The sequence below is a fragment of the Dipodomys spectabilis genome, unplaced genomic scaffold, assembly GCF_019054845.1.
Source record: "Dipodomys spectabilis isolate Male_0828 unplaced genomic scaffold, ASM1905484v1 ptg000498l, whole genome shotgun sequence".
NCBI classification, from domain to species: domain Eukaryota; kingdom Metazoa; phylum Chordata; class Mammalia; order Rodentia; family Heteromyidae; genus Dipodomys; species Dipodomys spectabilis.
Window position 1 is genome coordinate 813,615 of NW_024871175.1, and position 53,886 is coordinate 867,500.

Below are 53,886 nucleotides of genomic sequence, written 5' to 3' on the forward strand. Positions count from 1 at the left end.
TGATAGAGTTCTAGCTTTCATCCAAAGGAGCTCAGGGACATTGCCCCGCCCCAGAGTTCAAAACTCAGGAGAAAAAAAGAAAAAAAAACCTCACTAAACACTATTCATAAACTGCTTTGTCAAACAGCAATCCCCATAAAAATTCTTACAGTTAATTTAAAAATGTGATTAGGATAAACTACAAGTCATTCTAGGACGAAGACATAGAATTAAAATGTTTTTTACAAGGGACAAAGTAAATTTTATATCATGCAGTATGGGTTGAAATGTTCTTGTCCTCTTATATCATTTATGACAATACTGCAAATTATAGGTCAGTTTCCTTGAGGAACAGATTGTGTTCTGCTGTCTTTTCATAAGAAATCATAGAGGTGATTTTTTGCCTCTTATTGAAGTATATCTAATATTTTAAAGTAGATTTGTCCTAATATAATATTAATTTAATCAAACATTTCATTAGGGCGATGTTGGTCAGATTTTTTTCCAGTAAATCTTATCGCTTATAATAAATGAGAACATGCTGTTTCAGTCTGCTATTAATATGAGAAAACACAGTATAAAAGCAACTTAAAAGGAGGAAAGATTAATATTGACTTCTGATTTTATACATTTCATTTTATGTTTCTTATCCTCATTGCTTTGGATTGCTGGTGGCACAGTACCCCATGTCAGGAACACGTGATGCATTACGTGTATTCGTGGAAGCCAGAAAGTATAGAAGAGGTGGAATAGGAGTGGAGAAAGGAAGAAAGAGGAGCAGGGGAAGAGGGAGAAGGAAAAGGAGAAGGTGAAAGAAAATTTAAAGAAGGAAGAAGAAGAAAGGACTTTGATCTTAACATCCTCTTTGTTCACAAGTTCTCAGTGACCAAATCTTTATGACTAGGTCCACTTGAAAGGGTTCACCTCTTTATGGCAACATAGTGAAAGCTAATTATTAATCCCAATCCTTTATGATTTCAGATTTAATTTATAGAATGGTGGATAGATATTTCTATACAATTGTGATAACTTCTTTCCTAAATATTTACTTGAATTAATCAGAGAAGCTATTTGGCATAGAGGTGGTTTGGTTAAACCATTGCAGGAGAGATGAATGAAATACTTTGAGTGCAAATGCCTTTTATTTAACAGATAAGGAAGCTTCAAGAGAGTTCATTTTTCACCTTCAAAAATGAATATTTCATCAAACTCATAAAGAGTTGAATTTTTCATAATTTTATGGCATTTCCATTCAAGTATTTGTCATCCACAGTGAGATTCTTTCTTTCTAGTTGAAGGAACAATAAATAATACCATGATCATTTATTTCTTAGTTATTCAATAGAGAGTAGCTATAATATGAATTCCCTACCATTCAAAAATAAGTTCTAGTCAAGTCTGTAGGAATAATTGGATAACTGATGGAATATCATGCTTTAGTTATCTCATATTGTGATCGATTCATTTCCAAAATCACTATTGACATAAAATACATGAAATTTTTTGTTTGTCTGAAATGACTTGTTATTCAAACCTCAGAAATACATGACCAATAACTGAGATTTTTATATACCCAAAAAAATTATGAAACTACATTTTTCTGTCAATTATAGTTTAGGTTTAAAGGAAAATTATGTGACTGCAGTAGATAATATTTAATTTAATGTAAAATTGCCTCATTCAGCCTGACAGAGCCTATTGATTTTAGTTTACATGAAAAATTTGATTAATGATCCTATTTTGCTTTTGAATAATAGAATATTTCAATTTGTCCAAAGATTCTGTCATTTAAACCTTTGAGTGTATATTTTTTCCTAAAAATGAAAAATATTTTTCACACTGCAAGTTCAAGTTTAATAACTATATAAATATCTAAATTTTAATTTGTTAAATTGAGCCTCTAGAATTCAGATAATATGAAATTTAATTTATTCTTAGACATATTAAATCTGTGCTAAATATTGATGTCTCAAGCTTGTAATCCTCGCTACTCAGGAAGCTGCGGTTCAAAGCCCACACACATCACAATACAAACATATCACACACAAATCACAACTCACAAACACACACACACACACACACACACACACACACACACACATACAAAGCCAAAAATGGAATTGTGACTCAAATGATAGAGGGAAAAAAAACTAAGGGTTAGGTCTTGAGTTGAAATCACAAGAACAACACACACCCACACACACAATATTATGTCTTAATTCTTGTTTAAGATTGAAGAAATAAGCAATATCATGAAAAGTAATATTTGTTACATAACTTGCAACGTTTGTGACGTTGCTTTTAGTATAATTTTTCAAAATATAACATAGGATATTAATACTAATATTAATCCAGTTATATTTATAATTACTCATAACACCTTAGAGTACAACAGTTGGTATATTTTCTATAGCCATAAGAAATATTCTAAGTAAAAGGAAGGAAGGAAGATTGGAAGGAAGGAAGGAAGAAAGACAGAAGAAAGAAAGAAAGAAAGAAAGAAAGAAAGAAAGAAAGAAGGAAGGAAGGAAGGAAGGATAGAAAGAAAGAAAGAAAGAAAGAAAGAAAGAAAGAAAGAAAGAAAGAAAGAAAGAAAGAAAGAAAGAAAGAAAGGAAGGAAGGAAGGAAGGAAGGAGAGAAGGAAGGAAGGAAGGAAGAAATGAAGGAAGGAAGGAAGGAAGGAAGGAAGAAAAGAAAGTATGAAGGAAGGAAAGAAAGAAGGAAGGAAGAAAGGAAAGAAAGAAAGAGAGAGAGAGGTAGGGATGGAGGGAAGGAGGGAGAAAGGAAAGAAGTAAAGAAGGAAGGAAAAAAGGAAGGAAGGAAGGAAGAAATGAAGGAACGAAGGAAGGAGGGTGAAAGGAAGAGACAAAATAATTTAATTTATAAAATCTGCTATTATTCCAACGTGAACTTCATGTACTTAACCCTTTAGTAAATTTAAGTTTGCAATTTTCACTTCTTTGCATGTTCTGCATGCATGAAACCAACAAATTAAGAATCATGAATAACCAGGTGAATATGATTGCATCTGTAGTAATATGCATGCAAATCTTTTTTCTCATTTTATATACATTGCAAACAATTTACACTTAGTTATAAATATTCTAAACATTTATGTAGCCAAAGGATGTCAATATATTATATAATGTGAATACTAGTATTTTAGTGCTATTAACGTTACAGTCTTCATGATATATTAATTACAAAAAATTTATTACATATTTTATCAGAGAAATTAATATCCTCTGATTTTTGTGTCTGTGGAAGTCCTAATAGCAGAAAATAATTAAAATCAAAGGGTATCTGTATTTGTTGGCTCAAACGAATATTTCTGAAGGCAATTAACTCATCGGAGATTGTTCAAATCTCAGAAGGGCTTTAGAAAGGCTTTACAATGTTTACATGGTGATGTGATTCAAGAGCCATGAAACTATCATACTTCACTTTGCCATCACTATAATTCTTCCCATTTTAAGAAGAATCATCCACATAAGTCACATGATATAAGTTTGTCCTTAAGTTATTATCTTCTATGATATAATATCCAAATGATATACTACACTGAGTTAAAGCAAAAGTTGCAAAGTGTATTGGACGATGTAACTCCTTTCAGATACACATGTTGAAATTCTATTACCCTGTCTGGTGACATTAGAATCAATCTTTCAGAGATGACCCTGCAATAATGATCCTGATTAAGAAAGCCCAATATAATTACTCTGCTATATGAATGTCCAACAAATAGTTTATAATGAACCAGAAAGTGGACCACCATGAGAAAGGAATTGTTTGGAACAACCATTTTTATAGTCAATGTTCAAGCTTCTAGAGTATGGGTAATATACTTCTTTTGATTTTATGCCACTTACTTTGAAGAATTCTCCTATAAAAGCCGAATGGCTTCAAAAAGCAAAGTAGTTTGGAGTTAAATATCACAAATTTTGATAAAAATATTCATAATATTTTATTATTTGAATTTTATTCTCTAAGTCTCCAGGTTAAAAATATTTTTAAATGGGAATTAAATTGAGGTTCAACTCTATTCAACTATCATAATTAATTTTCAAAAAGTTTTTATTATCTTTAAGTAGTTGTACAAAGGAGTTGCCATTCACTGAAACAAGAAACATCTACTTACTTGGTATGAAAACTACCAAAATCTGATCTTGAAATCACATTGCACAAACTGGACATATACATCAAATTAGCAACTTACTTTATTTGAATCCTATATCTCACATAAATTCAGTTTCCTTAGATTCAACTACATATAAAAACATGCATGCATTTTCATGCTCACATACATCCCCATATTCACATGACATACTAAATGTGACACTATAATAAATAATTATATAGATACTGAAAAACAACACCTTTGCAAATTTTATTTTTTAGATATAATGCATTATTGAAATACTTATGAAAGAGCAGCTGAGAGGATGTTTCAAATACTAGAGTGCCTGCTTAAAGAGCATGTTTCTCAGCCAAGCATCAATATTTCCATCCTTCCTTCCCCACATAAAAAACATAACTACAGAATTAACCTACATGTCCCTTAATCACTCATTAAATGAAGAACTTGTAATATATATATGTATATATACACAATGATATATTACTTAGCCAGACATAATAATGAAATCATATCATCTTCAAGAAAATAGATAGAAGAAACCTTCATATTAAAGCAATATGCCATACTGTTAAAAACAATTTCTTGATTTCTCATATGCAGAGTCTAGACCCAGAAAATAAAATGAATGACCAAGGTATAAAAGATGGAACTGATTAAATTTGGAAAAAAATAAGAGAGGAGATGAAGAGAAATATTGTGGAGTATATATGTTCAAATAATTTATAACTTTGTATGATGGCATAATAAAAGTATAAAAATAGGATAATGAAATTAATAAAATGAATAAAATTTAGCAAGCTACATTATTTGGATATGTGTATAACATAATATAATACCTTGTGAAATTAATATTTGACAATAAAAAGACAAAATTTCTTTCCAGTTGTTATAGATTCATATGTTAATTTTCAATTGTTGTTCAGTTATTTCCCTGATAAAGTAAAAAGAGAAATCAGTCATTTAGAAGCAATCTTGTCCAATTAACATTAAATTATTCTAGTTAATTGCTGTCAATGTGAAATTGTTCAATCCAATTAATTATTATATTAAAATATTTTCAATGCACTCTTCAAAATATTATCCCTATAGGTATATACTTTTTGCTATATATTGAATATGTTTTCTTTACTCAATCGCTATGTATCATTTTCTGAATGTAGTTTGGTATATGCAGCTAGGATATATTATACCTGACCTGGAAATCAATTATTCAAACAGTTTTATCCAAAATGCCCTTAATGAAATAAAGAGGTAAATCCAAATTATGAATATTTGAAGACAGTACTTGGTTAGTCCTTTTCTCATATTCACCATTCCCTTCTTGAGAATAATACACTTTGTAAGGCATCCAAAATCATAAGGAATAAAACAGTTACTCTGTTTCATAATCATTCAATGTTAGTACTCCAGAAATTGTAATAAGTGGAAAAATTGCTTGAAAGTATGATGGGTCAGTAGTAAGCCTTTAGAAACTCTACATTTTCCCCAAAATCTTCAGATGTACTCTGAATATTAATGACAAATATATTTAGAAACATACAGATATAATATGATCTTATATATGTAAATATATGTATATAATGTAAATATATATTTAGTTATATTTAAATGTGTATTATAAATATTCATTTATATTTAATTCATCCCATTATATCTATGTGTGTATATGTATATGTATATGTGTACACATATACATATATATATATGTATATACACTTTTTTTCTTTTTTTTGGTCAGTCGTGAGGCTTGAACTCTGGGCATTTGTGCTGTCCCTGTGCTCTTCAGCTCAAGGCATGTGCTCTACTGCTTGAGACATAGTGCCACTCCCAGTTTTTTGGTGGTTTGTTGGATATAAGAACCTCATAGAATTTCCTGCCTGGGCTGGCATTTAACTGTGATCCTCAGATCTCATCCTCCTGAGTAGCTAGGATTACAGGCATGAACCACAGGCACCAGGCTATATTCATATCTGAGATTTGTTAGTGGAACTAAGGGCACAGAAACTATTATTCTTCTCATGAAAGGACTTCACATTGACAGGTATAATTACAAGAAGTAAAACGATAAATATTCACAGTGGCACAAAAATCCCTTAGGTGCCTAGCAAGACTGCATGTTTTTCTCGACACTGCATGTGGTGTGATTGATTTGCAAACAAAGCGACCATAGAAGATATTGGATCTTAAACAAAACTGACAATTGCATAAACCCAGTCCTCTATGATAGATTTAGCAAGGCCTATCTTGGAGATTCTTGTTAGGGTCTTGATGAAAAATTTATAATTTAGTTGTTATTATGGAACACTTTTACACCTGTCTCTCGGCCATTAACTATCTATCATATATTTTGGCTCAGGAAACTTTTTTGTTTGTGAAAACTTGGTTGATCACAACATAGACATGGGTTTTTTAAACCGTTTGAAATTGATGTTTGCATAGAGTTCTATAAAATGAGCTTCTCTTTGTCATTTCATAGGAATAAACTTACTCTGATTCAAACCTGGACAGCAGGTTTGTTCTCCCTCTTAGAAAACCATCTGTATAGACTTCTTTGTATGTAAACAGACCCTCATTTACTTGCAAAAGTCTGTCAGTGAGTCAAACCTAATTCATCCAATAAGGTGAATTCCTCTCCCATGCTTCCTTTACATTAAAAATGGTAAGAACTGTTCAACAATGTGCATACTTTTTAATGTGAAGTGTGACTCCTATTTTCCATAATGTGAATCCAGCAGAGGAATCAGTTTAAGATGTGAAAGAGCTTTTCAAACAGTCTTTGACCTTGAAAATTGTCCTGGGTATGAATTTTTGGAGAAATATCCCTTTTCAAAGATAAAGGACTCATTTATATATATGTATATGTATGTATATATATATATATGTATATATATATATATACACACACACACATATATATATATATATATATATATATATATATATTGTGCCGGCACTGGGGTTTGAATCCTGGCCTTGAACTCTACCTGTGTAAGATCTGCAACTGGGTGGAGAGCAGACTCTACCCTCCTCACAGTAAAGTCTCAGCCCAGTACCTCATTACCTAGGCAACTGGCACATCTGGAGAGGTCACATCTGCATCTCCTGAGGTCACATCCGAATTTGATGTGGCCACACTTTTCTCCACCCATATCCTAGATAAGGCCTAGCCCAGGCCCAGATGCGCTCTTTCCCAGGACTTTCCCAAGTCTTTCCCATGCCTTTCTCAGCCGCATGGAGGGCCAACATGGCTTAATGCCAGCAGGAATGATGAATAAACCTGCCCCTTACATGAATACCACATGTGTGGTGTGGTTTTTACTCAGAAACCTCTTTTTTAAAACCTAATATAAATGGTGCCGTTTGAACCTGAGAGAGGCTTAAAGTCAAGATAGGAGGTTGGATTCCTCTCCTTTTTTATTTTCCTTTCTTTGGTTTGTTTTTCTCTTTTTTGCTCTGAGGAATACCACAGTTCTGACGGCCTTTTGGAAACCAGTCTGTCTGCTGTGGACACAGCGAATCAATTCCCCTGCTGGCTTTTGTATCCACCTCCATGCTTGTACATTTTGGTGAGTAAACTACTCTCTAAGGGTTCTCTGTCCCTCAGTATCTCTCCAGATGTGGTTCCATGCTGAAGAACCTGCTAGTCCTTTAACTGAAAGGCCAGTCACCTCTGGAGCCGAGGGCACTTGATTCTGGTTGCTTGGCCACTCCTCCATAGAGGGCTCAGTGGTAAGTTGCAGTGCCACTTCCACCCGATAAACCCACCTTCACTCACTGATTATTTTTGTCTCCTACACCTTTAATGGCAGCTGTGTGTCACTCCAGTGCCATGAAACCCCTCTGAAATGCCTCCTGCAACCCCTTTTAGCCAGAGCACCTAATTTTTTTATGTTCTTCTCAGATTTAGACAATTTTATCTCTGCAATGGTAAATGGTCAGAAGTCTGTTCACTTTCATGATCTCTTTCCTCTCTGCTAATCATGTCCAACTTCCTCTATCTCTCCCTTTCTTTTCTACAGCTTCTTGAATTGTGCCCTGAAGAGTGTGATGCGAGCTGGGTCCAGGGGACCTCCCCTAGATTCCCTATAAAAGACTAGCCAATCTAGACTTCTCACATTTTCTTTGTATTTTTTTCAGAAATTCACCATTGTGAGTACGCCCTCTTGGCCACATGGTGGGTTTAGGGTTTGGTCCCAACTGACCCATACCCTTCCACCAAGTTTACTACTCCTCCATCCATCTATTCTCTTGTACCTTGCTAAAAAGTTGCTCTTTTCTCAGACCCTTGTAGTTTAGGCCCAACTATCTGATGTGCTTTGTTAGCAAAATATCTAAACATTAATGTACAAAATTTTAGATTTTGAGTTTTGCCTTTTTGGTTTTGTGTTGTGTATTCTAGTACTGATTACGTGATTCTAAAATATTGGGCATATCTGTGCTAAGATTCTCACATCTAACGAGATTTGTCTTTGCAGAATATTACTTGGTCAATTCTTGGTAAGGACCAGAGAAGCTCTTCTTATTCTATTTGATCTCCTTGTTTAATTGGAAGTAATGAATGGTTTTCATGACAAAGATTGCAATTCAAAGCCAGCCAGGGCTGAAAAATCCCTAAGACTCCATCTCCCAACTAACCTAATAGCCAGGATGGAAGCATGGTTCAAGACTCTTAACTCTAACCAGCCAAATACTGGAAGTGGTACTGTAACTCAAAGTGGTAGAGCACTAGCCTTGAGCAGAAGTGCTCAGGGACAATGCCCAGTCCTTGTGTTCAAATCTCCATGAATACTAACTGAGGCAAGTCATCCCAGCAACGAGCACTTCGACTCAGCCAGTCTGGGGCACAAGCGACCATGGAGAGGAATAAGAGGAAATGATGTCATATCAGGCACTTTGTGCCTGCCCTTTCAAAATTAACCAGTGCCGGGAGGTCAATATAAGTAAGAAGCCTGCCCATCTAATGTTCATACTTGTGTACCTTTTAACTGGACGGGAATTTACATTCTTGCCTTTGTTACCCGAATTCTCCTCTATGTAGTCACCAGATAGGGACATTTCTACCAACATTTTTCAGCTCCAAGTCTTTCCTCTTGCTATTTATTTGCTCTCTAGTGTTTTTTTTCTAGCCTCTCAATGCCTCATGAGACTTTCTCCACACTTCCTCCAAGAGACTTGCCTCCTCCAGACTTCATCTAAGGACTCACACTCACCAAGGGACAGCTGCAGCTCACTGCCTTCTCTGTGAGGGGACCAAATTTTAGGCTTTTACCCCTAATTTGGATGCCCCTTGTCAGTAAGAAGTAGCCAGAGAGAATCCACGCCTTATTTCATGATTATTAAAAGGCTGGAATGTAAGGTCTACTCCTGGATAGCAAGCAGATTCCACCCTCTTCCAAGCAATGTCTCTGCCCATTATCTGCATTACCTAGAACTGGCACACCTGAAAAAGGTCACATCTGCATGTGCTGATGTCACATCTGAATTTGATGTGGCCACACATTTCTCCACCCATACCCTAGATAAAGCCTAGCCCAGGCCCAGATGCTCTCTTTTCCAGGTCTTTCCCTGTTCTTTCCCAGCCACGTGGAAGGCCAACATAGCCTGGTGCCAGAGGAAATGATGAATAAATCTACCTCTTTCCTGAATACCTCGTGCATGGTGTGGTTCTTACTCGAACTCTCTTTAAAAACCTAACAATCTGGACTTTAATTCTCAATGTTTACTATATACCTCCTGAGCCACACCTTCAATTCTTCCTTTTACCATAAGTGGAGAAAAGAATCTCTTAGCTTTATCTACTTGGAATAGCTTTGAATTGCAATTGTCAAATTTGAACCCACCTAGTATTTAGCTGTAAGCCACTGGTGCTCTGCTAGAATTCACTTCATAAGAATAAATATTCACAAAAAGAGGAGAAAACATATTTGTTCAATTACATATTTGTTGCCAGGTAAACCAAATCACTTGGTACTGGAAAGGAAAATGAGAGAAGATAGAAGTGAATATGGAGGAGAGAGATACAAAGAAAGAAGAAGGGAAGGGAGGGTAAATAACGGGAGGGAGGGGAGGGGAGGATTGAAGAGGAGGGGGGAGCTGAGTAGAGTTGTCTACTCCTCACTAACGTATTGTTGAACAATCAGTGATTTTGCATTGATGTACCCAAAGCTTTCTATTTTTGGTAGTAATAAGCTGAGATATAAAAATACAAATTTACATGTAAAAACCTGTTAGTGTGCTTACTCCTGCACGAAGGAAGCCACAGTTAGGTTACTGTTACAGAGAAGGCAAGAGTAAGCAGTTTAAGAGATTCTGAGAAAGAATAATTGATATGCCAAGAATGCTCCCTTGCCCAAGCATTACTCTTGTTCCCTGCTCCAGTCTTCCTCTATACAATAATAGCAGAAACAGAAGAAGAAGGAGATATATAAGTAATGATCATCTTTCTGTTTACCGTCATCTGTTTACCCTCAACCTGTCAAACAATAAAGCCAAAGGAGAGTTAACCTGAACTAGCAGGGGAAATGGAGGGGAGGGGGAAGTTCATTCTAACTTAATGTGAAAGTTTTAAAATAATTGGGACAGCATTTCAAATATTGAAATAAAAGTTTTTCAATTATTAATAAAAAGTAACTCAAATTTTGAAAATTTAGAAGACTACAGGGCTCACTACATAGTGGATTCTGCATAATTAAAACTGACTCCTGTTTCTATCATCAGAAATTGAAAATTGTCCTTAAACTTCCAATAATAGGTAAATTACCTGTGATATTCACTTAAACTCTGTGAATTTAATGCAGAAAACATGACTTTAAGACTTTTGAAGTGATGTGATGGAAATTTATGACGCATAGTATAATGCTTGGTTGTGGGCAGATTCTAATGTAAATAATATACTGTGTTCACGTAGGTTATTTGAGTATCCAAAGTTTTAATATGCATGTGGTCCTAAACCAATACCTTACTGATATTGAGTTACAAATACAACTTCCTATAAGTACAGAATTTTTCCTTGTATCTTTTATATATATTGTAAAGATACTGTACAGAGGTCTTATGGTAACATAAGTAAGGTAATGAGTATATTTCTTTTTTTTTTCTTTATTGTTGATCATGGGGCTTCAACTCTAGGCCTGAGTGCTGTCCATCAGCCCTTCAGCTCAAGTCTATCACTTTACCACTTGAGCTACAGCGCCACTTCTAGTTTTCTGGTGCTTTATTGGAGATAAGAGTTTCACGGACTTTATTTGTATTTGTGTGTTTATTTGTATTTGTGAATTTGTGTGTATAATAACATATATGTGTAAAATATAAGGGCATATACACACATATATGCATATATAAATAAATATACATATATAAATATATATGCATATATATCTCAATGTTCAGTGATTTTATCTATAGTTCCCAGCGCATTGTCATTCTCACAAAGTGTACATGATAAACTGCTCTGAGGATCTGTGCTCTATGATGGGTATCCTTTTTTTTTTTTTTGGACAATGTCATTCCTTTACTTTCTTTATATGTCTCAATATATATATATATATATATGTATTATTACAAAATTTTTGTATATATTAATATATATCTGCATAGTGTTGCAAAGTTATTTTTTGTTTTTTTAATTTAATTTTACTTGATTTGAGAACATACTGTACAGAGGGGTTACAATTACTTGGGCAGGATAATGCGTACATTTCTTACCAAGCATTGCAGCCTTCTCCTTTGTTTACCATTCACCTCCCTTCCTAGCCTCCCCCCTTCCCCCCCACCCAATACTTCCTCCCCTTCCCTCCCCCACACCGACATTGTAAAGCTCGTTTTTGACATGACATTTTGTACTTCTCATTGTTGCAACAGGTCCACCTGAATCCTTAAACGACTTGTTTGTCCCCATCTCCTCCACAAGTTATACTGACATCAAATATAGTGAAAGCGGGGGGTTACACTGTGGGGGAGGGACATACAAAGCAACAAAGAAATAATCTTATAAATGCGTTAGAAACACATGCATGAAAGAAAAAAAACATTAAAATACATATTTAAGGGTTCGTTTTCCTAACATCACATTATCTGACCTTTTCCGCTTGACTCATACATATACTAGATATTGCAAATAAGGGAAACCATGGGACCTATGTTTCTTTGGGCCTGGCTTACTTCACTTAATATAATTTTTTTCCAAGCCTTTCCATTTCCTAACAAATGGGGAAATGTCATTCTTTCTGATGGAGGCATAGAATTCCATTGTGTATATATACCACATTTTCTTGATCCATTCATCTACTGAGGGGCATCAGGATGGTTCCGTATCTTAGCTATGGTAAATAATGCTGCAATAAACATAGTTGTGCTGGTAGCTTTAGTGTGGTCTTGTTTGTAAACATTTGGGTAAGTGCCCAAAAGTGGGATTGCTGAGTCATAGGGGAGTTCTATGTGAAGTCTTTTGAGGAACCTCCATACTGCTTTCCAAAGTGGTTGAACAAGTTTACATTCCCCCTAACAATGAAGTAAGGTTCCTTTCTGTCCACATCCCCTCCAGCATCTGTTGTTGTTAGAGTTCTTGATTTTTGCCGTTCTAACTGGAGTGAGGTGATATCTCAATGTTGTTTTGATTTTCATTTCTTTTATGGCTAGGGATGTTGAACATTTCTTCATGTGTCTACTGGCCATCCTTCTTTCTTCTTCAGAGAAGTTTCTCTTTAAGTCTTTCACCCACTTATTTATTGGGCAGTTGTTTCTTTGAGGATTTGTTGTTGGGGGGTTTAATTTTTTGAGTTCCATGTATATTTTAGATATGAGACCCTTGTCTGTTGTGTGGCTAGTAAAGATATTCTCCCAATCCGTGAGCTTTCTATTGATCTTGCTAGCTATGTCATTTGCCCTGCAGAAGCTCTGCAACTTTATGCAATCCCATTTGTCCAACCTTTCTTTGTTTTGTTGTGTTTCCGGGTCTCTATTCAGAAAATTTCGGCCTGGGCCAAGGAGACCTAGGGTTTCTCCTATTCCATCCTGTAATGTTTTCAGAGTGTCTGCTTTGAGTTCAAGGTCTTCGATCCATTTGGAGTTGATTCTGGTGCAGTGCAGGGTGATATATAAGGATCTAGCTTTAGTTTTCTACATGTAGTTAACCAATTTTGCCAGCACCATTTACTGAAGAGGCTGTCTTTCTTCCATTGTATAATTTTAGCTCCCTTATCGAAGATTAGATGGCTATAGGTCTGTAGGTTCATTTCTGGGTTTTCAATTGTATTCCATTGGTCCTGAGGTCTGTTCTTATGCCAATACCAAGCTGTTTTGATTACTATGGCTTTATAGTAGAGTTTGAAATTTGGTATTGATATTCCTCCAGCAGTGTTCTTTCCGTTGAGGAGCGTTTTTGCTATTCAGGGTCTTTTATTGCTCCATATGAATTTTTGGATTGCCTCTTCTATTTCCTTGAAGAATGAGGTTGGAATTTTGATAGGTATCTCATTGAATTTGTAGATAGCCTTGGGAAGTATTGCCATTTTCACGATGTTAATCTTTCCAATCCAGGAGCATGGGAGGCTTTGCCATTTTTAAAGTTCTGTGTTGATTTCCTTTTTCAAGATTTTAAAGTTTTCATCATAGAGATCCTTCACTTCTTTAGTTAAGTTAATTCCTAGGTATTTTATTTTTTGTGAGGCTATTACAAATGGTTGCTTTCCTAATTTCAGCCACACTTTTCTCATTGTTGGCATACAGAAAAGCCATTGATTTCTGCGGGTTAATTTTATAACCTCTTACTTTGCCAAAGTTTTGAATCAGCTTGAGTAATTTGGGAATGGAGTCTATGGGATTCTTTAAGTACAAGATCATGTTGTCTGCAAAGAGGGAGAGTTTTATTTCTTCTTTCCCTCTTTCGATCCCCTTTGTGTCTACATATTGTCTTATTGCTGTAGCTAGGCATTCTAATACTAGTTTGAAGAGAAGTGGAGAGAGTGGGCATCCTTGTCTTGTTCCTAAGTTAAGAGAAAATGGCTTTAGTTTTTCACCATTGAGTATAATGCTGGTTGTAGGTTTGTCATATACAGCCTTTATTGTATTGAGGAATGTTCCATGGATTCCTAGTTTTTCCAAAACCTTCATCATAAAGGGGTGTTGGATCTTGTCGAATGCTTTTTCTGCGTCTATTGAGATAACCATGTGGTTCTTATTCTTGCTCCTGTTGATGTGATGAATAATATTAATTGATTTGGGTATATTGAACTAGCTCTGCATCCCTGAAATGAATCCTGTTTGATCGTGGTGTATGATTTTTTGGATGAATTGTTGAAGTCGATTGGCCAAAATTTTGTTGAGAAGTTTTGCATCAATGTTCATCAAAGAAATGGGTCTATAGTTCTCTTTCTTTGATGAGTCTCTGCCTGGTTTTGGGATGATGGTTATGATGGCTTCATAGAATGTGTTTGGTAGTGAGCTTCCTCTTTCAATTTCATTGAAGAGTTGGAGGAGAATTGGTGTGAGCTCTGCTTTGAAGGCCTTGTAAAATTCCGCTGTAAAACCATCTGGTCCTGGACTTTTCTTATCTGGGAGGTCTCTTACTGCTGTTTCTATTTCAATGCTTGATATGGGCCTGTTACGATGGTTTAACTCATCTTGGTTTAGTTTTGGCATGTCAATATTTGCTAGGAAAAGGTCCATTTCTGTCAAGTTCTCATACTTATTAGCATAAAGTTTTGAGAAGTATTCCCTTATAATGTTCTGAATCTTGGTTGTTTCCGTGGTGATGTTTCCATTCTCATCTCTGATTTTATTAATTTGGGTGTGTTCTCTTCTTTTTCTGATAAGATTTGCTAAGGGTCTGTCAATTTTGTTAAGTTTTTCGAAGAACCAACTCTTTGTTTTGTTGATCCTTTCTATAGTTTTTTTGGATTCTAATTCATTTAATTCTGATTTAATTTTGATTATTTCTTTCCATCTACTGGATTGGGGTTTATCTTGCTGCTCTTTCTCAAGGAGGTTTAGATGTGTCATTAAATTGTTAGTTTCAGATCTCTCCAATTTGTTGATGTAGGAGCTAAGAGCTATAAACTTGCCTCTGAGTACTGCCTTTGCTGTGTCCCAGAGGAGCTGGTAATTTGTGTGTTCATTTTCGTTGAATAGCATGAACATTTTAATTTCCTTTCTAATCTCTTCCATGACCCACTCATGATTCAGCAGTGTGTTGTTCAGCCTCCATGTGATACCGGACTTTCTTTGGTGGCTTTTGGGGTTGAGTTCTAATTTTATTCCCTTGCGGTCAGAGAGAATGCAAGGTATAACTTCAGTGTTTCTGAATTTGGACAAGTTTGCTTTGTGGCCTAAAATGTGGTCTATTATAGAAAACGTTCCATGTGCTGCTGAGAAAAACGTGTATTCTGATGCTGCTGGGTGAAATGTTCGGTAGATGTCTGTTAAGTCTAGTTGATCTATGCAGCTCTTTATATCTGTGGTTTCTCTGTTGAGATGGGTATCCTTTTTACTCACTTCGACCATTACCCTCTTTTTCATCCCTGTGAAAAACTTCGGTCTACTTTACATAGGATAGCTTTGTTTTCATTACATGTAGTTACTAACTGATAATCAAAGAAAAAGGTTGTTTGTGAAAGAAAAAGAATTGTTAGGTCACAGGTTAAAATATCTTTTTGGGGGGATGGGATCCTCGCACTGTCCCTCAGCTGTTCAGCTCAAGGCTAGCGCTCTACCACTTGAGCCACAGAGCCACTTCTGTCTTTTTTCTTTCTGCTTATGTTGTGCTAAGGAATCGAATCCAGGGCCTCATGCATGAAAGGCAAGCGCTCTACCACAGAGTCACCTTCCCAGGCCAGGTTAAAATATCTTATTCATCCCAATGATTCCTATGAGATAACATTTATAATAGTAGTAAACGTGAAAAGGAATTCCTAGAACTGTTGTTTTGCCATTTAAAATGGCAAAGAATAATATCATGTCACTCATAATTATTAAAGAATGCTAGGAAAAATGTTGGTCCCCATCATGTTCCCACAAAGCCAGAGGATCCTCAAGGATAATAGAATAGCAGCAGAAGTTCTAAGTAGCAGACATGGAGCATGAAAGACAAAGAGAGGAAATGAGAGAGAGTGAAAGAAAGAGAAATATCATAATACTGGAAGTGCATAACAGATAAACAAGAGTTGTAGGAGAATATTCATATTGCTATCTTTAGACTCTACATGTACATTTGAACGTATTTGATGTATGATAACCCATCAACCCAAAATTTAAAATGATTTTGATAAAAATAAAAATTATTCAGAATAACTTAAAAATGCAAAAACAATCTTCACAGAAGCAAACTTTCAGGGACATTTCATGATTTTGAAGTTAGTATAAATTTAGAAGTTTTACAATTCACAAAATTATAAAAAGATACTTATATATTTCATTATATAACCCAAAGCAGAAAGCAAATGTTGTTTAGATGATTTTTTAAAACACAGTCTATCAGGACCTGGGATGGTGGCTGTTGTAGCGTGCCTGCCTTGTATGCATGAGGCCTTGGGTTTGATTCTTCAACATCATGTTAGTAGAAAAAGATGGAATTGGTAGGGTGGCTCAAGTGGAAGCAATAGCCTTGAGCTGAGGGACAACACCCAGGACCCAGAGTTCAAGCCTCATGACCAACGAAATCAAAGTAAAAAACAAAACAAACACAGTCTCTCACTTTTGTGACCTCAACTCTGTAATTCCGCTGCTTCAGCCTAGGGCTAAGATTTTAGGTGTGGACATTTATCATCCCTCCTGATTCAGACTGTACTTGATAATTTTTTTTTTTTGTCGGTCGTGGGGCTTGAACTCTGGGCCTGGGCGTTGTCCCTCAGCTCTTCAGCTCAAGGCGAGCGCTCTACCACTTGAGCTACAGCGCCACTTCCGGTTTTCTGGTGGTTTATTGGAGATAGGAGTCTCACGGTCTCTCCTGCCCGGGCTGGCTTTGAACCGCAATCCTCAGATCTCAGCCTCCTGAGTAGCTAGGATTACAGGTGTGAGCCACCAGCGCCCGGCTTGATAATTTTTAATCAATATTATATTCTTAATTTTGCTTATTGTAAATTCACATGCACCTATAAAAAATGGTTTGGCCATCACAGTAACCTTCTCAAAGTACCTTCTGATGATCCCTAACAAAAGTTGTATTATATTACAACAAGGGAAACAATGCTACAAATAAAGAAAAACAATAATTAAATATTAATGATTAATAAAATAAAATACCAAAAAATTACCAGGTTTTTTCAGTATTTGAAGTGTACTTACATATTAGATATTACTATTTTCTCATATTCCTGTACATTTAACACTGGCTACGATTATGATGTTCAACAAGAGTTTTATAGGCTATGAGTGGTCTTTAAAGTTACCCACTAAGATTGCTTTTATAACTCATCTCATAATTTGTATATGGCTTATATCATCATTAGTTCCTCACTAACATATAAAGTAAGAAAGTCCTAAAGTTTTAAGAGAAACTGTGTAGTTAACACAGTCTTAACTCTTCACCATGCTTCTTTACACAAAGACTTTGCAACTTCTCATTAGGAATGTTTCTATAAACTCTGAAATGTACATTCTTAGTAGCATATGTCTGCTACCATAAATCTTGAATACTTTATAGAAAAGTTGTATGTCCTGACATACAGTCCTAATTTTGGCATATATAAGCAAATTATCAAAATTAAATACATTTAAAACATTAAAACATTTAACAAACCTTAACACTTGCTGCAGTGTTCATTATGACCGGTGCCTTGTACAGAATAATTGAATTCCTCCTCCTAAACATCTCTTGAACAACAAATATCTGGAATTATCTTGTTTTTGACATGCCAATCTTGACTATTCTTAAATGTGTGCTTATATAAGAAATACATGGTTCTAAAATTTCATGGGAATTCTTCTAAAGTTACTTTTTTTTGAATTGTCAAGATTAAGAAAACCAATTATACTTTATATATAAAAAATGTTCTGTGCTCAATTCAGCAGCACATACACTAAAATTGGAACAATACAGAGAGGATTAGCATGGCCCCTGCGCAAGGTTCACATGCAAATTATTGAATCCTTCCATATTTTTACAAGTACAGATGCTGGAGAGGATTTGGCCACAAGGAAACCCTACTTCATTCTTGGTGGGAGTGTGAACTTGTTCAACAACTTTGGAAAGCAGTATGGAGGCTTCTCAAAAGACTCCATATAAAGCTCCCCTATGACTGAGCAATCAAACTTTTTGGGATTTACCCAAATGGTCATAAGCAAGACCATACTAAACCTACCAGCACAACTATGTTTACTGCAGCATTATTTAGGATAGCTAAGATATGGAGCTCACCCCAATGGACCGCAGAAGATAAATGGATTATGAATATGTGGTATATATAAACAATGAAATTCTATGCCTCCATTGCCCAATTAGTTAGAAATTAGAAAGATTTGGAAAAAAATTTTATTAAGTGAAGTAAGCCAAATCCAAAGAAACATAGGTACCATGGTTTGCCTTATTTTCAACAACTAATATATGTCTGGGATAAGCAGAACAGGTCATAAGCTATGTGCATATGACCAGATAAAATGATATTATGGGAAATGAACCACACAAGTGATTCTTTGTTTCTTGCTCTTCTTGTTTCCAAGATACTTATAATGTGTGATGTAATTTTTTTGTTTCTTTATATGTTCCTCCCCCACGCTCTAACCCCTGTTTTCACTGTACTTGAAGTTGGTGTGCCAAAACCTGTGTATATGTGTCTCTAATTTGGGGAGGGGAAAGGGAAATACAAAATGCTTAAATAGGGATACAGGTTGAGATGCACAAGACACTATGTTGAAAAATGAACTGTACAATTTAGGCAGGGGAAGGAGGGAGGGGAGTGTATTCTTTGAGGTGGGAAGGGGTGGTAGAGGAAAAAGAAAGGAAGAGGTAACACTGATTGTTAGAAAATATACTCATTATTTGCTCTTGTAATTGTGACAATTCTGTAGTTTTTTTACACTTAAAAACATAAAAATGTTCTGATCATGTGATATACTTTATTTCTTCAGTTGATACAATTTAATAAACAGTAACTTGGGGAAAACAAAAAAATGTTCTGATATAGAAGAGTTTATTTCCTCTATTTTCCCATATAATATTTTTAACAAAGAAATTAATGCAGAACACTGATATGAAGGTATTTTGAATAAATGTGTGTGTGAGAGCGCACATGCATGCACACATGCACACATGCACATGCTTGTATATTGGCACTCTCAGAGTTTGAAATCAGGGCTTCAAGGTCTTGCTAGGCCTTTCCTCTCTAGATTGGTGATCTACTATATGAACTACATCTCCATTCCTGGCTCTTTGCTAGTTCATTACAACTTTTAAAAAATAATCGCATGAATTCCTTTTGCCCTGAGTGGCTTCCAAAAGTTATCCACAGATCTCAGGCTCCTGAGTAGATATTTGAAGTAGATAGGATTATAGGTGTGGCCAGCAAGCATAAGGCTTTCAGAATATTTTTAAAAGTAGAAGAAAATTTACTTCACAGGGGCCTGTTTTATCATCTCATCCTTTTAAAGCATTTTGGAGTGATTATATGTGAATTTATTTCGTTAGGTATTCTTAAAAGATAGTAAGTAATGGTATTTAAAAGTTTTAGTACTTTTTAAAAAAGAATACTGGAGCTGTGGGACAAAAGAAGGTCAGCTCTGTGCATGATAATCCAATGTCACCAACACAGTCTGTGTTGAGGAAAAAATGTAACAGAAAACAATCGCCATGGGTAATAATTGATATGCTATTATTCATAGGGATATATGAATATTGAATTGAGAGTGTAAGAGAATGGAGAGATTTTACCTACCTTTTTTCTATTGCTAAAAGCCTTTTGGAAACTGTGACTCATTTCCTTCCTCACTGTGTGTCTATGGGCCATGTACTTAGTGCCTTTAATTACAATTTTTCCCAACACTAAAATGGTAATAACATTAGCATTATAGCAAATGCTATCTTAAGAATTGAGAGAAATAAAACTTGCAAAATACTTAACATAAATTTCTATGAATGAGCATTGAGTTTAGCCAACAGTTTTTTAAACACTAAATAAAATGCAATAATATTACAGAAAAGATTATAGGTATTGAGCAACCAGAAGTAATGTGATCTATTGATCATGCTCTGCTTCTAAGGAAGCCAGTTGTATAATGCTCATGTTGCAAATAAAACTGGTTATCTTATGTCTTGGTAGTGTAAAAATATCAGGGACAGAATAATGAAGGAATGTTGTAGACTGAGGTGAAGCCCATATGCTAATGTGCAAAACTGATAACATGTAAATTAACTAGGCAGTATATTGTGTTTTACATCATTTAAGTAATACCACAAAGATAAGGAATACCTAGAAGAATGAATTCTCTTGATATCCTATCATAGTCCTTAGCAGGATGAACTCTTTCTTCATTCTTGTAGAGGCAATATCAGAGGAGAGGAACTGTATTTTTTGTTTGCTTCCTTCCATTTGTTCTTCAGTTTGAATCTAAACTACATGAGACTGAATGAAACTAAGGGAAATTAGACATGCAGGCTTTGGAAAGAACAATCAACGAAAATAAATAAAATACTTATAGCCTTATGAAAGGTCTAACTAAATTGAGTTATATACTCTCAAGTGTAAACAGAAAATGATTTACACAATATCATGTTATTGAAAATTGAAAAATGTAAGGAGTTGCTTAATTTTTTTCATTTCTACTCCCTTGAATTAATTATTGATTTTATAGAGAGAGATTAAAGATGAGATTAACAAGAAATGATTAAATTTGAAAAGAGTTCTGGGAAGATGGCAGAGGAGAAACTGGAGGCTAAACAATATCTCACATAGAAAGCAGTTTTAGTGTTCCAGTGAGGAGTCCTAAGCCAGAGAATCACACCAAGAGTGCCATCACAATACAGAGAGTTTGGCCAGAAAGAGAAAACCCAGGCAAGGAGACAGATCTGTGCACTTGCCAACAGCCTCGGCTGCTGCTGTGGCGGCAGTGGTGGCGGCAGTATCCACCAAACCTGCAAACTAGAGAGTCCAAGATGAAGGCCCCAGACTCAGCGGGCTAGCAGATTCTACTCAACACCAGCAAGAACTGACAAGGAGCAGACATCTTCATTCTGTAGATCGCAGACCAGAGACTACCTAGGAGCCAACACTCTGGCGTGAGTAGAAGCCTGACATCCTCATTCCTTCTCAAGGAGCAGAGGAGGTAAGGTCACCTCTCCACTCCCCCACTACTGGAGATCTCCATTTTTGATACTGACAATGGCCTGACTGAGACTCTAGCTTCAACTCAGGCCTTGAAAGAAAACAAAAGAGTCATTTAGCAGGTCACAGGAACCTGACCTGACCTTCCAGGCTCAGCTCCACCCAGGGAAAACTCACCCAGCTCAGGCCAAGCCAGCTCCACCAGCCCCAGGAGTGGCTTCTTCACTGGGTAAACAGAGCCAGAGGCTGCCCCTCTCTACAGCAGCCTTGACAATCAATTGAAATTCAGTAAACAAAAACCCTGATAATGTCTCCATGCTGGACTCTGTGAGTGTCTCAGAAGCTAGCCACTTAGGGAAAAGTTACTGTTCGTTGAAAGGACTCAACTCCACTCAGAACCTAGCCTAATCACAGCATCTCCAAATTAGAGGAAACAGACATCTCCCTTTTCTGTGAGACTCAAAGGAGATCTCCCTTCCATTGAACTACCCTGGGAGGAAGATCACAAAATCCTGGGTAAAACAGAGCATTTTTCTGCCTGCTCAAACAAACTGACTTTAAAAACCAATCAAGCCACAGGAAAACCAAACACTACAAGCAGAGCAGAGACTCCAAACTGAGACTGGTTACGGACACAAGAGAGATACAGGATCTTCCTATCCTCCCCCCCAAAAAATCCAAGAACTTATTTTTTGTACCTTTTAAATTTTTTTTAATTTTATGATTTTTAACTTTTTAAAAAATTGTTTGCTATTAACCTTTTTTTTCCTATTATAATATAGATTTAAGGGTTATATGTGTGTGTGCTTTTTTTTAGCTCTACTGAACTTTTGATCTTTTTTCTCTTTCACATTCTTTTCTCTTTTTCTTCTCTTTCGTTCTTTTTCTGTGTGACTTAATTGCTGTTCTGCTCATCCTCAGTTATACACATAATCGATTATTAGACCTTATCCCCCATTGTGTACACACTTAATCCAGAAATTTATTATTCAGTTCAGAACCTCTTAGACTTAAATTCCTTAATAGCAGTACTATTTATTTATACCTATATAATAGTTTAAGAAATTTTATTTTTTAATTTTTCGTGTCTCCTTTTTATCCCTCCTCTTCTCTCATCCTGTTGCTGTTCTTCTGGGAATATTATGTTGTTAAATTTGCATAATTTTAAAGTGTTTCCATTAATTTTTATTTTTCTTGTTTCCTTTTTCTTTTTTTCTTTTTCTTCTTTTTTCTCTTTCTACTATCATTCCATCCAATCTATTTCCCTCTTTAAGATTTTGACTTAGTTAATTTAACTCTCCCTTTACCTTATCATATTCCTCTATTCCTATTTTTGCCCACATCTCTCCCTAAACCTGATAATTTCTGGTTTACCAAATTCTTCTTTGTGGTTCACAGCCCATTAATACATAGTTGTTTGATGTTGAATAGATATATCTGTTGAACTAGATTGTATCTGCAGACTTTTGACTGTGCAACTACAGACTTTGATTGATGCTTGCCTTAAGATAGTGTTCCAGCACAAAACTGGTGTTACTTTCATTCCAAATGGGCAGAAAAAGCTGGAAAAACACAAGGAAAATGGCAAGTCTGTGTATCTCAAATCCTACTCATGATAATCAAGGGACAGAACAGATAGTGAATAATCCAGAGGAGAGCTCCCAAAAAGCTCTATAAACACTACTGGTAATCATGGTAAAATTAAAGATTGAAAACCTGCAAAGGATTCAGTGTGAGCATGATAGGGAGAGAGAGGAGGCAAACCAAGGTTCAATACAGGAATATCATGAAAGTGAGGAAGATACTCAAAGATTGATACAGGAATTTCGTGAGCAGATTAAGAACACTCAAAGAGAAATAAAGAAATGGCAAAAGCAGGCTGAGATCAGTGAAAGAGAGAGACAGGAATTGCATGAGTTGGCCGAGAAGAGACAAAGAGAAAGTCAAGAATAGCGTGAACGTGAGGAAGCTAATCAAAGAGTAATACAGGAATTGAGAGAGCAGGATGAGTATAGACAAAGATCAATAGAGGCATTCATGGAATGCATAAACAGAGAACTGAAAGAAGTCAGGGAGACCACAAAGGGAAAGCTAAATAGAACACAACAAAAGGAATAGGAGTCCAAGGAGACCATAACCAATCAACTAAGTGATTTGAGAAAACACTGAACACCAAATTAAGGAATTAAAGAAGTTCATACGATGATCTAAAACAAAGTTCCAACAAAGAATTTGAAGCCATCAAAGCCGACCAACTAGAAGGAAAAGAAATAAAAAAAAAATTAGAAAGGCTTGATCATAGGTTAGACCATGCAGAAGATCAGAGATTGAAAACAGCCTCGATATTATAGAGAAAGAGCATACAAACATCCAAAACAAATCCAAGAAATATGATAGATCTATTCAACATTTGGAAGGCACCATCAGAAAGCCTAATCTAAGGATAATGGGTGTACAGGAGCACCTAGAGACAGAAGTTAATGATCTAGGAAATTTGTTTAACAGGATCCCAGCAGAGAACTTCCTAAACATGCAAAAAGATAGGCCTATTCAGATACAAGAAGCTTTTAGAACGCCAAATATAACAGACCAGAAAAGGACATCCCACCATCACATTTTAATCCAAAAGTATCAATTCAGAACATGGAAAATATCTGTAATGTTGCCAAGGAGGAAAGATCAATCAACTATAATGGGAAACCAGTTAGAATCACGTCAGATTTCTCAGCAGAGACAACTAAAGCAAGAAGAGACTGGAATGATGTATGCCATGCCTTAAAGACAAACAACTATCAACCAAGAATACTGTACCACCTAAACTCTCTTTCATAATCGAAGGTGAAATAAAAACCTTCCATAGCAAAGAAAAATTGAAACAATATATCTCGCCAAACCAGCCCTACAAAAGATTCTTAAAGATATCCTACACATAGAAAACCAACAAGATCACAATAAAGGCCAAATAATCACACCCAAACTGAGAATCCAAGAACCATAGGTAGAACCCAGTAACCACAGGCCCCAAGAAGGTGGATAAAATGGCAGGAACTCCCAAATACCTCTCAGTCCTACCTCTCAACATTAACGGACATAACTCTCCAACTAAGCGACATAGACGATCTACTTGGATTAAAAAGCAAGATCCTTCTATCTGCTGCCTTCAGGAGTCACATCTTACCCATAAAAACAAACACATTTTCAATGTGAAAGGCTGAACAAAATCTACCAAGCAAATGGCACCCATAAACAGGTAGGTGTTGTAACCCTCATATCAGATTAAATAGACTTCAAATTAAAATTTGTGAGAAGAGATAAAGAAAGTCGTTCCATAGTAATTAAGGAATCTCTCCTTCAGGAGGATATTACAATTCTAAATATCTATTCACCAAACAACAGAGAACCGAAATTTATCCAAGAAACACTACTTTCTCTGAAATCTCATATAGATCCAAAGACATTAAATGTTGGTGAATTTAACACACCACTCTCCCTACTAGATAGATCAACTCGGCAAAAACTCAACAGAGAAAATGCAGATCTAAACAACGGCATAGATCAACTAGATTTAACAGACATCTACCGAATATTTCACCCAACAGCATCAGAATACGTATTTTTCTCAGCAGCACATGGAACATTTTCCAAAACAGACCACATCTTAGACCACAAAGCAAACTTGTCCAAATTCAGAAACATTGAAATTATACCTTGCATTCTCTCTGACTACAAGGGAATAAAATTAGAACTCAACACCAAAAGCCACCAAAGAAAGTCCAGTAACACATGGAGCCTGAACAACACATTGCTGAATCACGAGTGGGTCATGGACGAGATTACAAAGGAAATTCAAATGTTCATGATATTCAACAAAAAGTAACACACAAATTACCAGCTGCTCTGGGACACAGCAAAGGCACTACTCAGAGGCAATTTTAGAGGTCTGAGTTGCTATATCAACAAATTGGAAAGATCTGAAACCAACAATTTAATGAGACATCGGAACCTCCTTGAAAAAGAGCAGCAAGATAAATTCCAATCCAGTAGACAGAAAGAAATAATTAAAATTAAGTCAGAAAAAATTGAATTAGTATCCAAAAAGAACATAGAAAGAATCAACAAAGAAAGAGTTGGTTCTTCGAAAAAATTAACAAATTTGACAGACCCTTCGCAAATCTTACCAGAAAAAAGAAGAGAACACACCCAAATAAATAAAATCAGAGATGAGAATGGAAACATCACCACAGAAATAACCAAGAATCAGAATATTATAAGGGAATATTTCTCAAACCTTTATGCTAATAAGTTTGAAAACTTGGCAGAATGGACCTTTTCCAGGCAAATTCTGACATGCTGAAACTAAACCAAGATGAGTTAAACCATCTTAACAGGCCCATATCAAGGCCCATATCATGAATATTATAAGGGAATATTTCTCAAACCTTTATGCTAATAAGTTTGAGAACTTCACAGAAATGGACCTTTTCCAGGAAAATTCTGACATGCTGAAACTAAACCAAAATGAGTTAAACCATCTTAACAGGCCCATATCAAATATCGCAATATAAACAACAATAAGAGACCTCCCATCTTAGAAAAGCCCAGGACCAGATGGTTTTACAGCGGAATTCTACAAGGCCTTCAAAGCAGAGCTCACACCAATTCTCCTCCAACTCTTCAATGAAATTGAAAGAGAAAGTTCACTACTGAATCATTCTATTAAGCCATCATAACACACATTCCAAAACCAGGCAGGGACTCATGAAGGAAAGAGAACTATGGACCCATTTCTTTGATGAACATCGATGCAAAACTTCTCAACAAAATTTTGGCCAATCGACTTCAACAATTCATCCAAAAAATCATACACCACGATCAAACAGGATTCATTTCAGGGATGCAAAGCTGCTTCAATATACCCAAATCAATTAATATAATTCATCACATCAACAGGAGCAAGTATAAGAACCCCATGGTTATCTCAATAGATAGATTAAAAGCATTTGACAAGATCCAACACCCGTTTATGATGAAGGTTCTGGAAAAATTAGGAATCCATGGAAAATTCTGAGACTTCTCCCAGTAGTCACAATTTACAATAACCTGAAAGATGTATTCTAAATGAAGAAAAATGTCTTCTGATCTTTGGAAAACCACACACAAACACACACACACACACACACACACACACACACACACACACACACACACACACACCAACCTCAAACATTTAGAGAGAAGTTTTTTTGTTCCCAAGAATTTTTTTTTTGTGAAAATACTGTACACAGAGTTACAATTACATGGGCAATATAATGAACTCATTTCTTGTAGTGTCAATGTCGCAGGACCCTCACCAAGAAGACCAATGAGTGTCAGACATTCCGAAATGCAAAAACAAGGTTTTATTTCGACGGGCTGCAACTCAGGCCACGTCCTACACTCCAACACAGTGGAGGAGATCCCCCAGCTAAAGATTTGCAGGGCTTATAAAGGCAAACAACCACGTGTTTGGTTACCACTACATGTTGCTCTGCTAGCTGAGATACACAAGCAACGAATAGTCACTGCTTTACCACTTCATTCCCCCTTGACATATGATCCTGAGACACAATCTTGTGGCTCTGGCCCAAAACTAAACTCCAACAGCTCTCGATCTTGATTAGTCCCTCTCTGACCTTAGCCATGTTGTCTTCTGCTATTCCTGAACGGTCAACGTAAAAACAACACTCTTCTCCCAGTGCAGCACAAATTTCCCCTTGTAGTGAGAGGCTCCCAGGAGTTCTGTAAATGATAATTGCAACAATACCAATAACAATCAGTCAATTTTTCTTCTCTTGAGTTGTACGTGGAATGGTTGGGTAGGATGCTTGGAGACTTCTCATGTTTCCCCACAGTTGTCCAGGGAAAAGAGTCAGTCAGTCTGGTGTGGGAGCAGTGGATCCAAGCAGCAATGCCATCCACCTTAAGGGCAGTAGGTGTAGCCAGTAGCACCATGTATGGTCCCTTCTACCATGGTTCCAAAGATCTCAAGTTGTGCTTTCAAACAAGCACCCAGTCCCCTGGTTTAAATGAGTGGGCGGTAGGAATAGAAGCAGAATCATATAATGCTAAAGCTGGGGCAACACACTTTTATGGACAAGCTGTAGATAGTCACGTTTACATAGAAATTTTGTATCACTCAAATCAGCAAGCAATTCAGTCTGAAGGCTAGGGATAATGGGTGGAAGGTGTCCATACATTATTTCAAAAGGAGTAAAGCCAGCTGATAGGGTGAATGTCTCACTCTAAACAGGGCAAAAGGAAGGAGTGATACTCAGTCTTTGCCAGTCTGCAAAGCCAATTTAGTTAAGGTCTCTTTTAGAGTCTGATTCATTCTTTCTACCTGCCCTGAACTCTGGGATCTATAAGCACAGTGCAATTTCCAATCTGTCCCCAGTGCCACGGCTATTCCCTGACTTACTTTTGAGATGAAGGCCGGTTCATTGTCCACCAATGGTGGATGGGAAGCCATACCTGGGTAGGATTTCTCCCAGTATCTTCTTAGCCATGACGTTCACGGTCTCATGCTTTGTTGGGTAGGCTTGAACCCATCCTGAAAAGGTGTCTACAAAAACTACCAATATTTATATTCAAATTTTCAAGTTTTAATGTCTGTGAAGTCTACTTCCCAATACACACCTGGCCTATCTCCATGGAGGCAAGCTCCTTTTGTGACCAGTTGATTGGGGGCATTGGTGACCTGACAGGCTTTACAATTTTTAACAATGTCCTCAATGAGTTGATTTCCTTGCCTAATTTTTACTTCTGAGTGTTGGAGCAAATCCTGCATTCTTCGGGTTCCCATGAGAGAGGCCCGATGGATTCTTTTAAGAATCCCCTTGCCCAATCTTTGTGACAAGATAAGTTTCCCCTCACCAGTTTTCCACCAGTCTTTATTTTCTTCTCTGCCCGGTGGTTTATAGGCCATGGGAATTTTCTTTATCCACTCCAATTCTTCTTGGGAATACTGAGGCTCAGGAGGCAAAGCTTGTGGTCCTGGGTCTACTAGGGTAGGTACTTCCTCTCTGGTCTAGAAGGCTGCCTCCTTAGCTGCCTAATCGTCCAAATTATATCCTTTGGTTATTGAATCAGTTCCCTTTTGATGGCCAGGGCAGTGCATAATGGCAATATTTGCTGGTTCCCATAAGGCCCGTATAAGGCTTAAAATTTCTTGTTTGTTTTTAATAGCCGTTCCCTCAGCTGTCAGCAACCTCCTCCATTCGTGAATGGCTCCATGGACATGCACAGTGGCAAAAGCATACCAACTGTCCGTGTAAATATTTAGTCTCTTCCCTTTTCCCAGCTGTAGGGCTTTTGTTAGTGTCACTAGTTCTGCTCTTTGTGCAGATGTTCCCTGGGGGAGTGCTTCTGCCCACACTATCTCAGTGTCCATGATGACTGCTGCACCCGTGTACCTTTTTCCATCTCGAATGAAACTGCTGCTGTCTGTGAACCAGGTATGCTTCGCATGCGATAGTGGCAAGTCTAACAAGTCTGGCCTCTTTTCGTTGGCCTGGTCTCTCTTTTCAAGCTCAGTTTCACTCCTCTGTCCTTCCTTTCCTGTCTTTGCTCCTCTGTCTCTCTCTTATTGTAAAACTTTTCTGCCACGACTACTAGATCTGTAATAGACTTTTCACTAAGTCTGTCTAGAGCCTGCAACTTTCGCTTTATGTCTGCTGCAGCTTGATTTATATAGGCAAACATAATCATCTGAGCCGAGTCCTAGATCTCAAGATCATATGGGGTATATTGAATAAAAGCTTCCATGAGCCACTCAAGGTACGCTGCCAGACTTTCACTTCCTCCCTGTCTAACATCATAAATTTTGGCTATATTAGTTGGTCAGGGAGCTGCTGCCTTGAGACCTGCCAACAGATCCTGGTGATAGACATGGAGTCACTCCCTACCTTCAATCTTATTGTAGTCCCATGTTGGTCGAGTTTCAGGAAAATAGGCAGCAATCAGGGCAGGATCCATAATGGGTGCACCTGTGGGGCCAGGGATATGTTTCTGGGCTTCCTCTCAGAAAGCGTCTCTCTGCCGTGGTAAAAAGGACCTGTAAAACTGACTACAATCATCCCAAGTGGGCTGATGAATAAAGGGAATAGTTTCAAGCAAACAAGTTAAACACTGGGGTTCCTCAGAAAAGACGGCATTTTGGGTGCGCCAATTGTATACATCACTGGTAGAAAATGGCCAATATTGGAATTGCTGTTGACCATCTGCATCCACAGGACCTACGGCCCGTAAGGGAAAAACTGCTGCATTAGAAGGAGGGTTGATCCCACGGCATCGTCAAGTGACTGGCCCCTCAGAAACTTTAAGGGCAGGTGCCCAGGTTTTGGCTGCTGGTTCTATAGCTCTCTCCTCCTCTTGATCATTCTCAGGCTCTGCAGAAGGAACCTGGGAAGGGGAGTATGGGAGAGAAAACATTTCTTCTTCCAAGTTATCTCCCTGAAAAACCGGGGGGATCATTTTCTTTTCCTCTTTCTTAGTTTTTTCTTTTTGTAAATCTAGGGGGCTAGATGGAGTGTTGCCTATGGCTTCCGGTTCAATCAGTCATACAGTCCAGAAAACAAAAAACTAGTACAAACAAAACACACACAGGCCTGACAGTTGAAAAAAAAAACTTACAAAGTGCAGATCTCCAGAATTGGTCCGCTGACCTCTATAACAGGGAAGCAGAAGGAGCAGACCCACAGTTGAGCCAATTGGGCCTCAGTTAGGAGGCCCTCTTTGTCATTTCCGGCCCAACACCCAACCAACTCATGCCCCACAATTCTCATAGCAGTGTTCCACAGACCCCTGCCCCACAATTCTCACCACAGGGCTCCAAGGACCAACCCCCCACAAGAGGATCTGGGATGTTTCCCAGTTCCTCCAGAGTAGTCATGTAAATATGAATTGGAGCGGCCTCCTCACAAAGGAAAACAAAAATAAAACAGACTAACAGACAACACCAGGGCAAGACAAATTTGACAGCGCTGTTTTACTTTTGGAGTCTGGAGGTCTTGGAGGTCTCTTGAGGTATCCCAGACGAGCCCCCACTAATATGTAGTGTCCATGTTGCAGGACCCCCACCAAGAAGACCAACGAGAGTCAAAGGTTCCAAAATGCAAAAACAAGGTTTTATTTAGACAAGCTGCAACTTGGGCCTCGTGATACACTCTGACACAGCAGAGGAGATATCCCGAGCTAAAGATTGGCAGGGCTTATAAAGGCAAACAACCAGGTGTTTGGATTTCCGCCACGTGTTGCTCTGCCAGCTAAGATAAACAAGCAACAAATGATCACTGCCTAAAAAATGGAGTTACTTTCAGCCTTCATTCTTACCAAGCATTTTAGCCTCCTCCTTTGTTTCCCCTTCACATTGCTTCCCATCCTCGCCCCAACCCCCCACCCAAACCTCTTCCCTGCCCCACCAAAGTTGTAAAGATTGTTTTTGACATAACAACTTTTACATCTTGTTGAAATGGATCCACCTGTATCCCAATTTAAATGATGTGTTTTTCCCTTCCCCCCACAAATTATACCAACATCAATACAGTGAAAGCAGGGGTTAAACCATGGGGGAGGGACATAAAAAGCAAAAAAGAAATAATCTTATAAATGTGTTAGAAATAGTTGCATGGAAGAAAAAACATTTGAATACTTATCCTAGGGTTCATTTTCCTAACATCAACTTATCTGACCTTTTCTGCTTGACTCAAACATATACTAGATATTGCAAATAAAGGAAACCATGGGACCTATTTTTCTTTGGGCATGGATTATTCACTTAATATAATTTTTTCCAAGGCTTTCCATTTTCTAACAAATGGAACAATATCATTCTTTCTGATGGAGGCATAGAATTCCATTGTGTATATGTGCCACATTTTCTTGATCCATTCATCTACTGAGGGGCATCTGGGTTGGTTCCATATCTTAGCTATGGTAAATAATGCTGCAATAAACATAGTCGTGCCAATAGCTTTAGTGTGGTCTTGTTTGTGATCATTGGGTAAATGCCCAAAAGTGGAAATGCTATGTCATAGTGGAGCTCTATGTGGAGTCTTTTGAGGAACCTGCATACTGCTTTCCAAAGTGGTTGAACAAGATTACATTCCCACCAACAATGCAGTAAGGTTCTATTCTGTCCACATCCCCTCCAGTGTCTGTTGTTATTAGAGTTCTTGATTATAGCCATTCTGACTGTGGTGAGGTGGTATCTCAATATTGTTTTGATTTTCATTTCTTTTATGGCTAGGAAGGTTGAACATTTCTTCATGTGTCTATTGGTCACCTTTCTTTCCTCTTCAGAGAAGTTTCTCTTTAAGTCTTTAGCCCCCTTATTTATTGGGCAGTTGTTTCTTTGAAGATTTGTTGTAGAGGGTTTAATTGTTTGTGTTCCAGGTATAATTTAGATATGAGACTCTTGTCGTTTGTATGTTTAATATTCAATAAGGGAGCTAAAAACATAGAATGGAAGAAAGACAAACTGGTCAGTAAATGGTGCTGGCAAAATTGGTTAACTACTTATAGAAAACTAAAACTTGCTCCTTATATATCACCCTGCACCAGAATCAACTCCAAATGGATCAAAGTCCTTGGAATCAAAGCAGACACTCTGAAAACATTACAAGATGGAATAGGAGAAAACCTAGGTCTCCTTGGCAAAGGCCAAAATTTTCTTTATAGAGACCCAGAAACACAACAAATCAAAGAAACGCTGGACAAATGGGATTGCATGAAATTGCAGAGTGTCTGCATTGCAAAGGACGTAGCTAGCACGATCAATAGAAAGCCCATGGATTGGGAAAGAAGATCTTCCTTAGAGAGAATTTTTTTTAAAAAAAATTAAAGAGAATTGGAATTGTTGGGGTATTTAGGTCACAATGTAGAAGATAGTAGATATATAGGATGACCAATAAAGAGTTGTAATGTACAATGTGAGGATACAGGGGACAACACTGGCTTTACAGAGTCATGAAGATAAGTAAATAGGAGTTCTTTTTCCTGATAAGGGTTGCTCTTTTAGTTGTTCTTCCTTCAGTAATGGATAAGATGAACATAATTCTTTAAGTATATCTGCCTGTTGCCCCATTTGTCAAGAAATGGAAAGACATGGAAAAAATTATATTAAGTGAAGTAAGCCAGGCACAAAGAAACATACATCCTATGGCTTCCCTTATTTTCAATAACTAGTATATGTCTGAGACAAGAAGAAACTGTCAGATAAGTTGATGTTAGGTGAAATGAACCTCAAAATAAGGACTCATTATTTTTTCTTTCTTGCTATCGTTTCTAACATATTTCTAAGTTATTTCTTTGTTGCTTTGTATGTTCCTACCCCACTGTATAACCCTGTTTTCACTGTATTTGTTGTAAGTACAATTTGTGGAGGTGAAAAAACAAATTGTTTAAGTAGGGATATAGTTGGACCCATTACAACAATGAGATGTACAAGTATTTCTGTCGAAAATCGAACTTTACAACTTTGGCATGGGAGTTGGGGGAGTGATAGGAATGGATGGTAAGGGGAAACAAAGGAGGTGGTAACAACACTTGATAAGAAATGTACTCATTACCTTTCCATGTAATTGTAAACCCTCCATACGGTATTTTCACAATAAAAATTATTAAGAAGATACATTATATTACACCTGATACAGTGGCTACGAACTTCATTTTAATTTTTAAATAAATGTATGACCTCTTCAATAAAAGAAATAATAACAAATAATATAGCAATAATGTTTAAGCTCAACATAGAACAAAATGTCAAATTAAAATACATGAGATTTTCCTTGATGTAAACTAATTATTACAAATAAGGGAAACCTTGGGACTTATGTTCCTTTAAGTCTGGCTTACTTCAATTAATATGATTTTTTAAGATCTTTCATTTCCTTACAGATGAGGTGATATCGTTGTTTCTGATGGAAACATAGTTTTCCATGTAAGTGTATGTGTGTATGTCACATTTTCTAGATCTATTCATCTACTGAGAGGCATCTGGGTTAATTCCATATCTTAGCTATAGTAAATAATACTGTGATAAACATAATTGTGCTGGTACCTTCAGTGTGGCTTTGTTTGTGGTCACATGGTTAAATGCCCAGAATTGGGTTTACTGAGTACCAGGGGAGCATTATTGTGCACATCAAGGATATGACCATAAAAGGTGATTCCAAGTGAAATGAACTCCAAGGCATGTTCTTTGTTTTCGTTCTTAATGTATTACGTGATTCCTTTTCATCCTTTTGTGTTTTCCCCACCGATGGTTTATCCCCTGTAGTCACTGTATTTGATTTTGATACCCAGGTTATCACAACTAGGGAACTAGGGAACTAGGGAAGGGAAAGAAAAAAAAAAGATGAGAAAAATGACAAAGGGGGAACCTATGCAACAGTAAAACTCACAAGACAATATGTTGGAAATAATCTTATGGGGGGTGTTGGGAGGGACGAGGGAGAAAAATTGGGGAAGGGTAAAAAGTTATAAAAGAAATGAATTCATTACCTTACTTATATAACTATAACCCCTCTGTACATTACCTGGACAATAAAATTTAAATAAAAAATAAAGTAAATTACATTAGAGCAGCAATACAGGAGATGGGAGTGAAGAGTATAACAGCTGTGGAGAGCAGTAGTTTGACTTTAACATAGGAGATAATAAACTAGCATACAGATTTTAAGCCTCATGTCAGTAACTAAAAAGGGAAAACAAAATGCACAAACAGCAAACCAAGAGAGATAAAATAGAAAACTAAATAATTAAGGTGCAGAGATGACTAGGACCAAGAATAACAAATGGCACAATTAGGAAACAAATAACAAGCTGGTAAGTTTAAAAAATATTACCCATAATCCTATTTAAAGTTTTTTACATCACAATCTGTTAGAACTATACTTCAAATTACAGTTTAATAGTATATCATTTTAATAGTAGGTTACTTATTACTGATTTCTTAATATTAAATATTTAATATATAATTAAAATTTTAGTAGCTATAGAAAAGAAGAAATTGAATCTAATTTTAATAATATATTTCATGAATTGTAAAATTGACAAGCATTAGAATTTAAAAAATAATATATCATCACTGTTTCACTTATGTGAATTAATGTAATAATTCAAAGTGAATTCTACACATAGCACTCATCTTGACATCAAATAATAAATTATTGCACATGACTCTTGGTATTAGGTGGAAGGGTTCAGCACTGTGGTAAAATTTACACCACACAATACATGAGGGTATGACTCCTCTCATCTAGCTTAAATTGTGGAAATTTGATTTCTACATGCATGCTAAATTCCTGTCTAGGTGACATCTACACAATTATATGCTAATATATACACGAAGATTATTTCAGATGATTCTTAAAAGTCATATTCATTATTTAAATTTTTATTATTTTTTTTACCAAATAAATATTTATAGAGAGACTGCATTTCTCAGTAGATGATGGTGTATGAGTGCCAGATTATACATATTGAGGCTTATTTTATATTCCTGACATTGCTTCTACAGTTTTATTTAATTTTCCATAAGGAGTTAAGTGTATTATATTGGATATATGAAAGTAAACTGAATGTTTATTCCATTAATCCTTTGCCACATGTCTAATCGCAATATAAATTATCCATGTGTTTGAAGTAATGAAAATAACAGATATGAGCCAGATAAATCAGTCTGTAGTAGACAAATATTTTCAACTTTATTTTGATAGTTGATCCTCTTTTACACTACATAATATTCTTGGGAAAATGTGCTCCAGGATGACCAAAACTGCAGAATATTATGGTTTGATATTTCCTAAGAGAAGGAAGGAAGGGGAACCTTCCTTCCAAAAGTCTGCTGCCAGTGATGTGATCTGATTTATGGTGGTGACTTGGAAATGAACATTTTTCACAGTCAATGTTGGAAAGCCATCTTGATAGACCATTTCTGTAAGTGGTTACAGAGGATCATCGATGGCTTTGCAAGGATGCCAGAATGCCTCATTTTGAGACAATTATAACAGGAATTTAGTCAGCTGTTTTTGTATCTTTTGTGAAAAATCCATTGACTCTAGGCCAGGGGATCACTGGGGCCCAGAGAAGCTACTACCTTGAATAGTAATCCTAGATCTCTAAAAAACAAACAAAAAGAAAAATCCAGTAAGCACAGCCAGTCAGGACTTCTATAACAGCCTATATAATGTCAGGCTAAAAACAGAAGCTGAAAGTCATTTAGCTGATATCTAATATAATTTTTTATGAGAAAGAATGAAATGAGACTCCAGAGAGATGGTCAGAAAGACTGATCAGAGAGACTAAAATTGATCACAAAAAGAATGGAATATAGAATTCCTTGTAGAATAAATAAATAATAGAATACCTGTGCATGTAAGAACAATACAGAAGACCAATTCCAGAAATGCACATTTTCTTAGAGCTCAGCTTAATGAATTATCAATGGAAATCTTTGAATTCTTAAATATTTAACAACATGTGGGAGAAGGCCAACTGCTTAAGAGAAAGAAAATGTCATCACTGTGTTAGGAGGTCCAATATCACATTACAAAGTAATCAAGCACAGATTTGTAATAAAAAGAGAAAATAATTATTCAAAATGAGGGTTTCATTTGTTTTGACGTACATATTCTTGATTTAGGTGCTACCAATTACCATACAATTGATCCAGTCCCACAGCTGAGTTGATATTGACTGCAGTGTTCCCACATGAAGGAAAAGAGAAAATTTACAAATGTCTAATGAAATGAGTTGAAGGTGCAGTGTTCTAATAGTGATATCTGAGGTTTGGACACAGGTGAAGAAGTGGATTTTCTTTTATAAAAATCACCCATTTTTTGCCTGGTGCCAGTGGCTCACAGCTGTAATCCTAGCTACTCAGGAAGCTGAGATCTGAGGACTGCTGTTCAGAGCCAGCCTGGAGAGGAATGTCCCTGAATCTCCTGTCTCCAACTAACCACCAGAAAAACAGAAGTGGCACTGTGGCTCAAGAGGTAGAGCCCTCACCTTGAGTTGAAGAGCTCAAGGACAGTGCCCAAGGCCAGACTTCAAGCCCCTCGACCATGAACAAAAAATCTCCCTTTTCTTGGAATGCTTACAGCTTTTCCTAATATTCAATAAAGAAGCCATTTTATCACCCACTATATTTAAGTCCTATCCTAGCTGCTGCAAGTAGAATGACTTGGAATCTTAAGTCAAAAGGTACCAGCAGTGGTAACTTTTTTTTTCCAGTCTTGAACTGTGGGCCTGGGCCCTGAACATTGTTATGCTGGAAGTTTTAGTGTGAGCTTCTTTGTTGTTTTATTAATTCTTGTGCCTGAGTGGAATTACTGGGTAATAGGGAGATCTATGTTTAGTCTTTTGAGGAAAGTCCGTACTGCATTCCAGAGTGGTTAAACAAGTTCATTTTCCTACCAACAGATCAATAGAGTTCCCATTTGGTTACATCCACGTCAGCATTTGCTATTGTCAGTTTTATTGATAATTGCCATTCTAACTGGGACGAGGTATAATCTGTCTTGTAATTATAGATTTCTAGGCATCTGATAGCTACCACAAATGAATGAATCCATGAAACCTATGTTTCTCTGAGTGTGCATTCCTTTCTCTTAGTATAATTTTCCCAATCCTTTCATTTTCCTTAAGACTAGTGAAAAGTCATCCATTCCGATGGGTGAATAAATTCCATTGTGTGTGTGTGTGTGTGTGTGTGTGTGTGTGTGTGTGTGTGTGTGTGTGTGTGTGTGTTTGTAAAATAACTATAGGCCCATGAGTTCATTTCTAAGCCTTCTGTTTCCTCTGTAATTTTCTAATTTCATATTATATTTGGATTGCTTCCTCTACTGCATTGAAGAATATTGTTGGGATTTTGATGGGTATTGCATTGTCAATTGTTTGGGGGTAATTTTGCAGTTTTCACAATGTTAATTCTTCCAACCAGGAGCATTGAAAGACTTTCCATTTCCTTGAATCTCCTTAAATTTTCCATTTTATTTATTTATTTTTATTTTATTGTGAAAATACTGTACAGAGGCTTTACAATTACATGGGCAAGATAATGAGTACATTTCTTATCAAGCATTGTACCCTCCTCCTTTATTTCCCCATCTCATCCCTTCCTATCCTCCCCCCCGCTCCCCACCCAATCCTCCCCGCACCCCCCACCAAAGTTGTGAAGTTCGTTTTCAACATAATCACTTGTACTTCTCATTGTTGCAATGGGTCCACCTATATCCCCAAATTACTCATTTTAGAGTTTTAAAGTTTTCACAGTAGAGGTCCCTCACATTTTTAGTTATATTAATTAATTCCTAGGTTTGTTGTAGTTGTTTTGTTCCATTTAGATTTGATTTGATTTTGAGCTAATACATAAGAGGTTGTTTTTTGGATTATAGCCTGGATCTTCCCATTGTTGGTAACACAGAAAAACTACTGATTCTTGTGGGTTTTATACCCTGCTACGTTGCTGAAGGTTACCATCAACTTCACTAACTTGAGGGAAGAAGATCTAGGGTCTTTTAAATACAGGATCATTTCATATGTAAAAAGGGATAGTTTTACTTCTCCCCTATTTGGATCCCCATTATGTTTTTCTCTTGCCTATTGCTCTTGCTAGAAACTCCACTACTATATTGAACATTAGTAGAGAGAGTGGACATCCTTTTATCATTCCTGATTTTAATGTCTTCATGCTTCCACCATTAGGTACACGCTTATTATCTCTTTGTCATATACATACTCTGTATTATATTGAGGAGTGTGTTCCATGAGTTCTTAGCTTCTCAGACCTTTAATCATAAAACGGTATTGGAGTTTGTTAAAAGCTATTTCTACATCCATATAGATGATCCTGTGGTTTTTGTCTCTGCTTCTGCTGATGGTTTATGTTATGTTTATTGGCAAGTATATTGAATCCAATTGTATCCTAGGATGAATACTGTTTGGTTATACTATAAGATTTTTTGTTATTTGCTGAATTTGGTTGGTAAGAATTTTATTGAGAAGTTCTTCATCAATGCATATCAAAGAGTTCGGTTCATAGTTCTCTTTCTTTGATGAGTCCCTATGTGATTTGGGGAAGAGTCGAATTCTAGCTTATAGAATTTGTTTGATAATTCCATTTCCCTTCCTATTCCATTGATGAATTAGATCTGAGTATTGCAAGTTCCTTGCAGGCCTTAATCTCATGGTAAATCCATTGAGTCATATATTTTTCTGGTATGGGAAGTGGTTTATTGTCATTTCATTTTCATTACTTCTTATGTGTCACTTCTTAGTTCAGTTAGAGTATAGGAAAGCATCACTTTCTCCAGGATTCTTCAGGTGACTGCCATACAGTTTTCAAAGTCCTTCCTTAAAACATTCTCAATTTTGCTTATTTGTGTTGTGATGTCTAATTTTTTCTCTAATTTTTTGTATTTGAGTGAGTTCTCTTATTGTATTTTCATTTTTTTTATTATGAAGGTGATATACAGAGGGGTGTGTTACAGTTCCATAAGTAATGACTACATTTCCCCCAACCCTGATATCCCATTCCCACAAAGTTATAAAGTTCATTTCTAACATAGTGTCTAGTGCATATCACTGTTGCTTTGGATAATCTTTGTCCACCATTTCTGTGATTTCTTCCGTTCCCCAAATCAGAATTACTTATGTGTAATACAAAGGGTACAGAAATCAAAAACAGTGACTACAGGGAATAAACCAAAGGGGATAAAGTAAATAGAAATAACTAAAAACAGTTCACTATACAATCATCTTGTATCCATTTCTTGGAGCTCATTTTTATAAGCATCATTTTGTATTGTGATATGCATATAGCTATTGAGCTATTGTGATCTTTTCTAAGAATATCCTAGATATATTCTAGTTTTTCCAAATGAGTGAAAATATGTAGCCTATGATTCTTTGGGTCTGGCTTGTTTGATTTATTATGTTTTCCAAGTCTTTCCTTTTCCTTACAAATGGGGCAATGTCATTCTTTCTGATGGAACCATAGAATTTTGTTGTGAATGTATATGACATTTTCTTGATCAATTTATCTACTGAGGGGCATCTGTTTTGGTTCCATATCTTAGCTGTGATAAATAATGCTACAATGGTCATAGTTTTGATAGTAGCCTTAGTGTGGCCTTGTTTGTGGTCATTTGGGTAAATGCCCAGGAGTGGGATTGCTGGGTCATAGGGGAGCTCTTCTGAGGAATCTGTTTACTTCTTTATGGAATATTTGAACAAGTTTACATTTCCAACAATAGTGTAGTAATGTTCCTTTTTGGCCACATCCCCACCAGCCCAGCAGCTTTGATTAATAATTTTCTTCATAATGGTCATTCTAACTGGGGTGAGGTGGAATCTCAATGTTGCTTTGATTTGCGTTTCTATGGCCAGAAATGTTGCATATTTTTCGTGTTTTTAGCCATTCATATTTCTTCTTCAGAGAGGTCTCTCTTTAAATCTTTAGCCCACTTATTAAGAGGGTTGTTGTTTTTTGAGGATTTGTTTTTGGGGGGTTAACTTTTGGGGCTCTAAATATTTTTGAGATATGAGGCCAATGTCTGTTGCAGAGCAAGTAATGATCTTCTCCCAATCTGTGGGCTTTCTATTTATCTTTCTATCTATATAAATTCTCTTCTTAGTCAGATTTGGTAAGGATCTGTCAAGCCTGTTAATTTATTGCCAGAACCAACTCTGTTTTGATGATTTTTTATGTTTTATTTTGTTTTTAGTTATTTCTGATTTAATTTTTTTTTGTTCGGTCGTGGGGCTTGAACTCTGGGCTTGGGTACTGTCACTGTGCTCTTCAGCTCAAGGCAATCACTCTACCGTTTTAGCCACAGCACCACTTCTGGTTTTCTACTGGCTTATTGGAGATAAGATTCTCACTGGCTTTCCTGCCGGGGTTGGATTTGAATCGCGATCCTCAGATCTCAGCCTCCTGAATAGCTAGTATTACAGGCGTGAGCCACCACCAGCGCCCGGCTCTGATTTAATACTTTTATTTGTTTCTGTCTACTGCTTTGGGTTTGGGCTTTTTCCTGTTTTCAAGAAGTTTGAGGTATATAATTAAAATACAGACTTGAGATTTCCACAATTACTTGATGTAGGCACTCAGAGCTATATATTTTCCTCTATATACTGCATTTACTGTGTCCCAGAGGGGATGGGATTTTGTGTGATCAATTTGTTAAATTTCAGAAACTTTCAGATTTTCCTTCTAATATATTCAGAGCCCCATTGGTCTTTCAGCAATGTGTTGTTCAGTCTTCATATATTTGAGATTTTTTTTTGCTTTAGATGTTTAATTCTGTTTATTCTGTTGTGGTCTGACAAGATGTGGCAAGTCAATTTATTTTTCTTTCAATTTGGATAGAATTTCTATGTAACATAGGATATGTTCTATTTTGGAGACTCTTCCAAAGCTGCTGAGAAGAATGTTTATATTGACGCTGAATGTATATTCTGTAGATGTCTATTAGGGCTAGCGGTCAATGTAGTTATTTAGGACTGCAGTTTCTTGGTTGAGGTTTTCCTGGATGACCTATCCAGGGATAACAATGATGTGTTGAGATGTGTTTTTAGGTTAAGTAGTATTTGATTGATCAAGTGGGGTGCTCCAGGATTCTGGGCATTATATTTAGACTAGTTATATCCTCATAATGGAGAGTTGCCTTTATCAATATCTCTTCCTAGTAATTTAAATTTGAATTCTATTTCATTTTATGTTAGTAATTTTACTGTGGCCTGTTTCTGGTGTCCATTTGCTTTAAATTTTTCCTTCCAGCCTTTCAGTTTGCGTATGTGTTTGTTTTTGTCAATAAAATGGGTCTCTTGTAGATACTAGATGGATGTGTCTTGTTTTTTGATACTACTATCTAATCTATGTTTTCTAATTGGAAATTTAAGTCCTTTGATATCGAGAGTTAAGATTTTGAAATATCTGATGAGTCCTGTTTTGTTATGCACCTGTTGTTAGGAGCTGTGCCTCATCTACTCTTAATATAGTTACCTTGTTCTCTGGTAGGGAGCATTTTATATAACCAGTTCCTGTTCTTCTTGATCTTCTCTATGTATGATATATTTGATTAACTTCTATCCTGCTGATTGGATGGAGATACAGTTTTTCAAGTTTTCTTCGTCATGAAATAATTCTATATATTCTTTAAATGTGAAGGAGATTTTGGCTTGGCAGCCAAAATCAATCACGGTTGGTAGTTATTTGCCTTTAATGTGTGTCATATATCATGCCAGGCTGTCCTTTTAACCATATCAGCTAACAAATCTGTATTTATTCTAACTGTATATCCTTTATAAATAATCTGTCTTTTACCAGGTGTTGCTTTGGTAGTCTGTTGTGATTCCTTTTCCTGGAATTAGGTTTTTGTCTAGACCATTAATTGTAGGAAAAGAGATCAGTTGTGGTGAGATGTTATGTTAATACTTGTGGTTCCAGTGTCAGTTCGGACTATCCAGTGGTAAGGTGAATTGTATCTCTGTTTAGATGTGATTCTCTGTTCATGATTTTGTCCCCATTTGCTACTTTTGTTTCCACATTGCAGTTGTGCTTTTGAATATACTGGCCAAAACAGTCACAACAGTCACCTGCCTAGCTGGGTACTTTTCATAGATATCTGTTTTCTTGTGAAGACAGTATAAAATCTTCCTTTGAATTTTATATCTATATATAATTATAGCTGACTTGGTGTGAACCATTAGAATTGGAGTGCCTTCTAGGACTCTAAATCTCTGTTTCCTTAGAGAGAGCTAGGGTAAATTTGTGTTGTTATTCTACCATTATTTTTCCTCTTTCTCAGGTTTATTTATTATATTGTGGATTTTTTCACATAATTTAAGATTTGTGATGGTTTTTTATCAGGTTGTTTTTGTTTTTCTGTTTGTGTTACTTTGAAATAGTGATTCCAGGCTTGTATGAAGAGACAGTAATAATATGAAATGTGAAGAGCCTAAGGCTTAAAGAAGTACACTGAAGGCCTAAGTAACTTCATTACAGGCTAGCAAAAATCTTGTGACATATGAATTATTAAAATAACCATGGGTTTGATCCAGAAATGACACAAAAAGTAAAACAATCACTGGACAACTCAGACATAAATAATTCTTTGGAAAGCCACAGGAATTTTCCCCAGATGCGTTGACCAAACACTGGGTGGCCATGCAGGACACAGTGACCCAGTGGCCAGACAATTCCCGTCAATAACACTTCAATAATGATATTAGCCAATCAAATATGTATAGCTTAGTTTGCTTAAAATGTTAACCAATCATGTAATTTCTCATGTAAAACTTCCTTAAATTTGTTTGTTCAATACTATAAAAACTGTGCTGATTCTATGCTCGGGACTTCTTAGCATCACCGGTTACTGAGTGCACGGAGGATCAACCTCGAATATGCAAATAAACAACTCTTTTGTTATTTGCATTGGTTGTGGTCTCTGGTGGTCTTCAGGGGGCGTCTCCAGTCCAGGTACAACAGATAGAGGCTCATCCGAGATCTCCCTCATAAGCTCACCCAGACACCTGATCAAGGAGTAGGAAAGAACGGCCAGTAAGTTAAGGCATTGTCCCTTTGTAATTATCTGGTATTTGTGTAGCTTGCAGGTTGGGTATTGGAGTTGGCAAGAAGTCCTGGAGGACGTGCTATAAGACAGCCAACGGGACCAGTGGGAGACGTTCCCCGGATGCTCGGGGAAGATAAACTATCTACTAGTGTGGACATTTGGGCCCATCTGTAGTCTGGAACTTTCTGTTTGATAGTTTATAGGGTAGACTAGTCCACTAGTGCAGACATTTGGGGTTTTTCCTGTCTGTATTCCGGCATTTTCTGTCTGACAGTCTACTACTAGCATGCTGTTAATGTGTCTTGTCTTAATGTCTGTGCGACTGTCTGTATTGTGGCTTTTGTGGAACATTTACTCTTTCATATTCGTCCTGAAACACATGCCTGGAAACCCTGTTTGCCTCTATTTAAAATTGTTAGTCTTTGCTCTGTTCTTTTTCCAACAATAATTGCTTTCTCTTTCAGACACTCTTGTCTTCTGCCTCAAAGGGTGAAATTTGGCTTAGAAAGTTGGCCCACTTGAAGCAAAGCTGGAGTCGGGTAGTCTTTTATGCGATGACACTGCTGAAACATCACCAAGTGTCTCTGTCTACCTCTTTGGGATCTTAAACAGGCCAGACAATCCACACTTTTCTCCTTGGGACACTCTGAGTTGTGGTTATATCCTAAATCCCTGAAAGCACCAGTTGTTTCATGTTGTGACATTTGTATTTGCCTTCCTCCGTTTTTCTTGTTTTGTGTATGAATTGATACACGCTGAAATGGGTCAGAACCAAAGTACACCTCTTACCTTTCTGACAGCTAATTTTAAAGATGTTAAGGAAATAGCTAACAATTTAGGTGTTGTAGTAGAAAAAAGAAAAATTACTTTCTTTGTGCAAGTCAGAGAGGTCTACTTTTGAGGTTGGATGGCCCCCCCCCAAAGAACTTTTGATCTAAACACCATTTGGAAGGTTAAACGTAGGGCTTTTCTCCCAGACAGCACAGGGCACCCTGATCATATTCCCTATATTTTAGTATGGCAGAATTTGGTGCAGGAACCTCCAAAGTGTCTGTCGCCCTTTCTACCCCTTTCTGTCAATAAAAACAAGATTTTAGCATTAGAAAAGGTTATGTCAACTACCGCATCAGCCTCCTTATATCCCATTTTACAGGAAGGGAGTGAATTTCTGCTCTCATTAGACTCCGATTTCCCCCCACACCCTTCACTTCTGCCTCCTCCACCCCCCATGGAGGAAGGGAAGCTGGCAGGAGACGAGGAGCAAGGAGCCAGCAGCAACTTGGAAGCGCTAGCTGGAAGAACTCGTGGTCGCATTCAGAGAACTGCCAGCCCGAGACTCCCTGACACCACCAGGATGCTGCTGTTCAGAGAAATTGGATCACTGGACAAAACCAGAGACCCCAGACATCAGTATTGGCCCTCTCCACAAGTGACATATAATTGGAAAACACAAAATACAATATTTTCAGATAATACCAAAGATTTGATTTCTCTCCTAGATTGTGTAATGTTAATCCAAGCCGACCAGGGATGATTGCCATCAGTTACTTTGGGTCTTGTTCCACAGAGAAGAAAGAGAAAGGATTCCACCCAAGGCTACGAAACTGGTCCCAGGGGATGACAGGCAGCCTACTGCTAACCCTGATTTAATCAATACATCTTTTCCATTAACCAGGCCTCCAAGCGATGGTTGGGACTACAACACAGCAGAAGGTAGGGGGAGATTACGGGTCTATCGCCAGACTCTAATGGTGGATCTCAGGGCAGCAGCCTGCAAACCTACCAATTTGGCTAAAGTATACATGATATTACAGGGAAGGAAACCCTATGACGCCCAAATAGTCGAGGTCTATGCAGAGATTAGTGCATTTACTGCCAAGAAATAGTCCATTACGCCAAAGAATGTCTTAAGAAAAGGGAACTTTGAACAAAGCAGTGGCAGCCCCATAGAACCTCGACACTAATGGCTAAGAGTACTGCTAATAATGATTAGGGATGTCAGGGTTCAGTTCCTCTCCCTGAACCCAGGGTAACGCTGAAAGTGGATGGGACTCCAGTAAAATTTCTAGTGGATACCGAGGCTCAATACTCGGCTTTAATAAAGCCCCAAGGAAAACTCTCAAATAAAACCTCTTGGGTGCAAGGAGTCATGGACCACTGAAAGAACAATGGACCTGGGGATGGGATGAGTGTCCCACTCATTCTTCTTAATTCCAGAAAGCCCTTATCCCTTATTGGTAAGAGACTTGTTAACCAAGGTCAGGGCACATATTCACTTCTATCCAGAAGGCCCCAGTTGGAGGATGCTCAAGGAAGACCAATACAAGTATTGTCTCAGGGTTTGGAAGATGAGTCCCGCTTGCTCCAACCACCCCAGACTCCTGACCAAGAAATCACCTATTGGCTGGTAAGGCATCTGGAAGCTTGGGCAGAGACTGGCAGAGTGGGACTAGCGAAACATAGACCAACTCTCTTCATCAAAAATCTAGTATATGTCTGAGTAAAGCAGAAAAGGTCAAATAAGGTGATGTTAGGGAAAGGAACCCTAAGATATGTATTCAAATGTTTTTTTTTTTTTCCTTGCGATTGTTTCTAACACATTTATAACATTATTTCTTTGTTGCTTTGTATGTCCCTCCCCCATAGTATAACCCATGCTTTCACTGTATTTAATGTCGGTATAATTTGTGGAGGGGAAGGGGAAAAACAAATCATTTAAATAGGGATACAGGTGGACCCATTGCAACAATGAGATATACAAGTCGTTATGTCGAAAACGAACTTTACAACTTTGGTGCGGGTGGGGGAAGGGGTGTGCGGGGAGGATTGGGGGTCGGGGGGAGGATGGGAAGGGATGGGAAGGGGAAATAAAGGAGGAGACTACAATGCTTGATAAGAAATGTACTCATTATCTTGCCCATGTAATTGTAACTGCTCTGTACAGTATTTTCACAATAAAAAAAAGTCCAACCAGGGGCGGACCCAGTCAGAGTTCAGCAGTACCCTATGTCTATGGAGGCACAGGTGGGAATTACACCCCACATTAGGCGTCTGCTAGAACTGGGTATATTGCGACCCTGCCAGTCGGCGTGGAACACTCCCCTGCTGCCAGTCTGCAAACCCAACTCTAATGAATATAAGCCAGTACAGGACTTACAGGAAGTTATTAAAAGGGTAATGGACATTCACCCTTCCATACCTAACACCTACACTCTCCTGAGCACCCTGCCTCCAAATAGGCAGTGGTATATTGTATTAGATTTAAAAGATGCCTTTTTCAGCCTACCCTTGGTGCCCAAAAGTCAAGATCTCTTTGCCTTTGAGTGGACAGATGTCAAAGGAGGTGTCAATGGACCTGGACAAGACTCATTCAAGGGTTCAAAAATTCACAAACACTCTGACAAAGTTTTGCATGAGGACTTGGGTGAGTTTAGGGGAAGCCACCCTGGTCTGACTTTGTTGCAATATGTGGATGACTTATTAATTGCTAGTGAAACTGAAAGAGACTGCATCCAAGGAACAGAAGATTTACTCCAGATATTGGGAAACCTTGGTTAAAGAGCATCGGCCAAGAAAGCTCAAATCTTCAAATCGGAGGTAACTTACTTGGGCTATTAATTGAAATGGGGGCAGCGATGTCTCATAAAAGACAGAAAAGAAACTGTCCTTAAAATTCCAACACCACGGTCACAGCACCAAGTAAGGGAGTTTTGGGGTTCGGCCGGCTTTTGACATCTGTGGATTCCAGGGGACAGAGGAAGCTGAACGAGCCTTTGAACAGATAAAAACTGCCTTATTATCAGCCCCTGTGTTGGGATTCCCTGATGCCACTAAACCCTTTTACTTATATGTGGATGAACATAACGAGATAGCAAAAGGAGTCCTAGCCCAATATTTGGGCCCGTGGAGAAAACCAGTCACATCAGGATGGCCACCATGTCTGAGAATGATAGTGGCTACTGTTCTGATGGTAAAATACACAGATAAACTAAACATGGGACAGGAGTTGTATGTGACTACCACCCACATTATTGAGGGTGTGCTACAACAACCACCAGATCAGTAGCTCAGCAATGTCCAACTAACCCATTATCAAGGAATGCTACTCAACCCTCTCAGAATGAATTTCCAGGCTCCCCCGGCTCTCCACCTGGCAACTCTGCTACCAGATCCGGGCCTAAACATGCTGCTACATAACTGCTCAGAGATCCTGGCACAAGTCCATAGCATCCAAGAGGACTTAAGGGTCCAGCCATTGCTGGATGCTGAACTCATGTAGTTTACAGATGGAAGCAGCTTTGTTCATCAGGGGCAGATGTATGCGGGAGTGGCAGTAGTGTCTGAGACTGATGTGGTCTGGGCTGAAGCTCTACCAGTAGGCACATCAACCCAGAGAGCCAAGTTAATAGCCCTGACCTAAGCTCTAACACTTAGAAAGGACAAAATACTAATTGTGTACACTGACAGTTGGCATGCATTTGCAATGGCTCATGTACACGGAGCTATTTACAACAAAAGATGATTACTGACAGCTGAAGGAAAAAGCATCAAAAATAAAGATGAAATCTTGGCTTTAATTACTGCTCTTTGGCTGCCTAAGTTAGCCATTGTTCATTGCCCTAGACATCAAAAACCTAAAGATGCTGTGAGTAAAGGCAATACCCTGGCCGACAGAACAGCCCAGGAGGTGGCGTTACAAAGGGACTCTATAATGATGATTAACCTCCCAGACCCCGGTACAAGAACTCTTCCAGACACTCCAATATACACTATAGAGGACTTGAAATGCATTGATCAACTGCTGATGGCACAATGCCTAAATGGAGAGATTCTAGGAGCAACGTTATCTTACCAGAGCAGATAGGGAGTAAAGTACTGCTTAAGTTGCATCGAAGCACCTACATAAGTGCAAGGAAGATGCAAGATCTGGTGAGAAATACTGGACTTAGGATTAAAAATAGCCATGCTAAAATATAACAGATTGTCAGGGACTGTAAGGGATGTCAACTGACAAATACAAGGAAGAACCAGACAGGAACAGGCAGTCCAATTAGAGGAGATAGACCAGGAACTTACTGGGAGGTGACTTCAAACTTGGCAAGTATGAATATAAATACCTGTTAGTTTTCATACTTATTCAGGATGGGTAGAATCCTTTCCTACAAAACATGAAGCGGTGCAGGTGGTGGCTAAGAAGTTATTAGAAGAGATCTTTCCCAGGTTTGGCTTTCCTATTATGATAGGATCAGATAATGGACCAGCTTTTGTGTCCAAGGTTAGGGACTTGCAAGTGCTCTTGGAACAGATTGGAAATTGCATTGTCCTTTAGACCCCAAAGTTCAGGACAGATGGAAAGGATGCATAGAACTCTAAAAGAGACCCTGACCAAATTGACCATGGAGACTGGCAGTGACTAGGTAACTCTCCTTCCCTTTGCCTTATACAGGGTATGCAACTCCCTTTTTAAAATTGGTCTTTCCCCTTATGAAATTGCATTTGGAGTGTGCCCTGCCACGATTCCTAACTTGTCAGAACAGTTGCTTAGAGAAGATGATGAATCTGAACTTTTGTTCTCCCTCAGGGCCCTACAGAGGGCCCATCTTTATATCTGGCCCTGACTGAGTGCACTGTAAGAGTCAGGCCCTCCACCAATCCCACATCACTTCCATCCTGGTGACTGGGTCCTGGTTAAAAGACACTGACAGGAAAATCTGGAACCGAGGTGGAAAGGAACTTATGTAGTCATCTTCACGACACCGACATCCCTCAAAGTCGACGGCATCGCTACATGGATCCACCATTCTCCTGCGAAGCCTGCAGATCCCATAGCAGATCTCATCGAGGACCCAGAGTGGCAAGTATCGCACACCAAAGACAATGCTTTAAAGCTCAAATTGACCTGTAAAAAGACTTAGTCATGAATTGGTTATTGATGTATACCTTACTTGGAAATTGTATTAGCATAGTAGCAAGTGCCGGCAATCCCCACCACCCATAAATTGGGTGGTAACAGGTAAATGTTTCCCTTTGGCCATGAAAGAGGGACCGTCCTTATGGTTCCCAGACAAGCTCACATTTAACTTGTATCAGCTTTCTGATGGAGTATGGGGAGGACCTAGGCTTATGAAATGTAGATGGAGACACTGGTATGTATGCCCAGGGGAAGGAAGGACTAGTAATTGTGGAGGACAAGAGGACTTTTACTGTAAGAGCTGTGACTGCAAAACAAGTACCTCAGGAAAATGCAAAGGAATGGGAGGAGACCTTGTTACGTTTACCAAACCAGAACCTGTGGCCATCCAGTTTAATGGGATGCCTGTATGGAAACAAATTAGGGTCCCACAGGACTCTGATGATAGAGTGGATATTCTTTCACAGACAAGGGCAAACAAGCCCTAGTATGGGAATTAGGAAAGAGTTGGGGACTAAGATTTTACAGATGGGGAGACACACATGATGGCATTCTCATAACCTTACAAGCATTTGCCACAGCCAGTTATTCTCCTTCAGCAATGGGACCAAACACAGTTTTAAAAACAGTCTCTGCCATAAAACCCAAAGTAGACAACAGAATGAGCCCTGAGTTATAGTGACCCCATCTCCTCCATAAAAGGAGACCCCCTTAGGGAGAACATCCCTTTGCCAGAGGATTCCCTATGGCAGCTGTTGGTTCAAACTTACAATGTGACCAATCAGATCCGTCCTGATATTATAAGTTCTTCTTGGATGTGTTATGACATGAGACCTCCATTTTATGAGGGTACTGGAGTGGTACAGAATGTAACAAATGCTAAAACAAGTAAATCATGCAGGTGGGAAGAGAAGGAAGCAAAACTTACTCTACAAGCAGTTATAGGACAAGGATTATGTGTGGGACGAGTACCAACTAACTTTACTCACTTATGTAATCAGACCCAAGAATGGATTCCAGAGGAAGGATACCTATTTCCTCCCCAAGATGTTTGGTGGGCATGTTCAACTGGCCTAACCTCCTGCATCCACTTAGAAGTTTTTTAGGACTAACAATTTTTGTGTCATGGTACAACATATCCGTCCACTGCTCTACCATTCTCAGGAAGACATAATGATAAAGTTGTCTTCAGCAAGCTATTGGCCCCGAAAACCTAAAAGAGAAATAATAACAGCAGTAACAATCGGGGCCCTAGTGGGCTTAGCTGGACTAGGAACTGGGGTGGCATCCGTAATTATTCAGAGAACATCTTACCTAGCCTTCATGCTGCTATAGATGAGGATATCAAAAACCTGGAAAGCTCTATAGCCTACCTTCAAAAATCACATTACTCCTTCGCCGAGGTAGTGTTATAAAACATTAGGGACTGGACTTAATTTTCTTACAAGGATGTCTATGTGCTGCCCTCGGGGAAGAATTCTGCTTCTACCCTAATCATTCCAGAGTTGCAAAAGAGTCTTTAGCTAAAGTAAGAGAGGCACTAGCAAAACGAAGAAGAGAAAGAGAACAAGAAGGATGGTTTGAATCATGGTTAATTATGCCCCTTGCATAACCACCTTAATATCCACTCTGTTGGGCCACATTATCATTCTGGTACTTGTGTTCACAGTAGGGCCTTGCATTTTAAATCAACTAGTGATGTTTGTTAAGGAACGCATTAATACCGTGCAGATGATGGTACTGAGAACACAATATCAACTGATTCCTGACAAAAGACATAGTGCAGGCCCATAAGGACCATGATTGGCCCTTAAGGTGCCTATTAGAAAGTGGGGAATGAGGACCATAAAGCTTAAAGATGCACAATGGAGGCCTAAGTAACTCTAATATAAGCTAGCAATCATCTTGTGAAGCATGAATTACTAAAATAACCATGGGTTTGACCCAGAAATGACACAAAAAGAAAAACAATTCCCGGACAACTCAGACATAAATAATTCTTGGGAAAGACACAGGAATTTTCTACAGATGCATTGACCAAACACTGGGTGGCCATGCAGGACACAGTTACCCAGTGACCAGACAATCCTTCCTGTCAATAACATGTCAATAATGATATTAGCCAATCACATATGTATAGCTTAGTTTCCTTAAAATGTTAACCAATCATGTAATTTCTCATGTAAAACTTCCTTAAATTTGTTTTTTCAATACTATAAAAACTGTGCTGCTTATATGCTCGGGTCCTCTCAGTGTCACCGATTACTGAGTTTGCTGTGGCTCAAAGTGGCAGCACTAGTCTTGAGTAATAAATCTCAGAGACGGAACCCAGGCCCTGAGTTCAAGCTCTCTGAAATTATTCTTAAAATACTTGTTGTCAGGAATTCTTTAACTTGTCTAGAAGAATGTTTTAAACTTAGGGATTTTTTATTTCATGTTGTCAGCATTGATTTTTAAGATGTGCAGAGAAAAATTATTTATAGTCAGAACTGGATTGCATGGCTTTGTATTACACATTGCCTCTACATCAAGAGATCAGCTGGAAAGCAGATGGCCAAATCCTGGCTGTTGGCAATGAAGATGGATATGTGTTTCTTTTAGTAAAGAAACAAACTTATGAAATAGTAGCCTTTATATATAATACCTTAATAGTTACAATAAAATAAATATTATTACTATTATAATTTTTTGTCAGTTGTGGGGCTTGAACTCTGGGTCTGGGCATTGTCCCTCAGCTCTTCAGCTCAAGGCTAGCACTCTACCACTTGAGCAACAGTGCCACTTCACATTTTCTGAAGTTGGAGATAAGGATCTCAAAGACTTTCCTCCCTGGCTTTGAACAGAGACCCTCAGTTCTCAGCCTCCTTAGAAGCTCGGATTACAGGTGTGAGCCACTTGGGCTCGGCAGTAAAATTATTTTGAAAAAGAAAAAACCCACGATTGTATACTTAAAAAAATCACAATCTGGCAAGTGTATCTGTAACATTGTTGTATCAAGTAACCTTAGGCAGCAATCATTTTTAGATCTCACTATGTCCTGTCCAATGCCAGATAATATTTCATTAATTTATTTTAATTTTTCCTAACAAAGTTCATTATGAATGCCCAACAGCACAATTTTATAGTGAGTATAAAGAATTCTTCAACATATTTCTTCCTTTTTTTTTGTCGTGTGGCTTGAACTCTGGATCTGGGCACTGTCCCTCGAATGTTCAGCTCAAGGCAAGCACTCTACCACTTGAGCTACAGCTCCACTTCCGGTTTTCTAGTGGTTTATTGGAGATAAGAGTCTCATGGTCTTTCCTGCCTGGGCTGGCTTTGAACTGCGATCCCCAGATCTCAGCCTCCTGAGTAGCTAGGATTACAGGCGTGAGCTACAACACCGGGCCAAAATATTTATTTCAACAAACAGCATTTTGCCCTTAGTTTTTTTTTTAATTTTGCCAGAGCTGGGGCTTGAAATCAGGGCCTGGGCACTCTCCCTGAACTTCTTTTCCTTAAGGCTAGCTCACTACCAATTGATCCACAGCACCACTTCCATTTTTTCTGCTTACATCATACTGAGGAATCAAATCAAGTGCTTCATGCATGCGAGACCAACACTCTACCACTGACCACATTCCCAGTCATTGGGTCCTTTGTTGTTATTGTTGTTTTAAGATAGTATTTTACTATGTGTCCTTTTGTTGGGCTGAAACTTATGCTAGTCTCAAGTTAACTTATAAATCAGCCTCCCAAGTTCAGAGATTACAAACATTGACCATCATATTTAGCTCATGATTCTTTGTGAGAAAATACTCTTCTCAGATATAGAGTTATTCTGTCTTTCTTGGACTGTATGGTTTTTGCATTCAGCACGGTTAATCACATTTCTTGTCCTAGTATGTTTCCCCTTCTAGATCAATAGAAATATTCAGATTCTGAACTTGACGCTGATCATTGCCATCCAACAATATCACATTCTTATGAATAGCACTAGCTGGCCTCATGAACATAGCAGCCAGCTGGAGCTCAGCTATTTGATGGCTTTGGGCTCCATCAATGCAATCATTTCTGTGCACAAACTGAAAACTGTCATAGGTAATTTTGATTTATTCAATTCTGTTCTAACATACTTCCCATTCTCAGCTTTGTATGTTTTAAATTCTGTTAAACATTAATTACTATTTCCTGCCGTTCTCAAAAGTAACATATATGTCTTACTATAAAATTCATTCAAACATGCAAAAATGTTAATGTAGTTGCTGTCCACCAGTGGCTCATGTTTTAAAACCTAGCTACTTTAGAGGTCAAAAACTGAGGATTCAGGTTTAAAGCAGCCCATGCAGAAAAAATCTGAGATATTTCTCCAATTAAGAAACAAAAATCTAGAAGTGGAGATGGGGCTCAAGTGGTAGAGTGTCAGACCAAGCAAGAATTATAGGTCTAATTCTAATTCCATTATTTTCTCATGGAAAACACACACACACACACACACACACACACACACACACACACACACACACACACATACAAATCTATATTATCCTAGATTCCCCTTCTTGAGCAGTATTCAATGCCATTAACTTAATGCATGTTTTTTTCCAAATTATTATGGTAGGGATTAAACTACATTTGTATTTATGATAATGTATTTTTTGTACTTTTTGTTATGCAATTTTGTGTACTTATATGAGAGCACAGTGTTTTACGAAGACTAAACAGAAATCAATGTGTCGGTAAATAGGTAGGTGACAGGTAAACTGAAAGATGCAGAAAATACCATTGAAATATTATTTCTAAAAGTTTAAATATATATGCATATGTATGTATTTAAAATTTCTGCCAATATTTTATTTCCATTAACAATTATCTATTTGTTCCATTATATAAATTTAACATATTGTATGTTTGATAGTAGATTAATATTTATTGAATTTCTTTCCTTTGGAGACCAGGTTCTGCAGTATAGACCAGGTTTCCTCGCCTCCTTATTCTCCTGTGTCAGGTTCC

At 37.6% G+C, this 53,886-nt stretch overlaps 1 non-coding gene across 1 annotated transcript; it reads left to right on the forward strand.

Moving 5' to 3' along the window:
* Positions 1 to 18,105: 18,105 nt before the first annotated feature.
* On the forward strand, positions 18,106 to 18,212 carry LOC122098994. The gene has a single exon (XR_006145830.1). It is a non-coding gene; the product is annotated as a U6 spliceosomal RNA (small nuclear RNA).
* The last annotated feature ends 35,674 nt before the right edge of the window (positions 18,213 to 53,886 follow it).